Below are 72,089 nucleotides of genomic sequence, written 5' to 3'. Positions count from 1 at the left end.
CTGGAACCAACCAGAACTGAAAGAAAAACTAACTACATATGCAGCGTGTTGAGTCTCAAGCAAATTGAAGACCATGGCCAGAATGTCTGGCCGTATTTGTAACAGTCAAGAAATGCTGAATGTGCAGACTGTCTATTTGAACTAATCTTCAACAGTTACATAGCTCTCCTTGAGAAATGCTTGGGATTTGCCAAGAGGTATACAGCCAAGGCATGAAAGGAGCAGGACAGTGTTATCATGAAATTTAGTCCCATGGTTAACAGAGAATGCTGACTTTAAAATCTCAATCAATTTAGGAATATTTTTTTTAAATCTGAAATGGGTTTCCTTTAAGGCAAAAAGAGGTAAATCAGAAGAAAAAAAAGACACTGACATCTGCTTTGATGAACTGACCGCCAAAGAGAAATGTTGAATGCCTGTTAACAGCAACAAAAATAGAAACCTGTAAGCAAAAAAAGAGGGAACTGTTAGGTAGCTGTTCCTGACTTGTTTACATTGTGTTGGCTCTTACCCTTCCAAAGGCCTTCTGCTGATTTTTTTCCACTTATTTATTTATAACTGCCTCCAGAAGGAAAGTCATAAGAATGTGTACTATGTTTAGAACAGTATTATGTGACACGTTTTAGGAAATAGACATGCTTCATATTCATGTGGTCATTTTCAAAACCCTGCAGTGGAGGTTACTCATTCTTTCATCCCCACGGTACAAACCACTTGTTGGAAGGAAGGGATGGGGAAATCCAGAGGGGCTTGACTCAAGTCACCGAGTCCCTGCCCCCTGCAACTCGACTCGAAAGCAAGTCATAATGGGGGCACTTTCCGAGTCGCCAAGTCACCCTTTAGTGATTCTAAAGGACTTGAATCGAGTCATCCCCCCCCCCAGAAAAAGCCTGCTACAGGAAAAAAACAAAACAAAACAGAGAGCTGAGAGGGGTGTGTGTGTGTCAGAGTTCTCTTTACTCACTCCCCTGCTGTCCCCTCCCATCTGTAAACAGGGCGGGAGGAATGGAGAGACTGTGAGAGAGGGGGGCCAGAAGAGGGAAGTGGGTCACATGCAGCAGCTGCAAGGCTTACCAGGATGGCCCGATCCTTGGCAGCCCTACTCATTAGTAGTCCTATTTGCACCAGCCATTCAATGAGCCTGCTGGAGCCATGCCATAAATTTCTCCAGTATGGCTAGGAACCACCTTCCCTCCTACCTTTTCCCCAAATTCGTCCAAGGAGAAAACCTCCCTCCCACTCCCTGGGCTTCTGCAGCTAATCATAAGGCAAGAACTTCCTTGGCTCCTCCTCTGTATCCAATGCTCATCTGTTCCTTCCTTCCTGTTACAGACAGGGAAAAATGCCTGCTCCTGCCCCCACCCCACCCTCCCACCCGATGCTAAAGCAAAACATTAATCCTTCCCTGCCTCATGGATGGAACTTCCCTGCTGCTCGCTAGTCAGAATAACGGCCGCATTAGGTTTTTCACTCATGAAAACAGCAAGCAAGCACATCCAGATAGAGGCAGACTCAACTCAGCATGTGTGGGTACAAGTGTTGAGTCAGGGGGACCCTGACTCAAGTCTTTTTCTGAGTTCTCCATGTGCGCAGATCACAAGTCAAGGAATCACCCAAAATCACGCATTTTCACAACTCGAGTCTGAATCACTGACTAGAGTTCCCAACCCTGGAAGAAACTGTTTCATAGTAGCATTTTCAGGTGAACAGTCAAGAAAGATAGAAAGGCCATCTCATGCAGACTTGGTCCTCCATTTAAAATAGCGAAGTTCTTACAGAGTATCTCAAAATCACACCAAAGCTCCCCCTTTTTTTTCTTAAATCATGACTCACAACTCAGCTGTAGCAAGTATTCTCCGCAGACACTCAAGCATGTCAATCTCACAGATAAGTCGAAGGCAGGTTTTGAGCCATAAATTATGGAATTTTCTATGACCCTCGGATAAGTTGGGGGCTAAACTTAGGGGGGTGTCTGACTCAGTGGCATGTGAAGGTCATGTGGCACCGGACCCATAAATTTTTGGCACATCCCATACAATGAAATAAAAATTAAATAATATATTCTACAATTAATTCAAATATATTATTAAGAAGCATTAATACACTGTCAATCTCTTGCTATGAAATTCAGCATGCTCTGACTTCACAATTTATCTCCACTTTTGACTGTTGAAAGAGCGTGAGGTGAAGTAAGACCACTGGAAATAAGGCAAGAATTAGTAGCCATCAAGGAACCTATTCCATCTAAAGGAATTATTCTCTCTCCTGACCCTTTCAAAATTTAATGCATTACTAGTAAGGATCAAGAAAATACTCAGAAATAATTTCTCAAGCATAAGATTATTCACACACACACCCAGTGGTTAATGTAGCATCAAAAGCCTCTAGGAACATGTATAAAATAATTTAATTTAAAATATCCATATTATAATAAACAACAGACAACTAGCAAGGTTGCAAGAACACAACTAGTAAAAAGCCTAAGTGTGAAGTACAATACAGCAAGCCAATAAGATTATTCACACACAACCCCAAGTGGGGGGGTGGGGACCTCAGGGATGGCAATTAATCCCTTACTTCTCCCCCAGGAGGGTTTCAGTGGCTCCTGCATGGGCACAGAACATTGCAATGGGATCTCAGCTAAACTTTGCTATACAATCTTCCTGATTACCTGGGGATACTGCAGAAGCAAGCATGCTCTCCTCAAAGCTTACACATAAGCAGCAGTTGCAAGTGCTTTATCGCTCCTGCCAGCATGCAGCTAAGATCTCTGGATAAAATACCTATTGCTGCAGAATAATTCTACTTGAAATTCTACTCACTCCTATTCCTGTGTTTTGCATCTTTGCAAGGTCTCCAGGACTCTTCCACACACAGGGAGATTGGTTTTCTCTCTGTCTTTCACAGATGCTCTCCCCACCCCCCACATACACAAATGAAGGGACTTTTCCCCTCCAGTCCAACTGGTGAGGATAGGGGGAAATGAGGTTAGCAACGAGGTTTGCAAGGGAGAGATTGAAGTGTGACTGTATACAGTAAGGGTGGGAGGTGGAGAGGAAAACCAGAAGAGGGAATATACTGGGAGCCCAATCCTAGGCATGCCTACACAGAAGCAAGTCCCTTAATAGTCAATGAGGCTTACTCCCATGAATGTGAGGATAGGATTGTAGCCTTAACTGTTTTAAGTACACGTGCTCGTGCTCCTGCTCCTGCTCCTGCTCCCTCTCTCTCTCTCTCTCTCTCTCACACACACACACATACACACACACACACACACACACACTTTTCCTTTTATAAAAGTTAACTCTTCCTCTTCCCCCCCTGCCCCCCCAGTACAACTTCATCAGTGGTGAATGATTACGGGGAGAGGGCTTGAGAAACAAAGGTACAACCTTCTGCAGGCTGCCTCTCTCTCTCTTTTATTTTTTTAAAAAAGATAACTCTCCCCCCTTCTCCCACCCTGTCCAGCTTCACCTGTGGGGAGATGGGAAGGGGGTTAGCAAGTTGGGCTTTCCAAGAGAGTGCTTGAAGTTTATATACAGTAGGAAGGGGGGAAGGGGGAACAAGAAGAAAAGAGGAGATGGACTCAACTGTTTCAAAGGACTGCTTCTCCCTTGTTCAGATGCCCCTCTCCCACACAGCTCATTGTCTCTTGTGCTCCTGGTCTGTCTTGGGTGCCCAATGCCTCCATGGGTGCTGGTGCTAAGCAAGGGGGGCTGCTGATGGCTGCGGTGGCAGATGCCCCTGCTCTGTCCTGCCCTGCCCAGCCCAGCACATCAAGCTCCTGCAGCTGGGCAACAGCCTGAAGGAGCAAGTGAAGCACACCGGCAGACAATCCCTCCCTCCCTCCTTCCACAATAAAGATTGGCTGGCTGGCTCACTCGCCTCCCCCCCCCCCCCAGATAAGACGAGGCAACGATTCAGGCTGATTCAGTTTCTGGGAAGAAATTTTTTGCCTTATAGGCGAGTATCTACCATAATTTTTCTTCTGGAAAAGATACACATTGCAATTGCAGAATTACTCAGAACTAGATACTGACCTATAGTACCTGAAATTTTTGCCAAGTAATCAAGCTCAAATTACAACTTCTCCTTATCTCCGGGTCAATCAGAGGGCAAAGCCTTTAGAGCCTTTTTCTGAAAAGTTTTGTTTCTCAAAAACAAACTTGGCAGACAGGCGCCAAGTTTCTCAAGCAGCAGGCAGGCACAGCTCCTTAGAAGCAATTTGTTAACCTTTTATTCTCCTTCTTTCTGCTGCAGCCTGGTTCTACTTTGCAAATGCTTGCAAAGCAGGTCTGTTTTTTGAAACACCAGGATGAGAATTCTCCTTTCTATCTGAAGCAGGCTACAATTCAATGCACCCTTACTTAAGAATAACACCCATGGAAAGCAGTGGGTCTACTTCTGAGTAAAGAGCATTGCAAATATATGCAGCTGCATCTCTCTGCTGTGAATTGAATTGCATACTCCCAGTTATGTGTTATGGGTTGTATGTTGTACATAGAGCTTCTGGCTTAACACACCAGGCACCTTAAAGGTGGATTTGATTCATGGTTCTCCTGCAGTGGTTCCCAACCTTTTTCACTTGCATATCCCTTGGCAGCTCATTTCCATAAATTGTACCCTTCATATTAGCAAAATGTTTGTAATTAATAATACAAGCCCTCATCTCCTCTATATGAAAGCCCAGACTTCATGTATTTATCACAGTGTTTTCTCTTTTTATCTGTTTGAAGAAAAGAAGACTCTGCCTTTGCACTGTTTTGCACCAGAAGTGTTCTGAGAAATTCTGGGTGATTGATCACTTTCCATATTACGTTTCAGCTTTTTTACTGTGCTGGTTTTCAATCACTGGTTCATAGATGAACTGATGACCAAAAACTAGCTATTGGGGGGGGGGGGGCTTTCACAGTCCACTAGCTACCTCCCTTCCTGCCTTGCTGGTCCTTGCAAGGCATTCCTGTCTTGCAAGGCATTCTGGACCATGACCTGCCTTTTTCTGCCAGTATTCCATTCTTTTTCAAGTACCCCTAAAGGTCCTGTTGAGTGTCCCTGGGAGTACATGAATACCAGGTTGGGAACCACTGTTTTACTGGTATGTTGTTTACAGTGCACTTACTCTGATAGTGCTTACAAAATGGTGATGAAGACCAGAATTTAAAAAGAATAAAAATGTATCTTATGATCTTTTACTATGTTTTTTTTTTTAATAAATTAGAGACTACAGTTCTTAAGTAACAATTAGTGGTGGGTTATTTTTCAGGATCTGGCCTCGGGTAAAATCAGACAAAACTATAGTCAGACACCCCCCTAAGTTTAACCCCCGACTTATCAGAGGCTCATAGAAAATTCCATTATTGTTGGTTCAAAACCTGCCCTCGGCTTATCTGTGGGATTGACATAGGCAAGTGTCTGCGGTGGGTGTGCCCCAAGGCATTCAGAGGTTTTAATTAAGGCTTCACAGAATGTAACAACTGGAAATGAGTGCTCAGTGGCAAATGAAGAGGGTGGCTGGGGGAAGCCCAGCCCCAGGCACCAAGCTGAAGGGGGGTGTCTGAGAGGATGCCCCAAGATGTTTAAACTACTTTTTCCTTAATGTACATGCATACATACAGGAGGTCTGGAGGCAGGAGGTCTGGCTCAGTTGGTAGAGCTGCCGTCTTGTATGCCTGAAGATCTCAGGCTGACAGTTTGAAACAACCGGAAGTACCCGAGAACTGACGACACGCTGATATACTGATGAGCTGACCCTCGGTGGCAGAGAGGAGTTGCCGTCAAGTGGAGCGTGGGAGGCGAAGGGCCAGAGAGAGGCCAGACCAGGAAGGAATCCAGCTGGAAGGAGGAGTTCTATGAAAGACTAGAACTATGCAATTGTAAAAATCCCTACGGGGGTTTAGAACAGCCTGCCTGTGTAAACCGCCTTGGATTAAAGTCTAAGGAGAAATCTGAGGACCAAAGAAAGGCGGTATGTAAAAACCTGTATAAATAAATAAACGTTGCGATTGACTCCTTAGACCATTGTTCTCACACATTTAGCACCGGGACCCACTTTTTAGAATGAGAATCTGTCAGGACCCACAGGAAGCGATGTCATGACCAGAAGTGACATCATCAAGCAAGAAAATTTGTAACAATCCTAGGCTGAAATCCTACCTACCCTTACCCAGTAGTAAGTCCCATTGACTATCATTGTTAAAAGAGTATACATAGTAGCTTATTAAAAGTACATAACATTTCCCCAAATGCAGTCCCAGACCAGGGTAGAATCAAGCCTAATACATTAAAAATAAAATATTGAAATGAATGGGGACCCACCTGAAATTGGCTTGTGACCCAGCTAGTGGGTCCTGACCCACAGTTTGAGAAACACTGCATTAGACATAACACTGATGATGCATGGACATTGTCTCACTAATGACATGCTGATGTCAGAACACCACTCTGTGGATAGTGGGTTGTGTTGGTGTTTCCATAGACACTGTCAGTGTGATTGCAAAGAGCTGCACCAGCATTTCTAAGAGAGCTGTGCTGGTGTGGTGTTGCTTGGAGGGGCTTAAAATATGACAGATGTTCTGCTGGCATCAATGCACCAACCAAATATGATTGGACTATAACAGTCCAGGGGATTAATTCCTAACGAAAAGTCAGAGCTCCTAACAAATGGAAACTGAACATTATGTTAGGTCTTTTCTCCTGATTAAGAATGGTTCTGACTGATGTATCATGGGGAGTAACCAGAGGTAGTTCGTTCCCAGCAGCAAATTATGTGTGAACAAGGTAGAGACCAATATACATCAAGGGTAACAACTGGAAGTGAACATCTGTAAAGGTAAAGGTAAATGGATCTGTGCCTGCGTTGCCTGCTGGAATTAGGTCATCAGCAGGAAAACAAGACTAGGCGCATATCTTGCCAGCCTCAGAGAAGGTGTAGTCTGCTAAATAAGCTACGTTGCTAGGTCATTATTCTTGCTAGGTCAAGAATCACCAAGTAGCAAACAATATGGTAGATGACACAACCTTTCCTCATACAATATTCTCCATTTCTTTGAGTCATCAGCTCACTTTGTTTCACACTTAACATAGTAATGATAGCAATCAAGAACCTAAAGAGAACAATTCCAGACAATTCCTAATGTCCCTCCATCATATATGAAAACATATATGAATGTGACACATACTGTATATATACATACATTCATATATGAATGTCACGCATATATAAATGTCCTCTGGGACGTGCACAAGGCAATTGTCAGAAAATAAGGGCTGATATGTCATACGTGTCCTAACAATACCCAGTTTTATATTTCCTTTTATTTTGATCCAGACTGGCACTTCACAAAGTGCTGGCATAATACAGAGTTTGGAAGGAAGCCAGCTGACGCCAACTCTGGATTTTTTTTTTTTTTTTTTTTTACAGAAAAAGTTAGACTGCAGAAAACACAAAAATACTCCATAAGCTCACAGTTGCTCTTTGCCAGGAATATGCAACCTCATCCCATGTAGGCTACATGCCCTTTTCCTTAAACTTTTGTTAGACGTGTGTTAGATTTACTGACAACGTATAGCTCTTCTGATTCTAAATACAATACACTGGGGTTTTCCATTTGTGGTTGATCAGGAGAGTGGTGGTGGTGGAATCTTGAGGTGGTGGTAGACAACTTGATGAAATTGTTGGCCCAGTGTGCAGTGGTGGTGAAGAAGGCCCATTCTATGTTCGGGATCATTGAAAAAGGGATTGAGAATTAATGGCCAATATTTATTATGCCATTGTACAAATCGATAGTACAGTCACATCTGGAGTATTATGTCCAGTTCTAGTCGCCACATCTCAAAAAGTATATAGTGCAACTTACTTCAGTGCAGAAGACATCAACCAAAATGATTAGTGGGATGGGGCACCTCCCTTATGAAGAAAGGTTACAGCATCTGGGGCAGCATTTCAATCTATATGCCTCGGGGGTTAATGATTGAGACAGATAAAATTATGCATGGGATGGATACAGTGGATAGAGAAAAGCTCTTTTCCTTCTCACACAGTACCAGAACCAGGGGGGACATCCACTAAAATTGACAGGTGGGAAAGTCAGAACAGACAAAAGGAAATATTTATTTACCCAGCATATTATTAATCTGTGGGACTCCTTGCCACAGGGCATTGTGAAGGCACCTGGTCTAGATGCCTTTAAAAGGATTGTTCAGATTTATGGAGGAAAAATCCATTCTGAGTTACAAGCCTTGATGATTATACACAGTGTCTGGGTTTTAGAGGTAGCCTATTTCTGAACGCCAGATGCAAAGGAGTGGAAATAGGCTACATGTATCCTGTTGTCTTGAGTACTTCCGGAGGCAACTGGTGTGTAATTGTGAGGTACAGGAAGCTGGAGTAGATGGGCCCTTAGCATTATCCAGCAGGGGTGCTCTCATATTCTTATGATTGCACTTCAAGGCTGTGGAAATCGCATTGGCATTGTCCCCACTATGAGGCTGCATCAGTGGTGCCTAGAAAGATGGCAAACTAGTCACTTCTCATTATCTGCTAGGATTAGGTTCCTGGAAAACCTAGTAGATACCAAATTAGTGGCTACTGAATCATTGGGCCTAAGGGGAAAATGGGATTAGGTTCCAAGGGACCCTCTACAACAAACACTCGATGAACTTTATGAACCTGAATCTTAACTTGAAGTCTTTGGGGCAGGGCTGCGGTTTTCCAACTCTCAGGGAGTTTGAAAGCTGCAGTAAATCTTTCCGGGGGTGGAGACAGGGGAAAGGCAGCAACATGATCCCCAGGATCACGTCACTTGGGGCTGCAGGGACTGGGGTATATTCACCACTCCTTGCAGCAGCGTCCTGGGGGTGCGGGGAGCCCTGAGCAAGCACCTGCAGGGCTCCCCAGCTCAGGGAAAATGAAAGTGGAGTGATCGCACCCCGCTCCACTAAACCAGAAGTGGGGCACGATTGCTCTACTTGCATTTTCCCTGACCTGGGGAGCCCTGCAGGTGCTCACACAGGGCTCTCCGCACACCCAGAACACTGCTGCAGGGACTGGTGAGTGTGCCCCAGTCCCTGCAGCCCCATCAGAAGAGAAAGTGGAGCAATTGCACCCCACTTCCAGGGTGCAATCACTCTGCTTTCATTTTCCCTGACCTGGGGAGCCTTGCAGAAGGTTGAACAGGACTCCCCACACCCCCGAGTGGCTGCAGAAGGCTGTGGTAAGTACAGCCAAGCTCCTGCAGCCCCCTGAGCAGCGGGATCATGCTGCTGCCTCCTCCCTGCCTCCTGGCTGCCCCTGCCCCTTAACAGGAAAGAGGCCAGGACCCTCAGGCTGGGGCGTTGCAATGCCCCACTCTGAAAACCACTGGGGCAGGGTGATAATGAGGACTCATCAACATCTCCAATATCTGATGCTTCCTCCTCCATGCTGGATATCCCTAGATTTGTGGAAGGTTGTCGCAATGACAGTTTCTCTGTGCCTGCTGCTCTTCAACTTGGTTGAAAGGTTGCTGGCTCAACAATGAGACCACAGAGTTCACCAAGGGGGAGGGGGTTGCTTCACCCATCATCCTTCTCCACCTGTCTCTTGGCTCCTTTTCTGGGCTTGCCCCAGCCCCAGAGCAGCCCTCAGGTAGCCTTCCAGAGACCTTTCATCATCATGAGGGTTGTGAAGGTTCAGCTGGAAGACCCAAGATGGTGCCCAAGATAATGGGGCAAGTCTGGAAGTGGACACCAATGTGTCTGATTATTCGCCATGGGCCAATACCAATGCCCATTTGATGGGGAAATTTGATTTAATCCAGACAGCTTTCTAAAAAATGCAGAGTATAATTGGCTGAATACATTTATCACAACCCCTCCCCCCTCAGTCATATACAGGATAGGTGTCTCTTTCTCTCCCCCCCTGCATGGTGCCGGTGCTGCCTCCTACTGTTGAGGAGGCCACTGTCTCTTCTCCTCCTCCCACAACCTCTCTCTCCCTCGCCTGTCTGCTTGTAGCTGCAACAAGCCCTCCCCTGCCCTGAATGCACTGGCACAGTATTCACAGATAAGGAGAGATAATTGTGCCCCTCGCAGATAAGCGAATTCGCAGACAGCAAATGTATAAAGAGAACTGACTGTAGCAAGAGGACATTGGGATAGATGCTTAATTTTGTTTATGCCACTTGGATGCTTAATTTCAGGAGTCCCCAAATGTCACTGTCTAAGGCTGCAATCCTAACCAACTTTCCAGCACTGACGTAAGGGCAATGCAACTCCAAGATAAGGGAATAAACATTGGCATACCTTGATGACTGCCCCCCAACTGCAGGATGCAGCACATGCCCCACTGGCACAGCTATGCCAATGCTGGAAAATTGGTTAGGATTGCACCCTAAATATTATAGATTAGCACAACAATAGTAAGTCAAATTTCACCAGCACCTATCAATGAAATAAAGCCCTTCCTTTAGTCAAGAGCCTCCTCTTAAGCATGTCTACTCAGCAGTAAGTTCCACTGAAATCAGAGGGACTTTCTCCTAGGTAAGTGTATACAGGATTGCAGCCTTAACATTATAACTATTAAAACTCCAAATTAAAACATGTACTGTATTGTAAACCAACATAAGATGATTACATTTTATTTTAAGTGCCACCTGCAAATTTGATATCCATTGTTAAGCATTTGCAAAACTACCCAGGCAAGACTAAGTTTTTCCTGAAAGTCCCATTCCCATGAGCAGGACAACCAATCCTCAGGCAAAGGGTGTTCCTCTCTTGAAGCTGAGCTCATGGAAGCTTTGCATAACATTCCCTCTTCACCACCCTTTAACAAGACTTGGAAATAGCTGGTTGATCAGTTGCCACACAAGCCTTCAATTAGACTTACTGAAAAGTAATCAGCAACTTTGAAAAAGGTGATCACTGAGAATGATTTGTTCCTGTAGATAAAAAAGGAAGTGCCTGATTTGGAGACAGCAAACTTTTTTTTCCCTTTCCTTTTTTGTTCACAGGGGTTCCCCATGGGCTTGAGGCAACCACATTTACTGGCTGCTAAATAACACCCCAGAATAGACTCTGAGACAGCAGTACTTCCAAGCACTCATTTACTCAAAGCTGGATTGGTGAAAGCTGAGTCACCAAGTTTGTAATATCCTGTAGAAGTATGCAAGAGTGTCAAATAACTGCCTAAAGATTTGTCCTTAGTCAAAGTACTTTTCATGCCAACCTACAAAACGATCACATCACTACTGTGCCAAGGTGCAAAGACCTACCTACCTACCTACCGCTTTTTTATCCCACCTTTCTCCCCAAAGGGACTCAAGATGGTTTATAACAATAAATAATACAAAAGACATAAGACCACAATTAAAAACACAAATTAAAATAAATCAAAACATTAAAACATTTCATATAAGTATATTTATTCTTTTTTCTATCGTTTTTGATAATTTTATTCTCTATATTATATTATCTATATTTTAAAATAATTTGGAAGATAATGGGGGATGAGGGATGATCTTGAAGCAGGTAGAGCTTTACCCTCTCCCACACAAATACAGTAGTGCATGCATACACAAACACAAGAACACCCCTAAATATATCCCCTGACACTCATCTGCGTTGGGTTTGGGGTTAAAAGAGGGGGAAATAGGATTTGGGGTGGGGGTGTCTATTTCCATAACGTCCCATTATTCCAATCTGATCAAGGAATAAAATATCTTAGGAAGAGCTACTGCTTTATTATAATGATGTTTGTTTCCTTGTGAATAGTTTTGGGATAATGTTGAAGATATCCTGTTAGTTCTGGGTTCAAGAAGCCCAAGCAGTGGAGGAGATTTAGGGGAAATTCTTATAAAATGTGAGCAAAACTGCTTAATAAGGCCCATCTCAGATTAAAGTTACATTTAAATCTCACAGTGTTTTTGTTCATCTCTGCACACCTAAAGAGGGTCACCATCAATTTTTACTCAGTTTGGAAAAACTTAGGAGTTGATTGTTTGCAGAAGAGATGCTGTCTTGTCATTAAATATATACTTAACTTATTTATAAAGGACAAATGATACCTGTGGTGGGATGCTTACTCATGAATAAATTCAAAATTGTATGCATTTTAGTTTAGACAAAATTCAAGGAAAAGTGGACCTCACAGAAATCTATATGATTAGATTTTAGAGATGTAAACGTTAGTTAGAGATGTAAACGTTACTGAGCCATTGGGGAACAGTGATCATGCTGCGAACCATTTTGACATGCGCGTTGGGGGAAGAATACCAGGCAAATCTCTAACAAAAACCCTTGACTTCCGACGGGCGGACTTCCCTCAAATGAGGAGGCTGGTTAGAAGGAGGTTGAAAGGGAGGGTAAAAAGAGTCCAATCTCTCCAGAGTGCATGGAGGCTGCTTAAAACAACAGTAATAGAGGCCCAGCAGAGGTGTATACCGCAAAGAAAGAAGGGTTCCACTAAATCCAGGAGGGTGCCCGCATGGCTAACCAGCCAAGTTAGAGAGGCTGTGAAGGGCAAGGAAGCTTCCTTCCGTAAATGGAAGTCTTGCCCTAATGAGGAGAATAAAAAGGAACATAAACTGCGGCAAAAGAAATGTAAGAAGGTGATACGGGAGGCCAAGCGAGACTATGAGGAACGCATGGCCAGCAACATTAAGGGGAACAATAAAAGCTTCTTCAAATATGTTAGAAGCAGGAAACCTGCCAGAGAAGCGGTTGGCCCTCTGGATGGTGAGGGAGGGAAAGGGGAGATAAAAGGAGACTTAGAGATGGCAGAGAAATTCAATGAGTTCTTTGCATCTGTCTTCACGGCAGAAGACCTCGGGCAGATACCGCTGCCCGAACGGCCCCTCCTGACCGAGGAGTTAAGTCAGATAGAGGTTAAAAGAGAAGATGTTTCAGACCTCATTGATAAATTAAAGATCAATAAGTCACCGGGCCCTGATGGCATCCACCCAAGAGTTATTAAGGAATTGAAGAATGAAGTTGCAGATCTCTTGACTAAGGTATGCAACTTGTCCCTCAAAACGGCCACGGTGCCAGAAGATTGGAGGATAGCAAATGTCACGCCTATTTTTAAAAAGGGAAAGAGGGGGGACCCGGGAAACTATAGGCCAGTCAGCCTAACATCCATACCGGGTAAGATGGTGGAATGCCTCATCAAAGATAGGATCTCAAAACACATAGACGAACAGGCCTTGCTGAGGGAGAGTCAGCATGGCTTCTGTAAGGGTAAGTCTTGCCTCACGAACCTTATAGAATTCTTTGAAAAGGTCAACAGGCATGTGGATGCGGGAGAACCCGTGGACATTATATATCTGGACTTTCAGAAGGCGTTTGACACAGTCGCTCACCAAAGGCTACTGAAAAAACTCCACAGTCAGGGAATTAGAGGACAGGTCCTCTCGTGGATTGAGAACTGGTTGGAGGCCAGGAAGCAGAGAGTGGGTGTCAATGGGCAATTTTCACAATGGAGAGAGGTGAAAAGCGGTGTGCCCCAAGGATCTGTCCTGGGACCCGTGCTTTTCAACCTCTTCATAAATGACCTGGAGACAGGGTTGAGCAGTGAAGTGGCTAAGTTTGCAGACGACACCAAACTTTTCCGAGTGGTAAAGACCAGAAGTGATTGTGAGGAGCTCCAGAAGGATCTCTCCAGACTGGCAGAATGGGCAGCAAAATGGCAGATGCGCTTCAATGTCAGTAAGTGTAAAGTCATGCACATTGGGGCAAAAAATCAAAACTTTAGATATAGGCTGATGGGTTCTGAGCTGTCTGTGACAGATCAGGAGAGAGATCTTGGGGTGGTGGTGGACAGGTCGATGAAAGTGTCGACCCAATGTGCGGCAGCAGTGAAGAAGGCCAATTCTATACTTGGGATCATTAGGAAGGGTATTGAGAACAAAACGGCTAGTATTATAATGCCGTTGTACAAATCTATGGTAAGGCCACACCTGGAGTATTGTGTCCAGTTCTGGTCGCCGCATCTCAAAAAAGACATAGTGGAAATGGAAAAGGTGCAAAAGAGAGCGACTAAGATGATTACGGGGCTGGGGCACCTTCCTTATGAGGAAAGGCTACGGCGTTTGGGCCTCTTCAGCCTAGAAAAGAGACGCTTGAGGGGGGACATGATTGAGACATACAAAATTATGCAGGGGATGGACAGAGTGGATAGGGAGATGCTCTTTACACTCTCACATAATACCAGAACCAGGGGACATCCACTAAAATTGAGTGTTGGGCGGGTTAGGACAGACAAAAGAAAATATTTCTTTACTCAGCGCGTGGTCGGTCTGTGGAACTCCTTGCCACAGGATGTGGTGCTGGCGTCTAGCCTAGATGCCTTTAAAAGGGGATTGGACAAGTTTCTGGAGGAAAAATCCATTATGGGGTACAAGCCATGATGAGTATGCGCAACCTCCTGATTTTAGGAATGGGTTAAGTCAGAATGCCAGATGTAGGGGAGGGCACCAGGATGAGGTCTCTTGTTATCTGGTGTGCTCCCTGGGGCATTTGGTGGGCCGCTGTGAGATACAGGAAGCTGGACTAGATGGGCCTATGGCCTGATCCAGTGGGGCTGTTCTTATGTTCTTATGATTATGAACAGCTTGAAAAATCCATATCCCAACATTATTTCTTCTCAAACACTTTGGGTCATCCAATTAAAAAAAAAGTGACAGACAGTAAGTAAGCAAATGCCAATACTTCATATGAAGAATGATCAGGTATGAAATACAAAGCCGATGTTACAATTGTCTGCAGCACAAATGGCTTTTGAAAAGAATTCGCCCAATTCAAGGGAGATAGGTCTACCAACTAGACATCACCAATAATCTTGATACAGCTACTGCAAAGACAAGAAAAATCAGCATGCCATTATCAAAACTTGCAACATAAAGTATCGAAAGTGATACTTTTATTAAAAGAATATTGATACCTGCTTACAACCCTTTTTGATCATCGTTGATAATGTGGATTTTTCAGTTCATCTAATATAGGTATTAGCCACAATAGTAATGAATAGAAACCTCTACTGATTTCCAAAAGCATGCAGAAGATTGCCATAAGCAAGTGTTAGAAACATGGCTCTGTTCTTTCTAAACTCAAGAAATCTGAACCCAAAGCAGTGGCAGGAGAGCATTTTAGAACAAAGCACCTATTTTTATATGTGCAAGTGAGTATGTGTTCTGTAGTAAATGTCCGTAATGCTGAAATGTGGTCAAAGTCTTTTGACATACACAAGGATGCAAGAAGTGGACAAAAACTTGTCATGATGACAGGTTGCTCTATTAAAAGATCTAGAACAGACACTGCCATATCTGAAGCAGGTGTGCAGTCAGGTTTGCCAGTGGGCCTATTTTTAAAGCCACATTCCATCTTTATGAATATCTTAAACACCCCACAAATAAACTCCAGTGTTCCATTTGTTTGTATTGCTAGTGGGGGTGGGGATGGTAGTACTGCTGTCTGCTGCCTCTTTCCAGAATGCTATAATTACTCATTTTTTAGCATCACAGTGCTCAAAACTGTCTGAAAAACCAATTTAGAATTCAAACTCATTGGATTTATGTATGAGTAATCATGCCTAGGATTGCGCTATCAGAGATTTCACCAAATGTTAATTATTTTCCTGGTTTTAGATGAAAAATTATCTTCAAAAACCGATAAGTCAATAAGCAGGCCAGATACCTGCCCATTATGCATAGAACCTTCATAAAACAGATGCTATTAATATTATGACTGTTTTTGTTGACATATTAAATCAGAAGCATCATATGTCTGGGCATACTGTGGATTCTTTGCTTCAGCAGGAACAAAATTACTAGAGTTTCAGGCAAATTGATTGATGGTTGTCACCTTTTCCATACCTGCATACTTCTTCATACCAGCCTAACAGGAAGACATTTTATGGATGACATTATAATCTCTACGCAAGGAAAGGTCACATATTTGCATGATGCACTGGAGCCCTCCCAGAAAAAGTTGACAGCTTAATGAGTTCCCCGATACTTCATCTCTCTTACTTAAAACAACAAAAGCTTACACACATCTTACTCCTACATTTACAGTTGTTGTAAAAAGCCTTTCATTTCTCCTTCCTACAAGGTATTCAGGGTGGCATATGTGGGCTTTCCCATATTATCCTCACAAGAATTTTTAACTGTAGAACCTTTAACTTGGAGGCTTAGGCTCCAAGGCCAGAAGAGCCAGCAGAAAAGCTTTCCTCTACAAGTGGCATGGCTCAGGCTAAGAGAGTGCAGCAGATCCAGGAGCTTTATGGCAGGCAGTGGCACACAATTCGCTCTCTGAAGCAACCTGATTTCTAGCAGACTTGTGAGCTGTGATGCTGGTGTTCCACCTTGAATTGTATGCTGTTCTCTCCTCTGGCCTGCAGATCCAGTTCAAACCCTGTAGTATCCGACACCGAGCACACATCATGACCAAGTGGGGCTCCAAACCCCACTGCACAGTCCAATGTATGTAGGGAAGCTCATATAAAGTTCCACAGTGAGCATATCAGCAATGGTCAACTTCTGGAAGGCTGTTTGCTCATCATTACCATTCTGGAACATGACACCAAGGGGAGCACTGGGTGGGTCATAGGTCATACTCTCAGCTCACAGGGAGTTACAGTGAAACCCAATAAACCCAGCCACCCAGGACCAATTCAAGACATTCAACTTTCTGAAGTAAAGAATGGTGGCCTCCCAAGCAAAAGAACATAAAATCAAAGGTGACCATACAAAAGATACATGATTCAAAATTTCTTTGATATTTTTGTATCTTTCTATTTTATTTTTATTTATTTTATTTAAAAGATTTATATGCTCTTTTTCCTATGCTCAGAGCAGTGTGAAACATAAGAATAAAATAGTAGATAAAAGTAACAAAGTATCAAACAGCAGTCTTTTGACCACTACAGAAACCTTCATCAGGCAAGCAGAAAACAAAAGAATGAGGGCAGGTCAATAATGCTATAGGAGCCCAAGCAGTCTGCAGTTTGAAAAATCTAAAAAACAGTTTAGAAATTTTTTTTTGTTAGACTTGGATCAGCCTCTTAAAGGTACAGAACAGTTTCAGCGTGCACGCACACACAGCTGCTTACCAGCTATTTTAAACCTTTTTCACCTCATGGCACACTGACAAGGTGCTAAAATTGTCAAGGCGCCAGCACCACAGGATGTGGTGCTGGCGTCTAGCCTAGACGCCTTTAAAAGGGGATTGGATGAGTTTCTGGAGGAAAAATCCATTATGGGGTACAAGCCATGATGTGTATGCGCAACCTCCTGATTTTAGGAATGGGTTAAGTCAGAATGCCAGATGTAGGGGAGAGCACCAGGATGAGGTCTCTTGTTATCTGGTGTGCTCCTTGGGGCATTTGGTGGGCCGCTGTGAGATACAGGAAGCTGGACTAGATGGGCCTATGGCCTGATCCAGTGGGGCTGTTCTTATGTTCTTAAGGCACACCATCAGTATTTTTACAATTGGCAAGGCATAGAGCGCTGCCAGCAGGGGACTCATATCCCAATGGCCCTACTAATAAATGATCCTCCCCCAAATTCTCATTGCTCACCTGGAGATAATTCATGGCACACAAATGTGCCACAGCACATTGGTTGAAAATCTATGGCTTAGACCAAGGGTGCCCAAACCCCAGCCCTGGGCCACTTGCGGCCCTCAAGGAGCCCCCAGTCTCCAATGAGTCTCTGGCCCTCGGGAGGCTTGCTGGGGCCTGCGCTGGCCTGATGCAATTGCTCTCAGCTCTCAGCCAACTGTTCAACCTCTCGTATGAGCAGAGATACGAGGGCTCCCTCCACAGCTTGCTGTTTCACATCTGTGATGCAGCAGTGGCAGCAAAGGAAAGGCTGGTCTTGCTTTGTGCAAGGCCTTTTATAGGCCCTGAGCTATTGCAAGACGATCATTCATTCATATAAGTTTATGTAAATGTATTCAAATCTGAAATGTAAATTCTTTTGTTTTCCTGGCCCCTGACAGGTCAGAGAGATGATGTGGCCCTCCTACCGAAAAGTTTGGACACCCCTGGCTTAGACAAATTAAACAAAAAGTGGATGATACTTCCCCCCTTTCTGGATACAAAGTGTGGAAAATAACTCAATCCAGTCTCCAGTACAAATGAGAAACAGACAGGTTCCCTATACAGAGTTCAGGAAAAAAGCAAAGCAAGAAGGTGGAATACAGTAGTTATATTCTTAAAGTAGGAGACAAATCTAAAAAGGCAGACTCATCACTTCTACGTTTTAAAAGTGTTATTAATTAATTTCTCCAGGTCCTCAAGTCTGGTCCTCACTCAGTTTCAAAGAGAACATACACACACACACACCCACACACCCACCCTTTCTAAAAGTGTTACTAATTCATTTTTACAGAGTCCTATCTCACCTTCGTTCCCACAATAGCAATTAATCCTGGGTTTTTTTGTCCCAGGTAGTCTATTTCTTTCTACTACTCCCAGGTAGTAACATTCCTTCTATTTCTGTCAGTGCCTCCCCCCACCCAGGGGTGAGATCCTTTCTCAAGCAGACACATAACCAGCCCCTTTCTCAGATGAGAAATAAAATACTGACCCACTGGCAAGACACACTCTCTCTCTCCCCCCCCCACCCCTCCCAGCCACAGTACAGGGCTGGCATACAGCACTAGGTCTGGGTTCGAACCTGTGTCACTAGTTAGTGTGGCAGTTGGCAGCTAGGAGAGGGTGAAAAGGAGGGAGATCCACCAGATGGCCAGGGCTGCAGGGGAAGAGGAAGGGTGCTGCTGGAAGCCTGTCACAGAATGCAACACAGAGTATCTTACCACCCTCACCCATCTGAGGCAAGAGAGGAAAGAGGATTAGTCTGACTGTAGCCTGCTACAGCAAGGGAGCAGAAAAGGAGGAGGCTCTGAGGTTAAACCAACACTGGCAGTTCAGTCAGACCAGGCCTGCCCAGCCCAGCCCAGCAGCAACTGGCAGCACCACTCCTCCCTCCTCTCAACATAAATGCAATGCAAGCAGCTACCACACTTCCAACTACCAAGCAACAGCTGCTCAACTGGTGTTTGGGCACATACACAGAGCTGCTATTACTGTGCATGTGTGTGGCAAGCTGTGCTTTGGACAATGGGGTAGCACTGGAGATAGTTGTTGCTGCCCCCCTACACACACTGCTGACATCCAGGAGTTCCTGGCCAAAGCTGAAAAACAGGGAGACTATGGCAAGCAACAAAGTGAATATACAACCATGTGCTGGCAGACTCTGCAGCTTTAATCATCCTCTGCTCGAAGCAAGTGTACCACCTCACCTCATTGTAAGGCCAGCCCTGCAGTCAACAGTGTCTCATGCAAACTCTGTGGGCAGCCAAGAGTCCTCAGCAATACATACAGGTTCTGGTTCAGGTGATTAGGAGGTCCCTGGTAAGACAGAAAAAGGATATACAGGTGCAGCCTATTTATCCACAGATTTTTATCTGCAGATTTGTCTCAATTCTAATGGGGTGGGGGAACAGAAAGTCACACACACCTTTGCTTCCTTTGCCCTGCACTGGTGTCTCACTCCATTTCCAGGCAGCCCAAAACACTGCAAAAAGGTTCTGCCTCACCCAGGCAGGGAAACAGCCCAGGAGCCCTGGAAGAGGTTTCCCTTTCAAAGGAACAGTAACAGTCCTGGAGCCCCTGAGCCAGCAAAGAGGCTGAAGAGGGGAAGGGGGGACCCAAAAATCATGCAGCAAGGTGGAGCTCGCTCACTCTCACAGGGGCAGGTGTGGTAACAGAGGGGATTGCTTTAAAAAACCCAGGGAGTGTTTGCCGAATTTCCCCCCCCCCCATTGAGATGGTGCAGGCAAACACCAACACAAGCAACCCCCCCCCCCCATGGTGCAGGCAAACACCAACACAAGCAAACCTTCCCACCAAGCAAAGCATGAGACATAGCCTACAATCCTCTCCACACTTTCCTGGGAGAGTGTGTCATTGTCTTCAATGGGGCTTACTTCTGAGTAGAAATGCATAGGGCTAGACTCTTAAAAGATCAGCATCCCATGTGAAAGAAGCTGGGCACCTGGCAACGGGGAAGTCTGAGTATGGAGGGGATTGATAACAGCTGCCTTAGTTTCCTTCCATCTGGAAGTGTCAGGCTGCAGTGTATTTGCATAACTCTATGGAATTTAGCACAACATGTTTTTTGTTAGTCGCGCTGAAACACGGAATGGAACTAATGTGGATAAATAGGCTCCACCTCTATTGACATGCTGGAGCAGATCTCTCCTCCTGCCCTTCACTGTGAGCTTCTCACAGTTGAATTTCCTGCCTAGACTTGGTGCTGCAAAGCCCTTTTTCTAGATTCAATACTGATTAAAGACTGCAGAAACTCTAATATGCTGGATCTATCTCTGACAGCTGTGCTGATAAAAAATAAAGATTCCCTCAAGTAACATTAGAATGAATATATTTATACCATTAAGGTCGCCATAACCAGGATCAGAAAGGGTTTCTGTACAAGACTCGCAGAGATGGAAACATTCCACCATGCATAACTTTCCCTGTATCAGCGTAACTAGCATGGAAAGAGACTCACTGCAAAATGAAATTCCTTCTCTGCAGTGAGCTGTCCATATCAGCCTTCTGCTGCATTCAACGTAATACGTTTTGTTTTGCTGTCGTACACTTTCTTTTTTGAGTTGCTTACACATAGCAAAGCTGCAGATAATTTGAAGGCCTTGGCACTTTGCAGCAGGATCTAATAAACCATGTCAAGGTTGCATGAAGAGACAGCAGACCATGTGTTTAATGGACTGAAGAACAACCTGTTCTTGCTAAAAGGGTGGGTGGTGATTTAGATATTTCTGCTAAAAGGGGGGAGGCTTACAAAGCTGAACATATAATCTTTAAAGCATTCATTGTATTTGGGGGGGGGGGTAAACAGCTGGCAATAGATTTCCTTGCCCCTTACCCCTATGACAAACCTTGCCTCTTATATGCAACCTTAATGCCTTCTTGGCACCAGCAGCATCATGATCAGTTTAAAATTAGTTCTGCCTGTTGAACTATGGTCAACAATAAACACCTGTTAGTCAGCAACCACCATATGAAAGAAAGCAGGGACAATTTTGCAGCTTGAATATTCAGGATGCAAGTAGGGACAGTCTGACACCGCGTTTGCACATATCTGTGTATAGCAGACGGTTTTCTTCTAACATATTACACTGTATTTAAAATATGAGCTCTCACACACACACCAAAGCAATTTACTACAGTCTACCCTTTCAGGAGGTCAGGAGGTCTGGTCTAGAGGGTAGAGCCTCTGTCTGCCTGAAGATAACATCCACAAGGTCACCAGTTCGGGGCCACCGGCACCGTGCGACCTTGAAGCAGCTGACAAGCTGAAGCCGAGCAATTCCATCTGCTCTGAGCGTGGGAGGATGGAGGCCAGAATGTGAAGCCAGATTGGAATAAAACACCTGAATGTAGTGGTTCTTGAAAGAAAGAACCTTCTTTCAAAATTGTAAAAATCCCTATTTAACCAGGGATTTAAATAAAGCCTGCCTATGTAAACCGCCTTGAATAAAGTCTTGAATAAAGACCAAGAAAGGCGGTATATAAATACCTGTTATTATATTATTATTATTATTATTATTACCCTATTATACATGATGCAAACAGACCCCTGACATCCTAATGAATACTATTACCATTAGGCTTCTAGGATCATTATGTATTATGTTAAAGAGGGATAAGTCAAGTGCAGAGGAACACTGCAATGACATCACTACAGGGGTGCACTGTTGCGGGCTGCACTGGGTGTTAGCCTCAGTAGGGGGTGACACTACACCACCCAAGTCTCCATTTGGTGATCTTCGGCCCTCTCAGGGACCAGCCACCTCACGCTTTCACTGACTATTGTGTTTTGCCACTCACCAGTGAGAACACGAAGCAACTGTGCCCAAAGAGGGTCAAAGATCAGACAGTCTAGAGACAGAACTATCACATTAAAACCAACATGATGCAGCGGAAAGTCAGAGGTGATGTGCTTACGTCATTACGTCACCCACCCCCCAACTTCCAGAACACTGAGCTCCACAAGGTAAGTACCATACTGGGTGCGTTGTGCCCTCAGGACATAATTGACACTGCATGAAACCATGTTTTCAAATACTGTTTTTGTAAAACTTAGAGGAAATGATACTGGCTACTTGTGCCCCAGGATGCAAGCTAAACACAGAAGAGGTAAAAGCGATAAGGGAGAAGGAAATAAAATGCAAAACTCAGCTGATGGGGTAACAGTTGAGTATGCCCTCCCTCTGTACTCCACTGCAAGGTATCCCCTCCCCAAATTAAAAGGGAGTGTTGAACTAATATGTGGTTGCCATCTAAGAGGGCCCTTAGAAAAGATACCAGAACTCAAGTCAACCTGAAAATGCTACCATCTGACCTGCTTCTTAATTCCAAATAATTGCAGGCAGCCCATAGTTATAAACTTGTAAGAAAAGTAGTATACTGTTTACACTCAGAAGCTTTATTCCTATTCCATGCACACAGGGCTGGTTCTTGACATTGATAATAGGTTCCATCCAAGTTTGAGTCTGGGAAGGGGAAATGCCTAACTTCCATATGGCCACAAAATTCAATACAGCATCATCAAACGTACTCAGGATTAAATCTCATTGCTTTCAACTGGATCAACTGAATTTTGCTTAAAATACAATCCAAAGCAAGCTTGGAAACAAGTCCCATTGTGTTCAGAAAGTATGTCTAAGACCGCAGCCTTAGACTACAGGCTCAAACTAACCTGTCTCAAAGCAACAGAAGTAATGAGAAGTCACTGAGAAGAAACACACTGAGAAGAAATAAAACCCAATGAACTTAATGACACTTGCCAGTGCATAGAACTGAGCAATGACTGAGGGAAGAACATAAGATTCACGCTGCATCAGATGTGTCTAGTCCAGCATCCTGCTTCCCACATGACCAAAGTTTTTGGAAAGTCCACAACCAGAGCATGAAGACAACAGCCCTCTCCTGCTCCTACACCCCAGCAACAGGAAATGGTATTCACTGCCTCTGAACATGAAGGCTTCATATAATTATTGATAGATGGATCTATCTACCATGAATGTGTCTAAACCTCTTTTAATGTCACCTAAGAGTGGCAAAAACTGTGCAATCCTGTACTATGGAAAATTTAGGTTATGCCACAAGCCCTCAGACACTGACAGAACTACACCATGCCATGACTTAAACATAACACCAGCACAACTCCACTCAGATGTACCTGTCTGTCTAGAGCAGTGGTGTCCAAAGTTTTTGGCAGGAGCGCCACATCACCTCTCTGACACTGTCGGGGGCTGGGGAAAAAGAATTAATTTACATTTAAAATTTGAATAAATTTACATAAGTTTACATAAATGAATATATTAAAGATGAACTTATATGAACGAATGAAGGTCTTGCAATAGCTCAAGGCCTATAAAAGGCCTTGCACAAAGCAAGGCTGGCCTTTCCTTTGCTGCCACTACTGCATCACAGACATGAAACAGCAAGCAGTAGAGGAAGCCCTCGTTCCACGGCTCACGCAAGAGGTCAAACAGTCAGCCTCACACTGAGAGCAGTTGTGTTGGGCCAGTGCAGGCTCCAACAAATCTCCAGACAGCCAGGCTTATTGGAGACTGGGGGGCTCCCTGAGGGCCACATTGAGAGGCCTATAGGGCCACATGTGGCCCTAGGGCCGCAGTTTGGGAACTCCTGGTCTAAAGTACAGGCACTCTAGACAGCTTAAGCCCCTAAACAGGGTGGAGGTGTAGACAAGATGGGGAAGCTGATATATTTACAATATATCCTATACCTCCTCCAGATGACAGACACAATCCCAACAACAGTAATGTTGCACTATGAGTTAAATGCACCAAAGAAATCAATGGAAAGGGGGGGAATATCAAAAACTCCAACTTTTCCCACATTCTCAGCAATGATAGAGAATGGGATATAGACAAAATTCCACAGCCAATCATAGAACTTCCTCCCTGGAATACAAGTCAAAATATTGGCCCATATGGTGTTTTCCCTGATTAGTTTGCATGCTACAGTCTCCCTGCAAAGTGAGCCTGCCTGTGGTTCCTCCAAATATATTTCAGTGAAAGCATATCTTAGGTTTTGAATTGGTTCAGGAGCTGTACTAATTCACTATGCCAGCTTTCCACAGGTAGCTTCTGTATGCCAGCAGAAGGGGGGTGGGTGCAGGGTGCTTAATGTCCCATAAGAAAAGAATCTGTTTGTTCCTCCTGCCATTGCTGGGGGATTAGGAAGCTGCCCTGTAAACTGGCCAGTGCAAGTTCAAGACTTGCTCATCTGCCTCTTCTTTTGTCTCTGCCATGGGTGTTCCTGGACAGTCACACAAAGCAAGTTTCACCTTGATTATAACATTCCTGTCTGTTAGGCTTGAACTTGATTTGCCTGTTCTTAGTCTGATTCTCTGCATAGTAAGCTACCAGCATTCATGTTCACCCAGCTACTGTTTGGGCTCCCCTTGGGGCTTGTCTCAGTTCCTCCCCGGCTGACCTAGTTCCTTCCAGTTGAAGGGTTCCCCCATGAACCCTTGCCCTAGGGAGGCTTGTATGTTTATTTTACAGTCCTACAACCAAGTGAGCTCTCTTTCTCTGAATAGCCTATTACAATCCTAAGGTGCAATCTGAACAACCTGTGCCAGTGGGGCATGTGCTGCATCCAGCAGTTGGGGGGCAATCATGGAGGCCTCCTCAAGGTAAAGCAATGTTTGTTCCCTTACCTCAGAGTTGCATTGCCCTTACCTTGGTGCTGGAAAATTGGTTAGTATTTTGCTCCTACAGGTATTTTTTAACAGTGTATATTTATGCTACCCTCACAAGTGGATTCAGTGGTGGGATTACTGGAAGTTCTCTGCTTTTTGCCACCCTGATGCTTGTGCTATGCTAGCTCTTACAGTGGGAGCAAAGTGGCATCCTGTTGTGAAGTGTGTTGTGGGACTCCATGCATGTGCTGATATAATAATAATATAATATATAATAATATACAGTATTTATATACCGCCTTTCTTGGTCTTTATTCAAGACTTTATTCAAGGCGGTTTACATAGGCAGGCTTATTAAATCCACGCAGGGATTTTTACAAATTGAAAGAAGGTTCTCTCTTTCAAGAACCACCACATTCGAGCTGTTACACTCCGATCTGGTTTAACATTCTGGCCTCCATCCTCCCACGCTCCGAGCAGATGGAACAGCTCAGCTGCAGCTTGTCAGCTGCTTCAAGGTCGCACGGTGCCGGTGGCCTCGAACTGGCGACCTTGTGGATGTTAATATAATGAAGCAAAGTTCGCCTGATGTTTTAGCACCAGGACCCACTTTTTAAAATAACAATCTGTCTGGACCCACCAGAAATGATGCCACTAACCTAGAAGTGATGTCATGGTCAGAAGTGACTTTACCAATTTAGGCTTCAAACCTAAGTTGGGATCAGCCAAAGGTCCCATTACATAGTGCTCTTGTGCTGTTATTTTGCATGGTTTGGAATTCAAACATTCCAGCTTGCAAGTCAAAGCAGAACACAGACTTGGATCTCCAATCACACAGCCCTCTTCCCTTTCCAGTGCTCCATCTTCCCACCTAATCAAGGCAAAGCACCATACCTCTCTCCCAAGGGGAGCCTGTCCTGCCCAGCAGTTATGAACCCTGTATTTTCAGCTCTGTAGTGGCAGCTGAGCTAGGCACTATGTGACCCACATGAAATTGGCTCATGATCCACCTAGTGGGTCCACAGTTTGAGAATACTGGTCTAGAGCAGTATTTCTCAACCACTGGTATGAGTACCACCAGTGGTACCTGAGGTGGTGTCTGGTGATACTTGCAGGACCCCTGGATACCTGCTGCCCAGTAGTGAGACCAGGAATGTGACATGACGCAACAAGCAGTGGTAAGAGGTTCCGCTCATCAGGCAGAACTCCAAAGCATGCTTTTCCATACTCAGAAAAGCACTCCTGTCCACCCTGAACCTCTTACTGGTGTTTCTCAATTCACATCTTGCTTTCTAACCCAGAAGTAACTGGCAAATCACCAGTTACTTCTGCTTCGAATAGGTGGAGGACAAACCTTGAGAAATACTGGTGTAGAGCAGGGGTCTCTAAACTTTTTGGCCAAATGGCTACATCAAATATCCGTTACAGTGTCAAGGACCAGAAAAAAAAATTAAATAAAATTTAAAGAAATACATTAGAGTTGGAACTCAGATGATGTTCTACCAGATTCCCAGTCCAAGCTCCAACTGGAGAATTATACCCACTTTTAGCTAATTAGCTCTCTTTTCCTCAAAAGTGACCCTGGTGCTGCCTTGCAGAACTGCTAGACCCTACCACCAGGGTAGCTCACCTGTTTAACCTACAGAGGTCCTCCTTCCTGCCAGCAGCCTCCCACCACTACAGAAGCCCCTTGGTCCTCAGCAGGTCTTGGGCACAGCAGCCAAACATCAGTCTTAGTGTCTCCAGTAGTTTCTGCTCCAGCAGCTTCCAAAGTTCATTCACACACCAGCCCATTAGCCATCAATTCCCCAAACCAATAACCCAGTCTGTCCTTCCTCAAGCTTTCTTCCTTCTGCTACCCACACCAAACTCTCCCTTCAGCAGGTGCTTTTATGCCTGAGGGCCCTATTGCCTTCAAGTGGCTGCAGCTGTGCAGCACACTGCTGGATGCCCAGGCCTTACCCTTAAAGGGGCCACTGCTGATACCACATCTATCTCCTCCCCAGATCTTCCGCAATTCCATTACAGACAAATAAATGGGCTCAAATGTGCAGGATTTCTCCAAGCACCAACAGCCCAAGAAATAAAGCACACACTTAAATGAACCCCCATTCCCCCACCCCACAACTCTTGTTGTGTTTGGTCAACTGGGCCAGAGGCTCTCAGGGGATCAGGGGCTGCATCTGGCCCCTGGGCTGGAGTTTGGAGACCCCTGGTGTAGAGTATAGGGCTGCATTGTAAATTATGTGTTAGGTGGAGCAGTAGTTCCTCACTGAGCCTACCATCATTCGGTTGCAGTGCATGACAAGACCTCGAACCAAGAGGGGGAAAGACTGAATTCTCCATCCACTTTCTTGACACCAGTCCTATGGAAGACATTCCAGCCTCTTTTACCATTTTGTTGCCCCTTTCTTCACTAGAAAACCCCTTGTACCCTGCTGGAAGAAATGCACCGCCAGAAAACTTCTGCTGAGCTGGAAAGCAGCTCTGGTCACTTTCTTGTGGGTCCTCATAAAAGGCAGTATACACTACATGACTATTACAATTAACATTATGAGCGTGCTCATGTGTGGGAGAAAAATAGGCACCACAACCCATCCCGGTTGTGAGCCCACGCCTATGCATGTCTACTCAGAAGTAAGTCCCATGATAGTCAGTGAGGCTTACTCCCAAGTAAGTGTGGATAGGATTGCAACCTCACAGCCCACACCTTTGCATGTCTACTCGGAAGTAAGACCCATGATAGTCAGTGGGACTTACTCCCAAGTAAGTGTGGATAGGCTTGCAACCTCACAGCTCACGCCTTTGCATGTCTACTCAGAAGTAAGTCCCATGATAGTCAGTGGGGCTTACTCCCAAGTAAGTGTGGATAGGCTTGCAACCTCACAGCCCACGCCTTTGCATGTCTACTCAGAAGCAAGTCCCATGACAGTCAGTGGGGCTCACTCGCAAGTAAGCGCGGATGGGACTGCAGCCTGAATCAGCTCTTACTTAGGCTGCAGTCCTCAACACCCTTTCCTAGGAGTAAGTCCCATGGGGCGCAAAGGGGCTTACTTCTGAGTAGACACGCAGAAGCTTGTGCTCTCAGAGCCAGCCCTGTGCCTGTCTACTCAGGCGTAGGTGTCACTGCAGTCAATGGGGCTTACTCCCAGGTAAGTGTAGCTGGTTCGCCGGGCGGCGGCGGCCTCGAGGAGCCCCAGCCCCAGCCCGGTGCCGCTGCCCCAAGCAGCGGCCTGCACGCCCTCCGGGCCCGGCCGCCTCAGGCGCCGCTCGTCCCTCCCCGGCCCGGCCTGGCGCGGCGGAGGCTGGCACGGGGTGACGTCACCGGATCAGGCTGACCGGCAATGGGCGCCATTTTGAAACCCCCAAAGCTCCGGCGGCGTCGGCGCTGGCGGTGGCGGCCGCCCCAGCAGCGGCGCTGAGAGCGGTGCCTCCCTCGCGGGCCTCGCAGCGCCCGTCTCCGCCCGCACGCGCCGCGCGACATGGCAGGTAGGAGGCGGCGGCGGCGGCGGCGCCCTGCGCCTGGCTGGCGGGCGGGCGGCCCAGGTCGTCCCGTGGAGGGCGAAGGGAGCCGGGCGGGCGGGCAGGGCCGGGCTCACGCGCTCTCTGTCCCCGCAGGGGTGGCCGGCGGCGGAGGCGGCGGCGGCAACGACTTCCAGTGGTGCTTCTCCCAGGTGAAGGGGGCGATCGACGAGGACGTGGCGGAAGGTAAGGGAGGCCTGCAGGGCCGGGCGGGCGGGCGGCGTGACCCGGAGGCCGCCCCGGCCTCTCCTCGGAGCCTCTCAGCCTGCCGCAAGGGGCATGTCCAGAGCAGGCCTCCTGGAGAGAAGAGGAAGGGTTTCATTCAAGCTTCCGCGCAAGGAGGGGACGATGCGCTTCCCCAGCAGCACGGAAGACCAGAGTGCCCCTTTGCAGCCCAGTGCTGTGCCTGTCTGCTCAGAAGTAAATCCCGTTGAGTTCAGTGGGGCTTACTGCCAGGAAAGCGTGCCTAGGATTGCAGCCCTGGAGCCCAATCCTGTGCCTGACTACTCAGAAGTAAGTCCCATTAGAGTCAATGGGGCTTACTCCCTGGAAAGCATGTTTAGGATTGCAGCCTTGGAGCCCAATCCTGTGCTTGCCCACTCAGAAGTAAGCCTCATGACAGACAGTGGGGCTTACTCCCAGGAAAGCGTGCCTAGGATTGCAGCCTTGGAACCCAATCCTGTGCCTGTCTACTCAGAAGTAAGTCCCATTAGAGTCAATGGGGCACAATCCTAACCAACTTTCCAGCACCTAGGTAAGGGCAATGCAGCTCCAAAGGGAACAAACATCCCCTTACCTTGAGGAGGCCTCTGTGACTGCTGCCCCTCTACCCCCCCCTTGCAGGATGCAGCACATGCCCCACTGGCACAGCTATACCAGTGCTGGATAGTTGGTTAGGGTTGCACCCTTAAACCACTGGAAGCTTCATCTCAGGCTGGATATCAAAGTGCTGCTTGCTCAGTTTTTAGCCTCCTCCTCCTCTTTCTCTCTACCTTCTTGGAAAACATGTAGGGGGGAATTGCAGGATCTGACTGAGCTGCTGCCATCAGTGTAGAAAAACACCTCCTTTATTCTTTGTGTTTCTGAAATGACAGGGAACAAGACAACCCAAAAAGAAAATAGTAGTCCTGTCAAAACTGTCAGGCTCCACTCTTCGGATATAGAGAGGGAGGCTACCTCATCTGAAATTAGTTTAAAAGTAGAAACTTAAGGCCTTTCTCCTGGCAGTGCTAGATTTTAGTCATTTATTTGACCTAATGTTGATAGGCTTGCTTGAATCTATTGAGAGCAAAAAGTGAACTTTGCACATAAAAGCATTTTAACAACCCAAGCCTGGGTTTCTTTACTTTTGAATGGAAGTTTTACTGTTTTTAAAGGAGCTTATTGCTAAGTAGGTGTGTAGCTCGCTAACTGTTGATTTTTTTAAAAATTGGAGTCATTTCTATCGATGGTGTGTTCTAGAATTCCAATTAGACATTTTCCACTGTTTCTAGGGATTTTACTTCCTTAGGTCATCTTAATTCATCTGTTCTGTAGCCTTCCCAAATGAATACCATGTGATGCTTTGCAATCTTGTATTTTTCCCTCTACTTTGTTTGCTTATGCTGTTGTCTTTTCAAAAATTTTTAATTGGGATCTAGTTTTATTGCTGCAGCAATTTAAAAGATTCCTAAGAGAAAGTTATGCATTTTGCTTTGTGCTGGAATCGAAAGATTGACTTATGGCCCAATCCTATGCATGTCTACTCAGAAGTAAGTCTCATTAGAGTCAATGGGGTTTACTCCCAGGAAAGCTGGTTATGGCCCAATCCTATGCATGTCTACTCAGAAGTAAGTATCATTAGAGTCAATGGGGTTTACTCCCAGGAAAGTGTGGATAGGATTGAGATGTCAGGGTGTGGTTTGAATGAAGGGTCTGAGATTGCTTTAATTGCTAGGACTCAAATGGAAAAGAGGGGCCCCTTTCAACATATTACATCTGGGCCTATCAGAAAATTCATTTGGCTTTCTCTGCTACTGGGTTTGCATATAATGGAAGCATTGCTTGTTTCTTGAGAGTGCCATGCATTCCAAGAAAAACTATAGTCCTTCTTAATTGCTTTCCTGTTTCTTGTGTTATCGCTTATGCATAATCTAAAAATGTCTGCTTTCTGAATCACTGGTGCATATGTCTGTTATGTTGCTATTAGTTCATGATGTTATGGGTAAGTGTAGAAGAAGTGTTCCTTGGCAAGATAAGAGAATGTTTTCCTGGTGTAGAGAAGTAATAATTCCCATACATATAGTAATTCTAGTATTGTATTTCAGCATTGGTAGTGATATTTAATAGTTTTCACACAATTATGTATCTAGGAGGCAGCCAGCCACATGGTATTGTAACAAGATTGTCTAGATGTGTCAGTCTGCAATGCTTTGCACAATTTCCTGGGAGTAAGCCCCACTGAATACAGTGGGACTTAACTTCTGAATAAATATACAAAGAATTGTACTACTAGTGCAGGGGTCGGCAACCTTAAGTATTCCAAGAGCCATTTGGACCCATTTTCGGGAGAAAAGAAAACCTCAGGAGCCACAAAACCCTCTTGACATCTAAAATGAAGATACTGCAAATATAGTTTTTTTTACCTTTATGCCATGTATAAAAAAACTATCGTGTGTTAAAATCAATGGGATTTCGTTTGACTCCAAAGTGGAGTCAGGGGAGGGAAAAAAAACCGACAGATGCTGCTTTGCGCTGAATCGAAGCAATGGAAAGACTTATGCAGGCTTACTCAGAAGTAAGCGCCTCTCTGATTTCCATGGGGCTTCCTCCTTAGTCAGTGTGTGTAGTATTAGGATTGCATCCTCCATCCTCAGACTTCTTTTGGGAAGTCTGCCCTGTCGGTTTCAGAGGGACTGACTTCCATGCTCAGGTACACTGACCAAGAGAGAAATTGCACGAAGGCCAGAGAGGCTGATTCTGATTTCCATGGGGCTTCCTCCTTAGTCAGTGTGTGTAGTATTAGGATTGCATCCTCCATCCTCAGACTTCTTTTGGGAAGTCTGCCCTGTCGGTTTCAGAGGGACTGACTTCCATGCTCAGGTACACTGACCAAGAGAGAAATTGCACGAAGGCCAGAGAGGCTGATTCTGGAGTCGGCTCCCAATCCTAAGCATGCCTACTCAGAAGTAAGTCCCATTCAGTTCAATGGGGTTTACTCCCAGGGAAGTGTGCACTCCCTGCAGGTGCATTCCAGGGAGCTCCAGGGTCGGTCACCCCATCGCTTCAGCAGTGGGGGGGCAACATTAAGGCAAAGGGCGTCAGGAAGCCTGCCAGACTCAGAGGGATGAAGCCGAAGGATCCCCCTGCCTGCTCTGTGCGGGGGGGGGGGGGAACGGCGCCAAGGTGAGAAGAGCCCAGCCTGGGCGCAGGGGAGGCGCACACGCACCTCGGGCTGAGCACTCCAAATTGTGGGGAGGGGTTGGAGGAGGCTTAAGAGCGCAGCTTATCTGCCTCGGAAATGCCTTTGTATTTTTAACATAGTAATTAGTTTAGCAAAGGGGGTGACAGAGAGGCGCTCTGTCACCCCCCTTGCCACTTTTACCCACTTTCACCCGCCCTTCCCTGCTGAGCCCATGCGCCACCAGCTCTCTCTGTCCGGCCACAGGGGTCCCTGCAAAGCGCCCCCCCCCGCGCCTGCCACCAGCGGCCCTGTCCCTTGGTTCAGCCCCATGCCTGCTGCAGGGAGAAGGAAGGAAGGGCGCAGGAAAGAGGTGCCTGGCTGCCCCCCACGCCTGCTTGCAGTGGGGCACCTGCGGGCGCCTGCTTGCAGTGGGGCGCGGACAGCGGGAGAGCGCTGCTGCCCTTTCCATTGATGCCCTTCCCCGCTGAGCCCATGCGCGACCGCGCCAGCGCTGCCAGCTCTCCCTGCCCGGCCACAGGGGTCCCTGCAAAGCGCCCCCCCCCCGCGCCTGCCACCAGCAGCCCTGTCCCGCGGTGCCTGCTCGCAGTGGGGCGCGGAGAGCAGGTGCGGGAGAGCGCCGCTGCCCCTGCCTGCCGAAGGAGCTGCTGTGGGCAAGGGCAGCGCCCCGACCCCGCACTCACCAGCAGCCAGCGCCCACAGCACATCGCGCCAGAGAGAGGCGCCCTTGGGGCTGGGCTGACTGGGCAGCAGCCACAGGGAAGGCGCCCTGCTTCCAGCCCCCACTTGGGAGCCGCAGCAGACCGCTGAAAGAGCCTCTTGCGGCTCTAAAAACACAGGTTGCAGACCCCAGTACTAGTGGATATTTATGTCCAGCTCTCTTATATGAAGGTTTTCATTTAGAGTTTCATTTATAGTGAAACAGACAAATCCAGTATATTTGTCCATCCTTAGCTATGTTGTATGAGCAATCAGAGTTGTATGGGTAAGCAACTGGTCTCTGTAAGATAGCTGGGAATGTGTAATTCTTAGGAATTGTGTACGCAAATGGACCAAACATCTCTGCAAAAAATTGGTTTGGTTGGCAACCTTCAGTCTCGAAAGACTATGGTATAAGCCTACAGCACCCAGTATTCCCAGGCGGTCTCCCATCCAAGTACTAACCAGGCCTGTTTAAGGCTACATTTTACTCGCTTGTATTGTTTCAAATCATGAAACTTGGTGCATATCAGAGTGCCTATTCTGTTTTCAAACACTTGTTGCAAGCTACTTAATCTTTATTATGAAAAAAGTATTGGAGAAAAAATCACTAGTTTGCTGATGAATGGTAGTTTTGTTACGGTTGGTGTTTGTTTTGACATGTACTTGTTCAGCTGATTGTCCTCATCTACACTAGTTTTGTGGACTAACCTAGAAAAGAGGTGCCTGAGGGGGGACATGATTGAGACATACAAAATTATGCTTGGGAAGGATAAAGTGGATAGAGAGATGCTCTTTACACTCTCACATAACACCAGAACCAGGGGACATCCACTAAAATTGAAAGTTGGGAGAGTTAGGATAGCCAAAAGAAAATATTTCTTTACTCAGCATGTGGTCGGTCTGTGGAACTCCTTGCCACAGGATGTGGTGACAGCATCTGACCTGGATGCCTTTAAAACGGGATTGGACAAGTTTCTGGAGAAAAAATCCATTATGGGTTACAAGCCATGATGTGTATGTGCAACCTCCTGATTTTAGAAATGGGCTATGTCAGAATGCCAGTGCAAGGGAGGGCAGGAGGATGCAGGTCTCTTGTTATCTGGTGTGCTCCCTGGGGCATTTGGTGGGCCGCTGTGAGATACAAGAAGCTGAACTAGATGGGCCTATGGTCTGATCCAGTGGGGCTGTTCTTATGTTTTTATGTAAGGAACATAGCTATATTCATTATAAAAACTACTGTCTTCTGGAAGAGTTTGGTGCCTCTCAAAAAATTAGCAGCACACCAGAAGCCAGATGACTTCAAGTTCTTTTTCCTTATGTAGTACATGCAATTTTAGACTTCTGAGTACTTGTGACGCATTGCATAGGCAGTAGAAGTAAGGCTGTGTGGTTTCAATTGGGAGAGGGGAGGATAGCTCTGTAGAAGCAGTTGCAAGGTAGAGCATACTTGCTCCTAAATTAGGTTTGTGTGCCTGTGTGATCCTCTCTCCTATAGGGCGGGGAGCAAGGAATCCTCTCTCCTGCCATTGCTATCCGAATACAGTGGGATGCCATAAAAAAAGGTAGGCTGCCACTTGCACAATGGCATGTTTAATTTCATGGAGTATTTCACACTATTTGGCCACAGTCAAATAATACATGATCACTTGAACAATCAGTGAACAATATTTGACCAAACAACTGGCCGGTTTACAAATCCTAAGCTTTGTTCATAAATATTTGAACAAAACACACGTAGCACAACATGACTGCATTTTCCTCATTACTATTTTCAGACAACTAACTTTTTGTGACATTTTATAAAATAGACATATTTGGGCTGCAGAACGACTAGAGAATTTAGTGTAATTCGCAACATCAAATTATGCTGTTAATATCCCCTGGTCATCTGAGTTTTAGATCTAAAAGGTGCAAATAATTTTCAAAAATTGGCAAAAACAAAATTCCTAGTGTTTAAAAGCATTCTAAACTGTAAATTAAGAACCAAATATTTCAGCGTGAAAATGAAAGCATCAAAAATAATTAGAGCAAACACACACACATTCTGCAGGTGCACACATAGTGCTGGTACTGCAATTTGGAGTGAAGCATGGATGAAAGGGATGAGCGATTGTGACTCACAAACTTGTGAAAAGATGTGTTTTCCAAGACTAGTGGATATCCGAGTCACGCATGTCACTGACTTGAGCAGTGACTCACAACTTGGAGTTTTTACTCGCAGAGTCATGACTCATGAATACACAAATCATAAAGACTCATCATTTTGGATCAAGACTTGGCAATTCAGCTTCATGTGCATGTGTGCTTGCTTACTATTTTTATCACCACTTCTCTGCCACCCCAAAAGACCTCATGGGTGACCTGGAAGCCGGCATTCAAACCGGCGCAAGCAGCAGACTTTGTGGAAGGAGGGTAAGCTGGCTTCAGGAGGTGGACAGAAGGGGGGAGCCTCATGAGGCTGGGGGGAAAAACCAAAAGAAGGTGGAGGCAGCCAGCTCATGGAGGGAAGCGAGTTCCCTTGTCCAACTTGGAAGGAATGGACGATTGATTGGGTGAATGGATGACCTGTTGTTTTTTTTTTGTCTCTGGATGAGAAAGGGAACAAGGAGGAGCCCACTGGATGGTGGAGAGGCTTCCTATTCTTTTGATAGGGAAAAGCCTGGATAGCCCAGGGAGGAGACCAAGGAGGCGGGTAAAGCGGGGGGGGGGGGAGGCATTTCCTTGAGATAGAAGGAGGAATACCTTCCAAATTTGTGGCTCATTTGAAGTAAAGGACTTAAATGTGTCACTCTTGACAAATGGGATAGGCACATCAGGGCAGCATTATATGAGAACCACACACACAGAGACCAGTACCTCCGTTTTTTCTGCAAAGCTGTGCCTGACTTGTGGTTTGATTCACTTTTTAAACAGACTTGTACTCAAGTCAAAATGACTGTAAAAACAGCTCTGGATGAGTCTTGACAGCTGCCCATTATTGACTCAGCATGATCCTGGGAATTGTGTTTCTGCCTTCCCCCACACTCACTTAAAGTGCTTCTAACTCCCTTGTAGGAATTTGGGAAGCACTGGTGTTTAGCAGTGTTTCTCAAACTGTTAGTCGGGGGAGGGGGGGTTGCAAGCCAATTTCAGGTGGATCCCCATTCATTTTAATATTTTTTTTTAGTATATTAAACTTGATACTAGCATGGTATGTGACTGCATTTGGGGAAATGTTACAGACCTGTACTTTTAACAAGATACTATGTATATTCTTTGAACAATGATGGTCAGTGGGACTTACTCCTGGGCAAGTGTGGGTAGGATTTCAGCCTAGGATTGTAAAAAATTTTCCTGCTTGATGATGTCACTTTCTTCATGACACCACTTCCGGTTGGTCCTGACAGTTTCTCATTCTAAAAAGTGGGTCCTGGTGCTAATTGTGTGAGAACCACTGGTGTATAGGATTGCAGCCTAAGTATGTTTACTGAGATTTAAGTACCCTGGATTGAAAGGAGACTTACTTCCAGATAGGCTACAGCAGGACTATGCAAACTTACCCCATGCACCTCAGCATAAGTCAGCCTCATGGATAAGTTGAGGGCCAGCTTTAAGGCCAAAATCATGGAATTTGGTTTGACTTGTGGATAAGTCGAGGGTAAAACTTGGGGATGTATGAAAGTCTTTGAATTGTTAGATAATTTTGTCTGAGTTTACCTGAAGGCAGAACCTTGAAAAACAACTTACCAGTATTTGTTCTGAAACAGCACAAACACAGGGCCATTCTCCAGACAGGAAGCAAGGTGAAGGTGCTTATGGGAGTTGTAGGTTTTGTGAGGACTGCAGCTATAGAAGTACAGTATGTCCTTATTACCCACTTATTCGGGACTCCTGGATTCATCTGTGGTCCCAAACCCACAGGGTCAACCTGACATGGATCCTCCGGAGGCAAGTAGAGCTGCACTTTTGCCTCCAGGGGTGTAGAGGGCCTTAAGACCCGTGGATTTCATCATCTGCAGGGTTCATTATCTGCAGCAAGTCCTGGAACAGAACCCCTGCAAATAATGTGGGATGCCCTGTACTATACTTCTCACTGAGCCTACAACTCCCATAAGCACCTTGCTTCTTGTTTGAAGAATAACTCCATGTTTGCTACTTCAGAAGGAGGTAAAATGGCTCCATTTTTTTTTTTACTGCTTGGGATACCCATCCCTATGTGTCCTGCTTCTCAGTCCAGTCTCCCCACCTCACCAAGCAGCTGTTCTTAGGAATCAGGGAGGCCTCATGACATGGACCTGCATATAAGTCGATTTTCAGAGTCAGTTTTAAGGCATAATATTTTTTTGACTTGTACATTAGTATATATGGTAAGCCTGCAGCCTTAAATCTGAGTAAACATGGTTAGGACAGGACTGTAGGATTCCTAGAAGATATGATTCAGGCTCTTTGTTTCTGTATTGATGCATCTGAGCATGTGCTGCTATACACTTGCCTTAATAGTAATTCTGGCACATGATGAGAGCTGCATTGTTACTCTTCTGCTTTCCTCAGCCATAGCATAGTAAGGAAGTATTGGTTTGTGTGCATCTATGCAAAATGACCAGATATTGCCCTGGTTTTTAAAACAAAGTATATTTGTATTATTGTTATATATAATTAGTTTCCAGCATATGCAGCAAGCTTTCTCTCCCTTTCCCGAGATATGAATTCCTGAGAGGCATATAAGTTTATCTTCTCCTATCCATGGTAATTCAAGTATTTTGAATATGTATGTAATTGCTTGAAAGGATTTTCCCCCTTTTTTGGTTTGTCCAGTATCTATGTGTATGGGCGGTACATCCTGCTGTAACTTTATATTTGGGGAGAAGATGTATGATGCCATGAAAAATAAGGAGAGTATTCATTGCTACAGTGTTCATAACTTTCTTGTGTTTTGCCATATAGTATTTTTTATTGTAAATACTGATCCTTCTTTTGGCATATGATTTGCTACCAAACTATTTGAAGAACTGGTGTTTGTGCTTTTCAGTGCCTCTTCATATCACATGTTTTTACAGCCATATTCAGAAGATTTTACACATACTTACTAAAAACTATCACGTGTATGTTGCAAACGCACTTTTCCAACATTGTGGGTTGTAATGGTTTTAGATTGCAAACTCCTTGAGGCAAGAATTTCCTTAAGGCAATAATCTGTATTGTTGTTACTTTGTAATCACATAGATGGTGCAATATAAATAACAGTAGTAATATACTAGGAATGGTGACCTGTGACTTCAGGTCAATTTGAGTTTATTATGGTATGCAAATGTTGTGCATTTTATGAAATGCCCTTAGAGTGTAATCCTATACTCAAGTCTCAGACATATCTCAGCTGGCCTAATTGTAGACTGCATATTATACTAGTCCAGCTCAAAGAAAAAGGAGCAAAGAGGAGCTTCAAAAACCCTAGAAAGGTCAACCCTGGCAGCCGCTCTCCCAGCATCTTTGTCAAGACCTCCAATATGTGTTAATCACAGGATGGCTATGCTGCCAGTGCCCCAATACAGATGGGGCATGGAAGATGCCAATCAACAATGGCAACAGTGAGCCACCCCATGATATCAGCATATGCATAGACTCGCACAACTCATTTGATAACAGCATGCCACATTGCCTCTCTCTGTAGGAGCTAACATAGCACAAGTAGCAAGAAGGCAAAAGCAGAGAACAGCCAGGAAACCCCCCCCCCCACTGAATCCATTTGTGAAGTTGGCATAAGTAAATACTGCCACAAAATACGTATATGCCTGTAATAGACTGCTTGGAGAAAGAAAACATGCTTGGGAGAGGTCAGAACTGTAGAATAAACAGTTCTGTGTCCTTATATTGTGTGCTATTTGCTACATTTTTTGTTGTCTGCAGATGCCAATTTTAACTTCTAGTCCTATTTGAACTGAATTGCTGCCCCCAACTGTTTTTATTTAATACACGTTACCCCCCTTTATCCGCGGGTCCCATATCTGTGGTTTTACTTCTCACAGTTCTCAAATTCCCCCTCCCCTGGTGCTCATGACTCGTCTCTTTGTGTGCAGATGCTTAGTAGAAAAAGAAGCACACAGCTGAACGCCAGAGTCATAGCTGCTAGAGGAACGCTAGAGGAGGCAACAGTGAGAGCACTAAGAACTATCATAGCATAAGCAGCAAGGAGGCAAATCAGAGAGGAGCCAGAGTTCCCACCATGAATCCTTTTGTGAGGGTCGCATAAGTATACAGCATTAAGAAGTACCTTTATGACTGTAATAGATCACTCAGAGAAAAAGAGTTCACTTGGGAGGGGTCAGGCAGGACTGTGGAGGAAACATACAGCTTTCCCTAGGGCAAGGGTTTGTGTCCCTGTGTGATAACTCATCAGTTGGAATGAACCAGTTTTCCAGGGGAGGAACTGAGACAAGCCCCAAGGGGAGTCCCGACAGCAACTGGGTAAACGTGAGTGCTGGTAGTTTACTATGCAGAAAAGCAGACTAAGAACAGGCAAGTCAGGTTCAAACCTAACCAGCAGGAGTGTTATAATCAAGGTGAAACTTGCTTTTGCATGACTGTCTAGAAACACCCATGGCAGAGATGAAAGAAGAGGTGAAGAGGCAGGTCTTGAAGGTACACTGGCCAGTTTACTGGGCAGCTCTCTAACCACTGAGCCATGGCAGGAGTTGCATGAAGAGTTTCTTATGCGGTATTTTGCATCTGGCAGCACCACCTACCACTAGGAACACAGAAGATAGCATGTGGGACAGTGTAACTTCTGCTCAGAGTAGACTACAGCTGCAAACCTAAGGTGTGCTCTTATTAAAAAATGCACTTGGAAGAACTACAGAGGAGCCCTGCATGAGTCAGTCATTTGTCAGGTCTTGTTTTGCATCAGCCCATCCATCTAGCCACACACCCCCCATGCCCATTTACATTGTTGCTGCACGTGCTACTTGTTAACCCCAAGCATAGCATTGTCATACTAGCCTTCCAACTGACTGCCCCATTTATCCATGGCATCAGTGAATGAGCCCTGATGAGTCTGCCCCCTTTCCCACAAATGCTAGACCCCAAGAAATAAGAGAATGCGAATGATACATACCTTAAAGCAGGTAGACTTCTACTACCTTGAGCCAGCTAATATAAGAAACAGCTACGGCAGAGAGAAGGCATCCCTTTCTACTAACTAAAAAGAATTGTGATCACATCAAAATTTTTATTGAACAGCATCAGAGATGGAACAGCATTTGAAAGAGAAATACAAAAGTGAAGTTGCCTCCTATTCCATTCCAGCAGGACTCTTGTATTATTGCAAGTTATATGACAGACAGCAGAGTAGTGAATTTCAGTGCTGTCTGGTTGCACCAGTGAAATTAGTAGCTTCTCTAGAACAAGTAGGTTAGTAGTCCCAAAGAGAAACAGTTTGAATTGCATTGGTCACTACCACCTGGTATACTGTGGGCCTTGCTGGTGGTCTGCATAGCAGGGCTTGTGGAGAATCCTGTGTCCCCTGCCTCTTTTGCATAGCATTGCAAAGCCTATTGCAAAGCTGCCTGTGGAGAGCAGAGTCACAGAGAGTGTAACAAGAAATAGACAGTAGCAGGACCACATCATCCAGGATGTGTGCTTAGTGTTTATGTGTGAGAGAGAAACAAGCATGCAAAGTGGTGCAACCTTGAATGCACATGCAGTAGTGCACTGTTAGCAGAGAAGGTGCAGCACCTGAGTCATTACTGTTCCCTCCCCTCCCCTGTGGAGAGCTTGTATACAAATCTGAACATAGTGACTGTTCTGTCCAACTTGGAAATGCTGCAGCCTTGAAAAAGAAGGGATCAGAATGTGTTTTTTACCAGCAGCAGTGGTTAAGTATCTGTCATTCACACAGAGAGAGAGAGAGAGAGAGAGAGCGCATGCGCAAGCTTGCATTCATTGATATTACCTGTTGCAGATGAAAGCTATTGTTTCTATCAGTTTGTTAGATATTTTTGACTGTACTGAAGGGGATGAGGTAGAGACATGGACCCTCCCACTAATCTGTGTGGGCTGCATTGTGCTTGCACCCTGTTAGTGATGGAAGGGAAGTTCCAGTTGGGTGTTTGTGTGCGTTGCAGTCTTGAGGCAGGGTACCTGCAATGAGAATTCTGATAATATAAATTACTCCTCAATTTCTGAGAAAAATTATTCATTCCATATATGTTCTGAGAGCAGCAGGTTCTTTCTGCAGAGTGCACTGTTTGTGTGCAAAGTACCTTCCCCCATAGTTTCCACCACCAGTGTTGTATAAATACTGTAAGCATGCATGATAGGAGGCCAGAGTGGTATAGCCCCTGTTATATTTTATATCTGTCATGTGCCCTGTTATATTTTAGCTTTAGTACTGAATAGGTGTGCTGGGATTGGTTGCAGAGATTAGCCTGTATTTAACTCTGTTATAACAGTGGGAGGGGGGGGGAGTTGGGGATTCTTTTGTTCTCCATTGATTTGGTGCATTTAGACTTACTCAACCATAGACTTTGCACTATTGCACCAACAGAGGTGTGTCTGGCACCTAGAAGAGAGATACAATATGTCAAATCAGTGCCTCCCTGTCCTGCCACATCTCCACCCTGTTTTGGGGTTTGTGTGAGCTTGAGTTGCAGAAATGTTAGAGTGAAGATCCACTTAACATCAGAGTGAAGTGGTGTAGCTGGAGCAAGGTTCCATCAGCATTCAAGGACTTGTGACATACCCTCTGAGATTTTTTTTTAATGTACAGGATTGCCCTGTTAAAGAGGTTCCTAATTAGAATCTGATGAGTGATACCCACCACAAAATGCATCAGTGTATCCCTAACCCTTAAGGCAGTGGTTCTCAAACTGGTGGGTTGCGACCCACCAGTTAGTGTAAAGGTTCCCCTGTCTCTTTAAGGGGCGGGGGAACAGGAAAGGTATGGAAGTGATTGCGTCTGTTTGGAGGGGGCAAGGGGGGTGCTTGTCACTTACTTTTAGAAGGCAGGGCTGCAGGAGGTGCAGGGAGTCCTGCGCAGCCCTGCACAGTGCTCCCCAAGACTTGGAACTTTCCCTAAAAGCAGGTGCAAAGCACTTCCGTTTTGCTGGAGGTGCTTTGCACCCGCTTTCAGTGAAAGTTCCAAGCCTTGGGGTGCGCTGCGCAGGGCTCCCCGCACCTCCTGCAGCCCTGCCTTCTAAAAGTAAGTCACAAGCACCCTCCTCCCCCCCTTAGCAGCTCGATCCTGGGGATGGCGTTGCTGCCCTAGCCCCTCCCCCACAAAGACTTACTGAGGCAATAAAGCTCCCTCAAAGTTTGAGTACCACTGCCCTAAGGGATTTTCTTCTGTTCAAAACTGATACAAACCTGGAATAGAAGCCCTGTAGTGCTTTTTTGGGCATCTTGGACAGCAAGAAAGGGGAAAAAGGACATTTTTCCCTTGATGTCTTTCCCTGCCATACTGCTATCTCACCTAGAGAGTTAGGTTTGGAGATAGTTTTCATTTCATTGCAGTATAGTGCTGGAAGTTGGTTTTAGAGAATGGGAAAACAGAAAAAGGTATTAATTCTTTTCTTTTCCTGTGTTGTGGGAAAAGGGGAGTCTTTTTCATGGTACTTTTTCCAACCCCAGTCTTTCTCCTTCCCCCTGCTCCATCCTGGGATACTTACTATAAGCTATGATGGACTTGAGTAACCCTGTTTCCCTTTTTCCCCTTTCAACATTCTGTGACTTGGCTGTTTTCAGTCAGACCAGCTGATAAATTCTCACAGCCTGCTCAGTTTTAGATTCCTTTAAAACACATGCATGCTTTTAGTTTTGGAAATCCATGATTTTTGCATAGCTCAGCAGCAGCTAAGCCTCCTCCCCCATTAAAAAAGTAGTTAGCAGGGTATCCCCCTCTCAGACAATGAGAGAAGTTAGTCTATCGTTTTCTTATGCTTATGAGGTGTTGAGATTATGAGGTATGACTTTTTATATCTGATTTCTTTTAATTTCCAAACTTCTATGACTTGACATAATTGAAGTCTTCTTAGTTAGAAAAACCACTGCTGTATTTTTTAGATAGCCTTCTTTTCAGACCAATAGGTTCTTGACCGCCTGAGCATCTATGTTCTGTTGAGCCGTATTTTGCTGTGACTTAAGAGAATCCTAACCTGAACAATTGGTAGATTGTTACTATCCTTGTACTGAAGTACCTGTTAATGAATTGGTGCTTGTAGAGAGTAGTGTCATATGTTCTTGACTTAGCCTTAAAGAAATGAAAATTGCATGGCATTTGTCTGAATCATCTCAAATGCCAGTGATTTTATTCTTGTGTCATATAGTACTGTGTATAGAGATAGCCTTAGATATTGGGCTTGAGAGTTTTTACAACGATGCTGAAACTACTTCAGCAGTGTCAATCATTTTTATTGTTAACTGAAATGTTTTGTTTTGGAGAGAACATATATGGAATGAATAATTTTTCTCAGAAATTGAGTATTGTCTAATTAGCTATTTAATCTTGACCATTGTGGTTGTACATTTAGCCTCTTCTGCATTCAAAGGGGTTGTGTTACCATAATGATGTGTGCTCTTGTGGTAGAAGGTGAATAATAGGGTAGAGGCAACTGCTATTGCATATTTTCACAGTTGGAGAAACTGCTTCTTCAAGAAAGCAGTGCATGAATTTCTGATCTATATAGAAATGTTCTATATCATGGAAAATGTGCTTCAACAAGTATAACACTTCATTGTGAGAAATACATTCAGTCCAGACTGTGTGTCTCCTGCTGTGAACACCCAAGTTGTCTGGTTTTACAGTAGAAGGATGTGACTGAGTCTGTGTGAGAATACCTTTGACTTTTCAACCAAATCAGTTTGGTCTGCATTTCTGCAGAGCAAACATGAGCTGGTCATCCAGTCTGAGGCTCACACCCATGGTTGTCTTGTATAAAGTTGCATTCTAATCCATTCATTATTGGCGTATGACAGTTTGGCCAGTGTTTGGTTTATGTATATGTTAGTAATAGGTTTTGGTTTTTCTTTTTTATTTTGTTTCAGAAAGCAAAAGAATTAGGTGCTTATCCTAGACGGTTTTGCAGGCTCACAATCTGTTTAAAATTCTTTAAAGATATGATTCAGCAGTGGTTGTTCTCGGTTCAAGAAGAATATCAAAGTACCTGTGAAAAAGTATTTCTCCATGTAGCTTAACATAATGGACAATTAGAGATTCCAGCAGTTTTTGGGTACCGCCATATTTTCAAACTATCATGGTGTAGTATATGTAAGTAGTTTTCTGTTTGGCCAGTTGCAAATGTCTTTTCCTTCCTGGTATTCACTCACTAGAGCAGGGGTGTCAAACATCAGACCCAGGGGCCGGATGTGGCCCGCGGAAGCTTTTTATTCGGCCCTCAAGCTCTCAGCTGAGCAGTGCTGAGGTGCTACTGCTGAAAGGGCAGCACATATGAAAACTGGGCTCTCCCATATCTTGAAATATGATCAAGATTCGTGTATTTTCTCTTCTGTCATTGGCAGCTAATGAGTTCCTAAGTGAGAATAAAGTTCTTATTTTTGGTTATGACCTATTTAATGCATTACTTCCTGCCTAATGACATCACTTCCGGCCCTCAGCAGGCATGATGAATGCTATTTGGCCCTCTGTATGAAATGAGTATGAAACCCCTGCACTAGAGGATGGTTTTGAAACTTAACATCAAGGCAATAACATGTAAAGTCATTTGTATATGAAAGTGTTATGCAAAGTTTAAAATTAAAATACTATGAACATCACCCAGGCCACTTCAGGCGCAGTATTGTCCTGCGTTCTTTTCTACTTTGACCATTGTGTGCACAAGCACCACTAGGAGACTCTAGGGTGAGATTTTTTTGTGCGCCTCCAACTCTCCTTAATGGCTTCTATTACTGCCTGCATGTGTGTACATGAGAAAAGAGGGAAATCGAGATTCTATTGAGGCTACAGGAATCGCTGTGTATTCAGTGCTATGCTTGCAGTAGACTGGATTGTGCACTGTAATATAATCCAGTTTGCCAAAAGTGCTGCTACAAAGAATGTAGGTGTGTATGTGTGTGCACCGCTTGTACCTGCTGCCTTTTTCAGAGTTTCCCTTTTAGCCATTCTTTTGTCAACCATCCAAATGCTTTGCTAAACATAGGCATTTTGGAATGTTTAGGAGATATTTACAGGGAAATTTATTTTATTTTTCACACTTTTTGACACCCTTCCTCCAAGGAGCTTAGGTTGGTGTACATAGTTCCTCGCCTCCTTTTATCCTCACAGCGACCCTCTGAAGTAGGAGTGACTGGCCCGGGGTCACCCAGGAAGTTTAATTAAAAACAATTTAGACTGTTTTATAGATTATTCTAGCACTGTAAACTTCTAGGATTCATGTCTGTGTGATGAAATAAGGGTTGACTAAGACATCAGTTCTTTGCACACTTCTCTAGGGGTAGTTGAACACTTGTTGAAAGGCACTACATCAGTGTAAGCCTGTTAGCATAAAGAATCCGGTCTAGTATACAAATGCACGGCTACAGGATTATGAGTTTATTCTGAAGCAAGTTCAAATATGAAAGTTCCCTTCATGCAGATGACTTGATTCCTACTACCAAATCTCTTCCATGTGTCTAAATACAGGCACAGGGGCAAGTAAGGTCAAAGCGATGCCGCTGACTTACTTTCTAAGTAGAGACAAAAGAATTAACAGTGCTGCTGATCCAGAGTCCTCACATTTCTTCTGTCTCCAATCTGGCAAGTTATCGATTAATTTTCTCAGTGCTGTAAGTGAAAAGCTAGAAACACAGCATAGTACTATCTCATCATTACTATCATACTCTTGCAATTTATTGTGAAGTGCTATTTTCCCTTAATCTAGAACAGTGGTTCTCACACATTTAGCACCGGGACCCACCGGGACAGAATGAGAATCTGTTGGGACCCACCGGAAGTGATGTCATGACCGGAAGTGATAACATCAAGCAGGAACATTTTTAACTATCCTAGGCTGCAATCCTACCCACACTTACCCAGGCGTAAGTTTCCTTTACTATCATTGTTAAAAGAATATATATAGTAGTTTGTTAAAAGTACAGGTCTGTCACATTTCCCCAAATGCAGTCACATATCATGGTAGCATCAAGTCTAATATATTAAAAATGAAATATTGAAATGAATGGGGACCCACCTGAAATTGTCTCGCGAGCCACCTAGTCGGTCCCCACCCACAGTTTGAGAAACTCTGATCTAGAAAGATTAATGAACTGCATAGCAATCTATATTGCTGCAGTTGGCTTAGATGGAAGAATTGTTAACTCATTTGGAAACATATATAGTGTAGTGATAATCTGAGAAAAAATACATCTTAGCAAAATTAGTATGTATTCTTCTAAATTAGCATGCTAAGGTGTTTAATTACAGTTTTACTTTACAGAAACATCACACTTCAGCTAGCTGAAGAATAGAAGAAATTACATTTGGCATTCTAACAACTAATAGGCTATTGAAAGTGCAGAAAATATGCTCAGAAAGAAAAAGATAGGACAATGTACATGCAAAGGGGGGAGGAAGCTAGTACCTAAAGAGATCACTATCCATGCCTAAGTGTTGGCTAGTAATTGCATTCAAAGGAGAAAACACCTGTTGTTGTTGTTGTTGGCAACCTTCAGTCTCAAAAGACTATGGTATCGCGCTCTGGATGGTGGCCCCGGAACAGTGTCTAGTGTGGCCGAAAAGGCCGACCCGGAAGCGACAATCCCCTCCACACTGGGAGCAAGTGCAGTGTGTCCCTGGTCTGTCGCCCTGGCTATGGGCCTTCCTTCTCTGCCTCTTTGCCTCAGACTATTGGCCAAGTGTCTCTTCAAACTGGGAAAGGCAGCCTGCCTCCAAGCGGGCCACTCAGAGGCCAGGGTTTCCCACCTGTTGAGGTCCACTCCTAAGGCCTTCAGATCCCTCTTGCAGATGTCCTTGTATCGCAGTTGTGGTCTACCTGTAGGGCGCTTTCCTTGCACGAGTTCTCCGTAGAGGGATCCGGCCATCATCCATTCTCACGACATGACCAAGCCAACGCAGGCATCTCTGTTTCAGCAGTGCATACATGCTAGGGATTCCAGCTTGTTCCAGGACTGTGTTGTTTGGAACTTTGTCCTGCCAGGTGATGCCGAGGATGCGTCGGAGGCAGTGCATGTGGAATGCGTTCAGTTTCCTCTCCTGTTGTGAGGGAAGAGTCCATGACTCGCTGCAGTACAGAAGTGTACTCGGCACAAGCTCTGTGGACTTGGATCTTGGTATGTTCCGTCAGCTTCTTGTTGGACCAGACTCTCTTTGTGAGTCTGGAAAACGTGGTGGCTGCTTTACCGATGCGTTCGTTTAGCTCGGTATCGAGAGAAAGAGTGTCGGAGATCATTGAGCCAAGGTACACAAAGTCATGGACAACCTCCAGTTCATGCTCAGAGATTGTAATGCAGGGAGGTGAGTCCACATCCTGAACCATGATGTTCAGGTTTCTTAAGGCTGATCGTCAGTCCAAAATCTTGGCAGGCCTTGCTAAAACGATCCATGAGCTGCTGGAGATCTTTGGCAGAGTGGGTAGTGACAGCTGCATCGTCGGCAAAGAGGAAGTCACGCAGACATTTCAGCTGAACTTTGGACTTTGCTCTCAGTCTGGAGAGGTTGAAGAGCTTTCCGTCTGATCTGGTCCGGAGATAGATGCCTTCTGTTGCAGTTCCAAAGGCATGCTTCAGCAGGACAGCGAAGAAAATCCCAAACAAGGTTGGCGCAAGAACACAGCCCTGCTTCACTCCGCTTCGGATGTCAAAGGGGTCTGATGTGGAGCCATCAAAGACAACAGTGCCTTTCATGTCCTTGTGGAAAGATCTGATGATGCTGAGGAGCCTGGGTGGACATCCAATCTTGGGGAGAATCTTGAAGAGGCTGTCCCTGCTGACCAGGTCGAAAGCCTTTGTGAGATCTATGAAGGCTATAAAGAGTGGCTGTCGTTGTTCCCTGCATTTCTTCTGCAGTTGTCTAAGGGAGAATACCATATCAGTGGTGGACCTGTTGGCTCGGAATCCACACTGCGATTCTGGATAGACGCTCTCTGCAAGTACCTGAAGCCTCTTTAGTGCAACTCGGGCAAACAGCTTTCCTACTACGCTAAGAGAGATGCCGCGGTAGTTGTTGCAGTCACCCCTGTCGCCTTTGTTCTTATACAGCGTGATGATGTTTGTATCCCTCATGTCTTGAGGTACTCCACCTTCTCTCCAGCAAAGACAGAGGATTTCATGCAGCTCAGTGACAATGATCTCTTTGCAGCACTTTAGGACTTCAGCAGGGATGCTGTCTTTTCCTGGTGCCTTGCCAAAGGCAAGGGAGTCCAGGGCCACGTGAAGTTCTTCTAGGGTTGGTTCACTGTCAAGCTCCTCCAACACAGGCAGGCACTCAATGTTGTTCAGCGCTTCTTCGGTGACTACATTTTCTCTGGAATATAGCTCAGAGTAGTGCTGCACCCAGCGTTCCATCTGCTGCACCCGATCCTGGATGACCTCGCCTGCTGCAGACTTCAGAGGGGCAATTTTCTTCTGTGTTGGACCTAGGGCCTGCTTGATACCATCATACATCCCCTTGATGTTGCCCGTGTCAGCTGCTATCTGTATCTCGGAACAGAGCTGGAGCCATAGAAAACACCTGTATGTGTGTCTAATATATACTGTTGGGCTAAAAACCTTCTAAAGTAGTAACTTTTAAAAAATGTTGTTCACAGAATTTCCTGCAGTTTTTTTGTCATGATATATTTTAAGGCACAGAGCTGAAAATGAATTTTGCACTCTTTTGAATTAGTGGTTACAATATTCACACAATGGACATAGGTCAAGAGGATCCAAAACAGTTTAAAAAAAAAAATCCATTATGTAATATTGTGTAATCTTATTTGTGGCAGAACATTTTTCACTGCTGTATTTCTCAATGGAAAATTTTCCATTGTTTTATCAAATTAATTAGTAATGTAAGATGTGAATACAGTACCAGTGATCAGTTTTAAGTTATAATGTGCCTTTCAAGATTTCTATAGCCCTCTTGCACTCTGTAGAGGAGTTACATCCAAGGCATGAACATGGAGCAGGATCGTGGCTGCTGTGACCCCAACCACCATGTGTTTGCTGGTCCTCCAGCTGATCTGCATGCATTCAGTGGAAGGCAAGAATGGGGTCTGTGTAGATGGAAGATGGAACTTCTCCTCGCCTTACACTGAACACATAAAAGTTGGAGGTAGTGTCAATATATGCAGCATCACCACCTCTCCATGTGTCAGTTTATTGTGAGAGAAGGATTTATTCTAGGACATATCCATATACCTAATTTACTAAGTTGTTCAAATTTGCTAAATGAGATCTTGGATCCAGTTTGGAAACTTGGAAAACTTTCTTATTCAGAATTTTCCAGAAAATCTACATTAGTGACCATTATATGACCAGTTCAGAATGTACAGTGCAAAATATGTAATGTGCTTTTGAGGAGGACAGGAAATTGCATGTAACAGGCCAAAACTGTGAGCTCTAGAGACAATTCTGTTTGCTGCATGTTTTACACCAAAACATCCTAAACTTGTTATATTGTACTGGTTAGCATGCTACAACTCTTTTGTGGTAACATTTCTGGAGCAGACCCTATCCTCCCTCATTCTTTTACCTAGCATTCACCACCAATACTTACACAGCCCAATTCTATCCCAACTTTCCAGCTGTGATGCAGCTCAAAGGTTAGGGAACAAATGTTCCCTTAGCCTCTATGGATGCCCTCCCCCCCCCCCCCAGAATGCAGTGTGCACTCTGTTGGCATTACTGCATCAACACTGGAAAGTTTGGTTGGACCCTCAGTTTTATATAGGTCTATATTCCATACAGAATAGTTAAGGAGTAAATGCAAAAGTATCTTTAATGTGTATTTTAAAATGACGACCCTAATATATCTTCATGGGAACATATTATATGGCTTGATTGAAACAGAAACACTATACGAAAACTTTATACGTGCAAATTTTCCACGTATACCCAGACTCGCAAAGAGAGTCTGGTCCACCAAGAAGCTGACGGAACATACCAAGATCCAGGTCTACAGAGCTTACGTCCTGAGTACATTTCTGTACTGCAGCGAGTCATGGACTCTTCGCTCACAACAGGAGAGGAGACTGAACGCTTTCCACATGTGCTGCCTCTGACGCATTCTCGGCATCACCTGGCAGGACAAAGTTCCAAACAACACAGTCCTGGAACGAGCTGGAATCCCTAGCATGTATTCACTGCTGAAACAGAGACGACTGCGTTGGCTCGGTCATGTCGTGAGAATGGATGATGGCCGGATCCCAAAGGATCTCGTCTATGGAGAACTCGTGCAAGGAAAGCGCCCTACAGGTAGACCACAGCTGCAATACATCTGCAAGAGAGATCTGAAGGCCTTAGGAGTGGACCTCAACAAGTGGGAAACCCTGGCCTCTGAGTGGCCCGCTTGGAGACAGGCTGTGCAACATGGCCTTTCCCAGTTTGAAGAGACACTTGGTCAACAGTCTGGGGCAAAGAGGCAGAGAAGGAAGGCCCATAGCCAGGGAGACAGTCCAGGGACAGACTGCACTTGCTCCCGGTGTGGAAGGGATTGTCACTCCCGAATTGGCCTTTTCAGCCACACTAGATGCTGTTCCAGAACCAACTTTCAGAGCACGATACCATAGTCTTTCGAAACTGAAGGTTGCCAACACATATACATGCAAAACTCACATTCACAAATGGCTTACAAATTGTATTAATCTCAATGGAAGCTTTAAAATTTGGAAAAAGATTGGAAAATGTAGAAGCAGAAAAAAAAATCAAACATCCAAGGTGATCATTAAGGTATGCTATCAATGTGCAACTGTTGGCTAGCAATTTGTATCCAATTGTATCAATATGTTGTGTAATGTATAGAAGTATTATAGTTACATGTTGTTACCTGAGTCTTTTAGTTGTCCCCCGTCCAAGGGACTAGTCAAATCCATGCCCAGGATGCTTCAGCAGTATTGTAGCATCACATTATTCCATACCACTCACCATGTCCAAGAACACATTTTAATTTCCTGCTTTAATCTAGTCAGACATGTCTAATTCTGAATTGATGCTGTTTAGGCCATTTCTTCATAAGAACATAAGAACAGCCCCACTGGATCAGGCTATAGGCCCATCTAGTCCAGCTTCCTGTATCTCACAGCGGCCCACCAAATGCCCCAGGGAGCACACCAGATAACAAGAGACCTCATCCTGGTGCCCTCCCTTGCATCTGGCATTCTGACATAACCCATTTCTAATATCAGGAGGTTGCGCATACACATCATGGCTTGTACCCCATAATGGATTTTTCCTCCAGAAACTTGTCCAATCCCCTTTTAAAGGCGTCTAGGCTAGACGCCAGCACCACATCCTGTGGCAAGGAGTTCCACAGACCGACCACACGTTGAGTAAAGAAATGTCTTCTTTTGTCTGTCCTAACCCACCCAACACTCAATTTTAGTGGATGTCCCCTGGTTCTGGTATTATGTGGGAGTGTAAAGAGCATCTCCCTATCCACTTTCTCCATCCCCTGCATAATTTTGTATGTCTCAATCATGTCCCCCCTCAGGTGTATAAGAACATAAGAACAGCCCCACTGGATCAGGCCATAGGCAATTCATAATTCCTACATTTACATGAGTCTGTACAGGATAGTCTAACTGCAGAACAGAAATATATCCGTGCTTAATCTTGTTGCTGCTGTAGATCACTGCTTTCAAGTGCTAGATATCTAATCACCTAGGTGTGGCAAATTATTTTTCCAGTGTATCAGACTTAACTGTCTCATCTTGCCAACCAGAGACTGCTTTGTTATAGCTACCTGGTATCATTCCCTTTTGTCATGGTGGTGGTAGAGCATCATTCATTGTTGGCATGGTGTTCTCAGGAATTAAATGACAGCAAGGACAACTTGTATTGGACCCAGCTGATATCTACTAATGGCATTTTTCATATAGAAAGTAATTTTGTTTGCCAGGAATTCTAATATGCCACACCAAAAATTATTTGAAGTACATCCTGTACTACTCTTTGCAAACAGTATAATGTACTGTTACATCCTGCTCTTGGGTAACAGTACATTATGCTAGTATAGTATATTATATTTATATAGTATAGTATTAGTATAATATATTGGGTAGTGCACTGAATTTTCATATCATTTGTCATGGTCACAAATTAATTTTGATTCGGTGAGACCTCATGCACAACACAGTTTGAATCTGTGTGATACAGGTTGGTATATTTACCTATAGCTTAAAAATTTATCCTTCCCTGTAGAAGACTTTCAGTGTGGTTCTTTTTTTCACCATTAGAAACTTTTTCTACTGAATTTTGGTTTTTTGTTCCTTTCTAAACTTTGGAATAGCCTTTCTAAATTTGGAATAATTTTTGGTGTGCCATATTAGGATTCTTGGTAAAAAGTTTCTGCATACAATGCAAAATGGCAACTTCCCAGAAAACATTGTGTTTTCACTAACTGGATGTCTTGAGCTTATGTCTTCTGATTTTTTTATTTTTTTTTTGACTAGCAGAAAATAGTCACTGGTTTAAGAGGCCCATCTGGTGTGATTTCACCAATGTGTTAGATGGGTAGCAAATTATTAGTAGTGGCACTTATTAAAACACATGAACTTAAAAATGATGTATAACTTTGAAAACTCATTGAGAAGACTGAGCATTTTTTCAGTATGTAACAGCAAAACGTGTTATGGCCTCTTTGTCTTGCCATTCAGTGCGCTGTCAAAATCTTTTAGTCCACCTGCTTATGGAGATCATGTGCCATTTCCTCTTACTGTATCATTGGAGAAGTTTCCTCCAATAAACTGTAGAAGCATTACTGCAGCCAAGATACATTTTAATGTAGAATCTTTTTTGCAGATTTGTTCCGTTTCCTGATCGTATGTGTCTGAGCTATTTTGACATATACATTGCTCTGACAAAAGACAGAATTTTAACTGTTTTGATGTAACAGCACTGTGAAGCAAGAATTTGGTGGTTCTCTAGATTCCTTGATCACAGATCAGGAAAGGAGTAACAAAGAATGTTGGTGTAACTCTAAGGGCACAATCCTAACCCCTTATGTCAGTGCTTTCCAGCACTGGCATAGTGGTGCCAATGGGACATGTGCTGCATCCTACAGTTGGGTGTTACTTACGGAGGCCTCCTCAAAGTAAGGGAATGTTTGTTCCCTTACCTCAGAACTGCATTGCCCTTATGTCAGTGCTGGAAAGCATTTACATTACACTGAATAAGGGGTTAGGATTGTGCCGTAAAATTCTCAAACTTCTTAGCTTAGGGCACTGTCAAAATGGTGTGATGGAACCCACTTTTTAAAATAACACTTCACAAGACTTAAAAAAAAAGTTAATTAGATTTTTTTAAAAAATGAGAGTGGGAGCATTTTCTTTTTCCTAAAGGAAGCATGTCAAGATGATAGAGGATTTGCTCATAGCACTAATAAAACCAAGGGAAATCTGTAGTATTTCAATGTAATGCTCCCTTGTCATTTCTCTTTTTAATATCCTTAATTCCCTTGTATTCACCGTCTTCCCTCAAATATGGGATTAAGTTTTTGTGTTTTTTTTAATTTGTGCTGTATATATTTGTTTGTGTTTCCTATTGTCTTATTAACTTCATTTGTAAACTCATTTGGTAAATTCATTAGGAGCTTTTCTCGTGCAGGTATTCTCTTCCTGTACCAATATATAGTAATCTTCAGATCACTATTGAGAACCATTGTACTTGTAGGATATGCTTGTGAAAGCCCATAACTATACTGTAAAGGTTCTTGCTTAAAGAACCTGTATTCCCTTCCATTATTCTGACCCCCGTGTTCCATTACAGATGAACTTAGTTTTCAGTATGACACATTTTTAAAAGTTCTGAGTGAATGCTGTGGCCATAGGAGGGCTTTCTTTGCAGCCTTGAGGCACTTATATTTTTTCTAACATTGAAAACTAATATTTTTAATGTCATTGTTATGAATGTCTGTCTTACAAAAGGGCTAGTTTTCATGTGTTCCTTAAAGTTTGTTTTTGCAAGACCTTTAGGTTACATTTGATATTGAAATATGTATTCTAATATAATATTGGGAATTTATTTTATACTTTTTAAATTTTATGGTTGTAGTGTGTGTATTCTGTAGCTATTTATTACTTTGTTAGCTGCCTTGAGCACCTATTGGGGAAAAGCTGCATTAAAAAAATTCTGCACTTCATCCAAGGCTGTCATCTGTAATGTTCCACTGGAGGCAGACTGTTACGAACCAAAACAGATCTCTCTCTCTCTCTTTTTTTTTTTTTTGAATTGCTATGACCAAGTGAGATGCTTGCAAATTTCAGTCATCTCATTATTGCTAAATTTCCAAACACGATATTGGGACCCAGAATTTCTGACATTGCATACCTTGTTCTATTAGTGTAGTTTGAATCTCTTGCAATATGTAAAAAGGATGATCAAAGTTTGAAAAGAAAAACCATTATTTTTTTAACATGAATATTGTACATTTGCTTGCTTCTTAATTTTAGAATAATTGGTCAGTTAAGTACTCTTTTCTTAAGTACTCTTTTCTTAAGCTAATTATTTCAGTTTGCACATTATAATACTGTTGCTTCTGTTTTATGTTTACAGCTGACATTATCTCAACAGTTGAATTTAATTACTCTGGCGATCTTCTTGCAACAGGAGACAAGGGTGGTAGAGTGGTTATATTTCAAAGGGAACCAGAGGTCAGTACCATTCAAAAGATGCTTTAGTGAATGTTGTCACATTATACATCAAAGTTTAGATTGTTCATATTTTTTTTAGCCGACAATGTGTCCTTCAGTCACAGTCATGCTTACAATGCATGTTTTTATTTTGAACTAATACTACTTGTATAAGATTTTTCCTTCCTCTATAAGTAAGCAAAGAAAGGGTAGGAACAATTTATTCTTTGTTGTTCTGCAACTATGGTGACTAATAGTGTAGCAGGATAACTGAAGGATGTTGAAAAAGAACTAATTCTCCTTAAGTGATCTGGAGTATGTACCCCTTAACAATTGGAGAGGTGTGTGTTTTTTTTTGGTATGGCCACTATCCATTTCTTATGCACAGATAACTGCATCCTTCTAGGGAGAATAATATACATCACATTACGTCATTGTGTTATGGTTGCACCCATCTGTCTTTATGTATAATGTATGATGATGTACATGCTATTTCCAACAAAGAAGTGATGATTTATATAGAAGAAATGTCATGTGAAATGCCAGCCTTCAGAGAAGGAGGGCAGGAAAGTCTCAGAGAGGAAGTAACAGAGATAACTGCTACTTGTAGGAACTACAGATACAGAGGTGATATAAGAATCTGCCTCTGAATAAATCAGAATTTCTAGTTAACACACAAGGCTCCATGCTACTGTATTTGGTTTGTTTAAAAGTTGTATACCATTTTTCTACCAAGTCATACAACGAAAGTTTGAAATACATACTTGCCCCAGTATCTGTCGTGGTTCCATTCTGCCTTCCCCTCAGATTACGTGGTTACCAAGGAAGCCCTTTAAAAAGATAGGAAAAGTGAAGAAAAAAATATAGAAATAACTTTTCCTTTCGGTGCTCAGCAAAACCAGTGCGTTTTGAAGGTTGTTAGCAGTCTTCCAAGCTACCTACAGCCTCTTCCTGGCTGCACAGGGCTCCTCCTTTCACCTCATGTTGCCCCAGAATGCATCGCAGTCCACCCTGTAATGCATTCTGGGGTGATGTTAGGTGAAAGGAGGAGCCTCGTGTGATCTGGAAGAGGCTGCAGACAGCTTGGAAGACAGCCTGCAGCCCTCAAAATGCACTGGTTTTGCTGTGCAAGGGTATGCAAAGCTATTTCTGTGTTGTTTTTCTTCTCTTTTCCTACTATTTTGAAAGACATCCCCAGTATTTGTGAAACCACAGATACCAAATTCAGATACCAAGGTACACCTGTACTAGTCACCAACAATGGCTGTCATTCGAAGAACTCTACTACCAGCTTCAAGCACTCAGTGAGGTGCCTGACATTTTTTTCCAGTATTCTTATTCTTCATACCACATCCCAATTTGTTTTTGAATGTTCCTTGAATTTCAGTTATGGTGCAGAGTGCTGATGTTGAAAGAACAAAGGGCTTTCTTGTCTCCTTGGCACCTCCTAAATAACAATTTGGCATTTTATTTAGATTTGTTCCTGCTCAAAGGTGCAGGTGAGTTGCAATATTCTGCCACATCCAGTCTCAGCACTCCATTTACTAAGCACCGTGACATTTTTGAAATACAAAACTGCATATAGTGTTCTTTTTATGGTACTTGATTGGATTCTGTTAGTTCACTTAACATTCTTGCATTTGGAGGAATATGAAACAAATTAATATCTATTTTTTTGCTGTATAAGTAAAGTGCTTTTTGTGTGTTTACTGACAGTTAAGTGAGGGACCCTATATGAATTGGCATAGGCTTCTCCAGAGAATCGAAACGACCTCTGGGCTGGGCAGGTGTTTCCCTGTTGAAGAGTACGCTGCTGTATACTGGCATGCTACCTGCTTGTATGCAAGACAAGAGGAGCTTTCCATTAAAGTGTTTATTCCTTTTTTTACTTATTTTGGGAATCAAACAGTGCATTTTATAGTACAAAGACAGAAGTGAGGCTGTCTTTGAAGGCAGAGGATGATGTTTTTCACCTTTGTAAAACAATATACAATTGCACTGGGGCACTTAAAGCCCCGGTGCTGTTTGCCCAGCCTCCTCCAGTGGGCTTGGGGCAGAGGCGGGAAAATGAGGCAACCAATTGGCTGTTGAATCAGTTGGGGCGTGGCATGGCTGTTGCTGGGGCCAGAAAGTTCTCCCCAGCTTCAGTCCATGCCTTTTCAGCAAGCCCTGCCCACCCACCCTGTGTCCAGTCTGAGAGTAGCTGGTTGCTCCATGTGGGGGCAGGGTAGGAATTTTTGGCTGGTAACCTGATTGGCTGTCGTTATTGGTATTTTCACCTACCCTGGACTGGCATTTGGGCATGGTATTATAGATGTAGTTATTTAAAGGTTTCCCTTGGTGGGGCAGGTGGCGTGTTGGCTGGGTAGCCTGGAATGGGGGTGGCATGCTGCTGAGGTAAGCAAGGTCAGGGGTGAGCCAGGACCACTCTAAAAACACTTGTCCAGGTTGGTGAGGCTGACTGGCAAGCCCCCTGGCTGATTAAGCAAGGGCCAGCTTATGGCTTAGCCTGTGCGGGTCAGTTCTGGCCAGCTGCCTCGATCCCTTGGCCTTGGCTGGGATAGGCTAACCCTGTCTCTGACGGGGTAATGCCTGGAGTAAGGATCTCACATCCATGGGGTCTTGGGGGGGGGAGGATAAACCAGCTAATGCCATTTTCCCCCAAGCTCTCTGTGGCCAGCACGCTTTGCGGTTTTTACTAGCTTAATTTTCCTTGCTGATTATTTTTATTCAATAAATTGCAATCATCCCAAGCCTCTGTCTCATGTGCTTCTTGGGGAGTGCCTGGGTAAGTATATGCTGTCTAATAGACTTGAGTAATGACTTATCAATACTACTAGTCCAATATGCAGCCCTGTGGAAAGGAATCAGGGTGGCTTAATTGTAACTGAATCATAAAATGGATTGATAAAAATTTGAGCCTAGATTAGCCAAATGGAACTTAGTTGATCTGGTTGTTATCTTTTCCTGCATCTGCATGGTATGTGACCCTACAAAAATTATTTTCTGTTCATAAGTTCTTGTTTCCTTGCAGAATAAAAGCCGTCCTCATTCAAGGGGAGAATATAATGTTTACAGTACCTTTCAGAGTCATGAACCTGAGTTTGACTACTTGAAAAGTCTAGAAATTGAGGAAAAAATTAATAAAATTAGGTGGTTACCACAACAGAATGCTGCTCATTTCTTATTATCTACAAATGGTAAGGATGTTTATACATTGTATTTTGCATCTAGGCCTACAGTTCTATGCACACTTTCTGAGAATAAGCCCCATTACACTTAATGGAACTTACTGCACAGTAGCCATGCAAAGTATTGTGCTGTAAATCTCTTATTTTTGCACTTTAGGTAACTTCTGGTATCATTACAGTTCAGTGTGTTTTGCATGCTGATTTTTTTCCACAAATTTTGATGATTTAAAAAGGCAAATATAAATCTAAAACCCTTAGCCCATGTCCTTTTTTCTATAACAAGCCAAGTTACTTATTGTTTGCTTTCCTAAACCATTTTTTCAATTAAAAAAACACACTGTCTTACAGATTGGGGGGGGGGGAGAGTGCTATACCCCAAATGAGAAAAGTGAAGTCTGTAGTGAAGTGCAGGATCTAGCATTAAATTTCCACCACTGAAATCAGCACATTAGGATGGCAATTTCGTTAAGCCCCCTCCTGCCATCAAGTCAGTTGCCTATGGGAAGAACTATATGTCAGTAGCAGTCCTCCTAATCTGATCTGGACTTTATGTGCTCTGCTTTTGGATTAGTCGGTGGGTGGGGAGACATGCTGTGTGTCTTCAGACTATTAGTGGCACTTCATGTAATTTTAAATGCTAGTGCTTTAATGCATTATGTGCGCAATTATTATAGAAAATGAAGCATACTTTATTCAGGTAAGTTGTAGGGTTTAGAGCCCAGAATTTAGCTTCCTAAGAATCAAAGTTTTCATTTTTTTCTTAAAAGCAACTTTTTAATTCTTCTGATGATGTGCTGAGTGTTCATGGACTCTGCCAGCTGACATTGAAGCTGTGTAAGATTTCTTGTGGTTTGGAGCTTCGGAGTATTGCATAGTTCCTGGTTCCTTTCCATCATTACCAAAATCAGATGCACAGGGCTCCAAAAATCCCTTGGAAGTTTGCCAGTGGCAAATGGTTCCCCCATTCTCTCCATACCAGTTTCCTGTGAGTTGCGAAGAATTTGGGGGAGGGACAGGCTTCCATAATAATAATTCTGTCTTCTGCAGAAACTTCCAAAAAAAATAAAACCCTACTTAACCAGCTCCCCTAGTTTTTAGTATGTATCGCAGTGTTTTTCAAACTGTGGGTCGGCACCCACTATGTGGGTCGCTAGTCAACTTCAGGTGGGTTCCTATTCATTTTAATTATTTTTAATATATTAGACTTGATGCTACCATAATATTGACTGCATTTGGGGAAATGTTGCAGACATGTACTTTTAACAAGCTACTATGTATATTCTTTAACAATGATAGTAAATGGGACTAACTCCTGGGTACGTGTGGATAGGATTGCAGCCTAGGATTGTTAAAAATGTTCCTGCTTGATGATGTCACTTCCGGTCATGACATCACTTTTGGTGGGTCCTGACACATTCTCATTCTAAAAAAGTGGGTCCCAGTGCTAAATGTATGAGAACCACTGATGTATAGGACTGGAGGGTAGGAAGTTACCATCAGGAGGGACTAGTGTTAATTACAAACAATGGCTTGTTAGTAAAACAGACCAAAAATTGTGCATCACTGATTTATACCCAATAGTGAAAGATGCAGAATAAATTGTGCAGAATTAGAAACACAATTCAGATCTGCTCCAATTGCCGTATTTGTACTTTAAGAATTTGGGCGCAATGCTATTTTTTTTTTTACTGTGGAGTATATACAGTCATTGAGTCACTAAGCTGCCTTTGTCAAGTTGTTCAGTCCAGTTTGCAAATTCTTCAGTTTGGTTTTTCAAACAAAGATAAAAAATAAGTGTCTGCTGTGATAAGTTTTTAATCACTGTCTAGTAATGTTTGATTTAAATCTCTTTGAAATGTCCCTCCCCTTTTAGATAAAACTATTAAATTATGGAAAATCAGTGAAAGGGATAAAAGAGCTGAAGGCTATAACTTGAAAGATGAAGATGGAAGACTTCGGGATCCATTTAGAATCACAGCACTACGGGTATTTTTTTGTTGTCCTAACTTGCAGTTAATGAAATCTAAGTATTGTGTTTACCTGTTATGTTGCAGTTGAAATGAAAAGCTATTGGATTCTTAAATTTTACAAATCTCTAACATCTAATTAAAAGTGCCAGTTCTCTGATTCAGGACGTATTCTTTCTGGATGCATGTATTAATTTGCATGCTTATAATGGCAGTAGGCTAGTTGTCATCTTTTCAGATGTTGAAGTAGTGAGGTTTGGTTACTGATATAAGATAATTTAACTCATGCCCTGAATAGAAATTTGGAGGTGGCTGCTAGAATTGTAATCTAGTTAGTGTACTGCAAAATATGACCGAGATGCTGTTGTGCAATAAATTTTCTATTCTCTGTGCATTTACTTTGCATAAAAGAATTATTTCTAAACTTCTACACTTGTAAAATGACTAATTATAAACCAAGCTTGTGAGCAACTGATTTATCTTGTGGTTACACTTTTTCATCTATTGAAGCTTTGAATGCATTGATATGATAAAGGAGTAAAGAAAAAACTGAGAACAGAATCCAGCTGTCCATTCACATCCCCAGTAATGTTACAAATAAATCTGGAAAGCTTGTAATTTAACCAAGTTTAAAATTTGCTCAGGGAACAAACGCATAAGAGATCATTTAATCAACTGCTGTAACTTTAGCTTTTTAAGATAATTCAATATAATTACCAAAATAGCTGCAACTTTATGCCGAAACAAACATCTGTTTCTTTCTTCCTTTTTAGGTGCCAATATTGAAACCCATGGACCTAATGGTAGAAGCAAGTCCCCGAAGGATATTTGCAAATGCACACACGTATCACATAAACTCTATTTCAGTGAATAGTGATCATGAAACATACCTTTCTGCAGATGACCTACGAATCAACCTGTGGCATTTAGAAATCACAGATAGAAGTTTTAGTATCCTTTTTTGATAAGACACTTGATACAAATTTTGTACTTTTTGATACATTGTAATAAGTTGACATGTGCTTTGTTTTAATAATCTCTTATGGTAAATATGACTTACTGTATCAGTGGTTTTGAAGATGGTAAAATAACTTTTTCCTATTTAAATGATGGGATATTTTAAACTTCTAGAATTCTGTCTTTTGAAGGTTCAAGTTCAATAAAGCAGGTGGTATTTTCTGAAACAAAGGAATGTGTATTCGCTGCCACCTCTTGTTGAAATTATGAGTATAAATGGTGATGTCCCTGTTGTTTTTGAGGATACTACAAGAAATGCACACCATAAATAAGCACACCCTAAATAAGCCAAATCTGTTGGCTGGCAGTCCATTGTGTTGCTGAGCATTTGGATTGACTACCTACAGTACAGGCATATTCTCCTCCCCCTGTGCTGAACAGCCTAGGCAGCTTTCACCTCATAGTGCCAGTTGTCGCTTGCCAAGTGAGGTACAGTGCTTCCAGTGCAGTAACTTTGTGGTCAGCTTAATATTAATAGCGTATGAAACTTAGGGCACATTGCATTCAGCCAAGTTTGAGGCCTAAAGCGGCGCAGCTCAAAACAAAGGGAAACATTTTGCCTTACTCTGTGTCGCGCTGCAGCAGCCCCAATGGGTCTACTTGGATCTGCTCCACCTGACGAGGTGGCGCAAATCCAAGCAGCCTGGGACTGCCCTGTGTGGCTCAGGAATGGGGTCAGGATCCGGCATAACTGCCAGATGCTCTTGCCTCCTGCTCTCAGCCTACCCTCTCCCTGCCCCAAAACACCTCCCGCCCCATCCCCTATTAATACTTTTAATATAGTATTAATGCTCCTCTGCACCTCACAAAATGTTGGCTGTTCCTGTGCTCAATCAGCCTTGGTCATGCTGTCTGCTTCTTTCATTCTCTCCTCCCCTCTGACCCCAGGAGTCCCTAGATTTTCACTATTATTAAATGTCATTTTCCTCCTCAACACCACAGCAAGGCATTGCTATTTTCAGAGTTATTGGAGCTTCTTGGGTTTTCTCCAGGCGGCTTCCATTGATTTGCCAGTCTCTCCCAGCTAAGCCCATTCATAAGTCAGATGTTCATAACTAAGTTAGAGACTTTCTGTAATATTAACCTCATGCTAGCTTTGGTTTCCTACTGGCAGTTATGTGAATTTTCAGAACATTTTTAATCTGAAGTTTCCAGTGTCATATGTTATATGTGATGTACATGTAGTAAACAAAACTTTTAAAGTATGCCATGCTAAATGTACTCTCTGTATAAATATGTTTTTCAATAACCAACAGTATTAAAATAATGATTTGGAAAAAAAATCAATAAGATACATATAATATGGTTTAAATGTTGTATTCAAGCAAATTCAAAGCTTTACTTGGAAATTATTGCAATGCTTGTAATATTTTAAGAGAACGGTGCTCTAAGTAGTGACTGCTGCGCACAGAAAACGGTTTCCATGGGGCAAAGGCAAAGCGTTCTACCGGGGAGCCACTAGTCTTCCTCCCCAATCTCCCCCAAACCATGTGCCTCCCAGCCACATCTGCCCAAAACTCCAGTGCACATCCTGCTGGGGCAATGCAACATGGAAGCAGCTGGCCAGCATGAAGTTTGGAGGAGATCAGGAGGAAAATTATTGGCTCCCTGGTGGAACGCTTTGCATCGGTCACCCCACGGAGGGGTAATAACGTGTGCAGGATCTGGTCCTTGGCCCATAGATTGACCCCCCCCTGTCTTACGACATGACAATTCAATTCAACTTCCCTTATGTTGGGATTAGTATCCCTAATGAGCTATGTCTGAGAGAGAGAGAGCAGTCCTATCCAATTCAACTGGTATGGTATTCATTCATTATGTTACCAAAGCATTTTATGAAACACTGCATTTTAGAAATGGAAAATTGTCCACAGAAAATGTAACCATGGAAAACTTTCTGAAAACAAAATTTTCTGCCACATATCACTGCCTATATGTCTGAATTTCTAAACAATTAAAAGTAGTGTTTTGATGAACAGCAAGTTTTTATTTTGCAAGAACTCAAAAGTTTGAAATGTTATTTTAGAATAATAATAATAAAACTTTATTTTTATCCCGCCCTTCTCCCTAACGGGACCCAGGGCAGCTAACAACATATTAAAAAAACAGATTTTAAAAAACATTAATACATAGCAGATAAAAACATTTAAAAACATATAGAAGATACATATAGAAGATACATATAGAACACATTTAGAAGATACAGTAAAAGCAGGATGCTGTCCTTCTTGAGGAATAATTGTGCTAGAAATGTCAGTACTGAATAACTTCTTGTTCAGAAGGATTTTCATCCAGTGTTGCTTAGCTTGAGATATATTTGGAAAGAGATCAGTTTTGTCCTTCACAATCAAACTTTCAGACATTGTAGATATAAAGCCTGCTAACATGGAGGAACTGACAGAGGTGATAACTGCAGCTGAATTCCACCCTCACCATTGTAACGTGTTTGTCTACAGCAGTAGCAAAGGAACTATACGGCTCTGTGATATGCGTTCTTCAGCCCTCTGTGATAGACATTCAAAATGTAAGTAGTTTCTCAGTCTCATATATACTGATGGCAGAAATAAGCATCTGTTCTCAATATTTAATTCTAATTATTTGTTTTGGGGTCTGCTAGTGCTGACACATGTAGCATTGATACTCAACAGGTGGGGGAATGAGAAGAAGAAAGTTACTGGAAAGTATATTGATGATTTCCTGTTCAGTTTGTTCAGTCTAGTATTTGTGCTCACTTTTCTATTGAAACTCTTGCTGATCATGTTAATCTCATCTTTTACTTGAACAAGAGTGAATCTGCTAGTCCTCATGTGGCTTTGCAAAACCCATCAATAAATAATGGAAACCCTTCATACATGACTGTTTGGAGATATTAGTTGTAAAACTATATGCCTAATAAAGGTTTGTTGTATGTTGTTATATGTTAAATAATGGAAACTGGATAGACTTGAGGATTCACCCTGATTAAGAAGTTGGCACTTCTAAGAAAATTGGAACACATTGGAAAAATCAGACAGCCGATTAAAATATAGTTCATTGTTTTGGCACAATATGGCCTAGAACTGCTGTTGTGCCATCCAAATTTCCATGCTAACTTACCTGTCTTTGCTTTGATGGTTTGGATGGTATTTTAAAGCATTTTAAGCTTTTTCTTTTTAAGCTTTTTCATTTTTACATTTTAAGCATTTTCTTTTCATTAGGCAATTCTGTATCTGCTCGCGTATAATGACTGTTCATAATTAAAATGCAGATAAAAACCTACTGTTTTAATCATGCGCTCTGCATGTGGTTCAGTGTAGATTGTCATAAATAAAATATTACTCTGGTATCTTCTAGCACTGAGAATTCTTAATTAGAAGCTTAGTGTATTTAATACAGTTGGACTCACTTTGTAATTTCACAATAAAAAATATTTAATTTGGTTTGTGATAAATGTTTAGAATAAATAGGACCAAAGGAAGCAAGGGTTTTTGCATTCCCTGTTGTTCATTACACTAATGGAAATTACACTGGAGTGCAGCAATATGTAGTGGTTTTTTCTATGTGTGTTTGTTTAAAGATCATGGTGCTTTGGTCTGTATCTGTAGATGGATTTATTCAGCTAGGTATCTGTGTGGTGGCCACTGCCTATATCCAGCACAATTCTGCTTAATGTGACAGTCAGCTGTTATGGTTGCTATGGTTGCTTAGTGGTCATCCCATTTGTTTTGGGTATCACAGAGAAAATCAGATTCCACGACATGAATGTCTTTAGACAATTAGAGCTGATTCATATGGCTAGTTTGGTGTACTCTCAATACATTTTTTTATTGACCACTTTCTAGAACAACAGTCAGTCAGTCATGCTCTTTGTAACTATGTAGCTAACCAGATAGTAGTTAGCCCAGATATCCTGCCCTCCCCTTTCCGAGTCAGTCAGGGATGAGACTGTGTTCTCTAGGCAACAGTTAAGCTTCAAGGTTCTCATAAGCTATAGGGCTGGCTGTGTCAAAATCCTGATATGTCTTTACTTCCATTCCTCAAGGCAATGTTGCATGCATATATGGGCAGTAAGGGGTGAAGTCAGTTCTCCCCAATCCAGCAAGCAATAGAGTGAATGTATCGCTCGTGGCACCCTCCTCCATTTCCTTTCATGGTACACAGTTGAAAACTGCTAGTCTAGTTGAGCCTTAATTTTGTCTGAAAATACCAGACAGTTAGCTTAATCATTAACAGCTTTCCTTTCTGTTTATATTTCCAGTCTTTGAGGAGCCTGAAGATCCCAGCAGCAGATCATTCTTTTCAGAAATAATTTCCTCAATATCTGATGTAAAATTCAGTCATAGTGGTAGATACATGATGACCAGAGACTACCTTTCAGTTAAAGTATGGGATCTCAATATGGAAAACAGGCCTGTAGAGACATATCAGGTAAAGTGTTCAGACCTGATAATAAATGGACTTTTCCAGATGGTAAATGTTCTCATGTTTTTCAATACTTATGTATTTTAAGGTTCATGAATATCTTCGAAGCAAGCTTTGTTCACTGTATGAGAACGACTGCATCTTTGACAAGTTTGAGTGCTGCTGGAATGGTTCTGATAGGTAAGGCAGGCTTGTACTGTAGCTCATTTTACCCCTGAAAATGTTTGTGGTGATTAATTAAACAGGGGGATGAGTTAAATATGTGAACCAAGATACGTGCCCATTTTGATATACTTCAGCAGTTACAATCAGATAATTCAGAATGCGTTACAAGAATGGGGCTCTTAGCTTTCTACCTCTGCTCTAGCTCTCAGCAGGACCAGTTGTGCATGCTACCACAAGAGGAGTAACAACTCATTAATGGAACATGTGCTTTGCCCAAGAAAACTGCCAGGTTCAGCCCCTTGTTTCTCCTGTTTAAAAGCATGAAGCCTAGTTAACTGATGGAATAATTGAATAGAAACTTAGGAGTGGATATCTGCTTCAAATGCCTTCTAGTTTATAGTGCAATATGGTCTAAAAGTTGTAGCACAAAGAAGCTTAATTAGCTGGGAAAAAACCTTTGCTGCATACCCTTGAGAGCCATTGCCCATCAAAGTACTTAATCCTGGTCTGGGTAAACCATTGCTATAATGTAGTTTCTATAAAGCAGCTTCTTAAAATGTATGCCCTAGTAAGCAAGATGAAGCCAGCCAGGTGCTTATTTTGCCCAAGTGATTATTAATGGCATTTCTGTCGTGCCATGCTTGAGAGTATTTACAGACACTTAATGCATATAAATACAAGAATAAGCAACAGAAAATAATATGAAGTTGACAGATTAGTAGCGTAGGCTTTAAAGCTCCAACACAGTTTCTGTGAAAGGTAAGTATAATATTTGTATCCATATGCCAGAGTTTCTCTGTGTTCCCCCCCCCCCCACACACACACACACCATAGCACTTTGCATGGTCCACCTATTGGAAGTTCCTCTGGTGATGTCATCACCAGTTACTTCTGAATTGGGAGGCCAGACACAATGCAACAAACACCAATAAGTAGCTCAGGGCAGACAGGACTTTTTTAGTACACGAAAAGCACACACTGAGCTGAGCCTCCTACAGCTGCTTGTCGCATTGCATTTCTAGTCTCACTGCTAGAAAGTGTGGTTGAGTACCACTGGTTGAGAAACACTGTTATATACTATTGGTATCAGAATTTATTACTCTCATGCAGGGGTGTCCAAACCTTTTGGAAGGAGGGCTGCATCATCTCTCTGTGTCAGGGGCCAGGAAAAAAAGAATTAATTTACATTTCAAATTTGAATAAATTTACATAAATGAATATACTAGAGATGGAACTTATATTAATGTATGAAGGTCTTGCAGTAGGTCATGTCCTATAAAAGATCTTGCACAAAAGACCAGCCTTTCCTTCACTGCCACTGCTGCATCACAGACATGTAACAGCAAGCAGTGGAGGGAACCTTCATCCCATAGCTCACACAAGAGGTTTAACGGTTGCTCTTATGCTAAGAGCAGTTGTATCAGACCAGCGTAGGCTCCAGCAAGTCTCCAGAGGGCCAGAAGCTCAATGGAGACTAGGGGCTCCCCATGGGCTGAAGTGGGAGTCCCTGAGGGCCGCAAGTGGCCCCCGGGCCAGGGTTTGGACACCCCTGCTCTCATGGAACCAAAAAGCTCTGAAACTTTGAAGGAGCCCGTTTCCCCTACTCATTTCTGTCAAGTTCCTTTGCACCTATTTTGGTCTTGAGAGGTAGTAACAATCACTAGTGCCATAGTACTGGCATAAGGATCAGACTGTGTGTTTCTAGTATTGTTATTACTAAGAACGTCTCCAGTGAAAACCAAATTTAGCTCAAATGTTAGCTTTCTAGTGAAAGAAGGGTGGATGAGTTTTGTGAGAGGAATAGAATGTGGTGAGCATGATAGGAATGGGAAACAAGGTTAGGGGGTACAACAGTATGGAGTAATACAGCATTACCTTGTAGGCCTAGTGAAGGAGTTTAAAATTGATTTTCTCTTTTTCTTTAAATGTAGTGCTATTATGACGGGCTCATACAACAACTTCTTTAGGATGTTTGATCGGAACACACGGCGAGATATTACACTAGAGGCATCCAGAGAGAGTAGCAAACCTCGTGCCATCTTAAAGCCCAGGAAAGTGTGTACAGGCGGCAAGAGAAAGAAAGATGAAATAAGTGTTGACAGTCTGGACTTCAACAAGAAGATCCTTCATACAGCATGGCACCCTGCAGAGAACATCATTGCTGTAGCTGCCACCAATAACTTGTATATATTCCAGGACAAAATTAATTAAAGACGGCTTATTTGAGGACAAAGTTGTCGTCTTGCATAGTTAAGCTCAGTTGTTTATCTGTCAGAGAGATGGCCTTGTTGTCCTCCCAGTAAAGAACATTGATGCACTTATTTCCCTTTATAGGTAAAGGAGAGAAGCTGGCCTGGACTTGAGTTCATGGTATATTTCTGCCTTCAGTGAGGGAGAACGTGGAATTGAATTTTTGTAAATGAAAAAACCCACTAGAAGCAGAATGGATGGACAATACTCAATAAAGGCCAATATTCAAAACAAATGTATTTATTTAAGTCTGAGCCTTCCTTTCCAGTTGATAGACCAAAAATCTAACACCCAAGAAACAAATTGTCATAAAAAATGTAATTTCTATCTCACGTGCTCTTTATCTGCTGTAATATTTGGGCCTTTCAGAACATATATTTGTGCTTTATGCCTGTAAACATTCTTTCTCTGGCCTTCATCTAAGCTTTAGGTGTTTCTACCTTTGAGCATATAGGTAAGTCTAGAGTTGGGTGTGTAGACAGGTTTTCATGTATATTTACTCACCAACTGTATCTATAACCACACCTTCTGGTGTAAACCACTTAATAAAAATAACAAACTATAAAAAGTGTTTTTAAATCTGAAAGTATGTATTCAGTCTTTTTTTATTGCATGTATTGAGATTGTGCAAAATAACTCTGATGGAAAGATTTGAAAATAGTTTGTCCCAAAAATATTGATTTTGACAGTATAAGCAGTTTCACATGATACCTGCTACTTAAAACTCTCAGTTTAAATTTCCCTCTAGTTGACATTACCTTGTGTTCATTTTCTGTAAAAAGAGCATCCTACAGTGTACACAAAAGAAGAAAGGGAAAAGATTGATCTGAAGTTCATAAACAGCCTTAAAGGAGTGAGATTGTCTTGTATTATCAAAACCTTCAACAAAATCACTGCTCTCATTAACAGTAAACATGCCTCACAAATGAGACACGTACCTTGATGTGCATTACTTTTTTACCTTTCTTCCATTGTTCTGAAGTGTATACTTTTTAAATACTACAGCTGGGCATAAGCATCTGCATACAAAACGTACCACTGCAGTTCAAGCTTGTATGTTTTTAATATTGATTATGCCAAACAGGAGCACAACTTCAATGGGTTTTATCTCTTACGCTGGGTCTGTGACACCAGGCGATCAAGCTACTGTGAGGCTGAATACAGATAGGAAAATACATGTGTAGAATTTTGAGTTACCCTGGCAATACGAGAGTAAAAGTTTCTTTCCTAAAGGACACATGATTGGCTCCCAGAAGTTTCATTGTAGACCTGTGTGAGTGTAAACTCGTGTACACAAACACACAGTCATGGACATACTTTTAATAACACCAAGTATCAAGATACTACTACTTCCTCTAAACTTGCTTCTGTATGTGCTTACAAAATCCCCTTGAAATTCAGGCCCTTTCAGCTTCCTAGATAAAGTACAGGTGTACAGGTCACACTCCATTTTTAATAAAATGAAGGTTTAAAATGATTATTGAAATACGAAATATGCAAGAGCAAAATGCCTCTGTTCCTACCCTGTCAATTAATGTCCATAGAGTGCCACTCTTGTTCATGATAAGCTAATAAATACTCATTTCGGAGTTATAAAAATAAAGTTTAAATAAAAATCGTATACTGTATATCGGTTGTGACACTATTTGCAAATCTTGAAATGTGGAACGCATAGGTCATTTAACCATTAGATTGACTATGTTCCTAAAAAAATTAATACATGAGAGCTAATACAATGGGATTGTACATAATTGTTCAATTATTTTGACCAAAAAGTTTAATAAATTTTAAATGTTTACCTGAACTTGCTCTGTGTACTTTGACAACTTCTTCAATGAACCTTTTCCCCTCTGAGTTGGCATCTGAGTTGTCCAAAGCTCCAATTTTCCATTTTATTTTCATTTCTCTTTGCCAGTGGTTCTCAAACTCTCTGGGAGAGTTTGAGAGCCACTTGCGTGGGTGGGAGGGGGGAGGCAGCAGGGGTGGGGGGAGGCAGTGGCGCTATCTCCAGGATCGCGCCGCTCAGGGGGGCTGCAGGGGCTTGGGCACACGTACCCAAGCCCCTGCAGCCTCCCAGGGGTGCGGGGAGCCCGGCGCAACCTGCAGCAGGGCTCCCCGCAGCAGTGAAAGTAGATTGCTCCGCATCTACTTTCACTGCTGTGAGGAGCCCTGCTGCAGGTCACGCAGGGCTCTCCGCACCCCTGGGAGGCTGCAGGGGCTTGGGTACGTGTGCCCAAGTCCCTGCAGCCCCCCTGAGCGGCCTCCTCCCTGCCTCCAGGCTGCCCCCGCCCCTTAAGGGGGCAGGGGCCAGGGCCCACAGGCTGGCATCGCGACGCCCCAGTTTGTAAAGCCCTGCGCTATGCAATTCAACTGCGGCTGCTAGTTGGGAATGGTCATGCCAACTCTTGACAGAACTTTGTTCATTTACGCCAGGGGTCCCCAAACTTTCAATTACCAGGGCCACATCACTTAGTCTTGTCCTGTTTCAGGCCACCATAAGAGCAATTACAGAAAAAGATAGTCGCCCCTTGTCTTAGATGAGGGTTACATTCCGGAGTTGGTGCATAAAACTAAAATAGTTCATACCCAAATTTCCCTTGAAAATCTCTTACAATTCAGAAAATGCATACTGTTTCTTTAAAGAATATAGGTAATTGACAGGCAGAAACAAAAATTATTAGAGGGGACAGCAGCTTCATTCTTGAATCTTGCACTCACTCTTGAGCATCTGTTTTGTAAATGGTGTGAACAGAATTGCAAGCGCTAATTAAACTACTTTTTGTGTGTATTTGGTTTGCTGGCTGCTGAAGATGAATTTGTGCAGGTCAACCATGCCTGAGATGAGGGATGAGTATATATGTATTTTGTACATAACTCTCAAGAACGTTTGTGGTAGGAGAAGAATGTTTGTAACTGGGGGGTCATTTTCTTTATCTTAGCCGGACTTCCAGCTAGTGACCCAACCCATAAGTCACTTCATCCAGCAGGAAGAAGGTGGTGTATGGTGGTGTGTGGGGATTGGGGAGGAAGGAATGAAGGGCGACTGCATGTAATTCAAAAAGTATTGGCTCAGCAGCTGGTCAAGTTCTCTTTTTGGCCTACAGGCCGTAGTTTAGGGACCCCTGGTTTATGCTTTGCATAGTATTTGTGACACGCTATCTCTTGTATAGCTGGGCCTTTTGTCTCATGCCTGCTGTTAGTAACAATGATATTAAGGCATTGATTCTGTTCATCAGAATAGCTCTATGGATTTCCTGCTCTATGAATGTGGTATAAGAATTTGTAGGGCTTTAAACCCTTATGCTGCCCTTGCTAAGTACAAACCATGGATTTTACAGAACTGTTCATTACACTAAGAGACTTGAAATGCTTAACAGTGAAACAGAGATCACTGTTACCATGTTTTGCACAGTCTAAGCAGCTATTCATACTAGTCTCTGTGCATCTTGAAACGTTCGCTGGATGCTCTACCAAGTATGGAACTTTTGTGATTGAGTCTGACAGAGCAGGTAGCAGGTCCATGCAAATATCTACCAGGTTACTTTGTATTTAAAGCTATCTTTTAGTTTTATTTTGCAGTGTCCTTAAAAGGTACTGCTGGTTTTCATGAAGATTATGTTCTTGCAGCTGGTGATCTAACTGCTTTCCGTGAATGCAAGATACTTCTGTATCGGTCCAGAACAATTGGAATGAAACTTGCTAACCTTTTGTTTCCTCTGTGGAAGCTTTTAATACCATATTTACTATTGGGAGTAGATTTTTCTTGACCCACAATTCATTTGAAGTGGGTGAGAGCCATTCATGTGTTTGAGCTGCTATTTCTGAAAAGAAAAATCAAGCCCATCAGTGCTAAAAACAGACAATATAGTTTTGTTCACACTACGTAACTACACTTTGTGTAAAGTTACATATTTCAGTGTGTCTTAGTTGCAGAAGAAACTACCTAGCATTCCCCCCCATTGCAGATGATATATTAAAATGCTACAATTTTGAGAAATGACCTATGCATGGGAGATTTCTCACCCTGCCCTCAAATTCTGTTCAAGTAAGAGATTAATCTTAGTCTGGAGCTTCTCTATGCTACTAGTCACTGTGTAGCATCCCATACCACCTATTAATCAACAAGATTACACAAAGGCAGATGAGGGAGAAATGTGCTTCCTGACCTGCATATTCAAAATCCATAGTATCCATATCCACAACCAGAATCATAAAAGTAGATTCTAGCTCACCTTTTCAATATGTTAACGTGTTAAGTGGACATTCTAATGAGCGGCCATGGAGAAAAATGGCAAACCTGGGGATGGAATATACATATTCCAAACCAACACACCAGGGTACAAGGGTGTGTTCTTGTGTGTATGGTGGTATGGCCCATTCCCCCCCCCTTGCAAGTCATATATCGATGGAAACATTTTGGGAAGCAAGTCAAATTATCACCAAAACACTCTCCTGAAAGATGGTGGTGACTTTTTTGATGCAAATCTTGCCATTAGTCATTCAAGAATACCATAGTGGCTCATTTACAAACATCTTGCTACAAAAACAAGCCCCACATTAGCACTTCTGCATTGAGTTCAAATTGTTCATCTAGATATCACTTCAGCTTTAAAAAAAAAGAGGAAAGCTACCCCAGGTATTTACTCACTTTATTGTGTTTTTATATAGTGACTTTTTTATGCATCCTCGGCATCACCTGGCAGGACAAAGTTCCAAACAACACAGTCCTGGAACGAGCTGGAATCCCTAGCATGTATGCACTGCTGAAACAGAGACGCCTGCATTGGCTCGGTCATGTCGTGAGAATGGATGATGGCCGGATCCCAAAGGATCTCCTCTATGGAGAACTTGTGCAGGGAAAGCGCCCTACAGGTAGACCACAGCTGCGATAGAAGGACATCTGCAAGAGGGATTTGAAGGCCTTAGGAGTGGACCTCAACAGCTGGGAAACCCTGGCCTCTGAGCGGCCCGCTTGGAGGCAGGCTGTGCAA

General features: G+C 43.3%; 1 protein-coding gene across 1 annotated transcript; it reads left to right on the top strand.

The window, feature by feature from the left end:
- Nucleotides 1-28,111: 28,111 nt before the first annotated feature.
- Nucleotides 28,112-67,684, top strand: PPP2R2D (protein phosphatase 2 regulatory subunit Bdelta). Its single transcript, XM_066619050.1, has 10 exons — nt 28,112-28,223; nt 28,353-28,442; nt 54,031-54,128; nt 57,142-57,307; nt 59,172-59,284; nt 60,039-60,216; nt 62,642-62,806; nt 64,520-64,689; nt 64,772-64,863; nt 66,780-67,684. The coding sequence occupies exons 1-10, from the start codon at nt 28,217-28,219 to the stop codon at nt 67,057-67,059; spliced, it is 1,359 nt and encodes a 452-aa protein (XP_066475147.1). The 5' UTR covers nt 28,112-28,216; the 3' UTR covers nt 67,060-67,684.
- Nucleotides 67,685-72,089: the final 4,405 nt, after the last annotated feature.

The sequence above is a fragment of the Tiliqua scincoides genome, chromosome 3 (genome assembly GCF_035046505.1).
Source record: "Tiliqua scincoides isolate rTilSci1 chromosome 3, rTilSci1.hap2, whole genome shotgun sequence".
Classification (NCBI taxonomy): Eukaryota; Metazoa; Chordata; class Lepidosauria; order Squamata; family Scincidae; genus Tiliqua; species Tiliqua scincoides.
This window is presented reverse-complemented; position numbering and strand designations above follow the sequence as displayed.

What these genes read in the sequence shown, in the direction of transcription:
- PPP2R2D (XM_066619050.1), top strand. An exon ending in AATCACAGATAGAAGTTTTA is followed by an intron (nt 60,217 to 62,641) that starts GTATCCTTTTTT and finishes TCAAACTTTCAG; the next exon opens with ACATTGTAGATATAAAGCCT. An exon ending in GGCCTGTAGAGACATATCAG is followed by an intron (nt 64,690 to 64,771) that starts GTAAAGTGTTCA and finishes ATGTATTTTAAG; the next exon opens with GTTCATGAATATCTTCGAAG.